Here is a 72,089-nt window from a genome sequence, read left to right as displayed (position 1 = left end):
CTTTCACTCACATCCTATTGCCTAGACTTCAGTCATATAACCACACCTATTTATAGGGCAGCTAGGAAATGTGCTCCAGCTGTAAGCCCACCTAAAAAAGGAGGCAGATATTGGTAAGCACTAGTAGCCTCTAACTCAGAACACTAGGGGACTCAAGATTCAAGCCCAGGGTCAGAGGACTTTAGAATCAAAGCAGTAGAGACTTTTCTCCTCAATTATCCTACAAACTTTCCATTTTCCCTTCCTTCCTCTAAACCACTCTGACGCTTTAGCAATTGCAGCTTCTCCTACTTCCCTATTCTGATGTTACCTGAAAAAAATATATATTTAAATCTCTAAAATACAGGTGTGTATTTTAGACATGTATGAGGACATGTCATTCCTATAACATAAAACTGCTTCCCTTCAGGAGGAATTCATTGCCAGATAACTCTTAACAGTAAATTCTCTGAACACACTTGAAATTTTAAATGACACTGTAAACCTTTTATTTACAAAAATTGTATTTGCAATAAATTAGGATCATAGATTTGATAAGGCAGAGTTAATCTATAGTGTACTGAATGCCAAATACAAGTTATAGTTCATTCACTCATTCATTCAATAAATATATACTAAACATCTAGTATATTTTGTTTCATCCTAAACCCAAGGGCCAAAGGCCTAGTCTCAATAGATACAATACAGTTATGTGTGACGGAAAGACGAGATGAGATTGCAGAAGACAACCTGGGGTCAAAAATTTGCACCTGTATTCCTTCCCAGAAAGTGTCCTCAGAACTCAGCAGATCTGGAAGAATATGTTCAAGGTGCGTTAAGTTCTGTCTGTCAGACATGGACAGAGGGCCATTTGATATAATCACAGAGCTTCAGAACGATGAAACTAACTCAAAGAAACTGACCCATTCTCTAACTTTCCTGTAGTCTACAATTGCCCCACCAGATTTGACAACTGGTTCTTACTTCTCTAAGATCCCCAAGACCCGCGATCAAAATTCAAGTGCATCAAGACTGCTGACAGTGTCCTCTCTCTTTCCATGAGTTATAGGTTTTGGAGCCTGCAGAGTCTGACTGCCTGTGTTCAAATTCCAGCTTCTACCACTTACTTCCTCTTGTCACAGCTTTGAGACAATTGAGGAATTTGAGTATGGATTAGGTATTGCTAGATAATGTTAAAGAATTACTTATCATTTTGTTAGACATAATAATAGCATGACACTTTTTTTTATGTCCTTACCCATTAGAGAAGAAATGTTGATATTTGGGATTTGCTTTAAAATATTCTAGTTTTTTTGAAATGGGGGAGGAAGGGAAAGCAGGTGAAACAAGACCGACAGCATGGTAGTAATTTTTCAAGCAGGTGACAGATACATTACACGTTACATGGTTGTTTCTACTAGTCTCTCTACCTTTGGGTAAGTTTGGAAATTCCCAAAATAAAAAATAATTTTAAAAAATTTTAGGGACTTCCCTGGTGGTCCAGTGGTTAAGACTCTGCATGCCCTCTGCAGGGGGCACGGGTCTGATCCCTGGCCATGGAACTAAGATCCAGCATACTGAGTGGCACAGCCGAAAAAATAAAAACAAAAAAAAATTCAAGATTATCCACAATGACTTCATTCTTAAATTCACTCTATAAATCCCACTCTTTTCCATGTAAACCTAAGCTACTGAGGAGTACATCATTCTAGTGACTTCCAAACATTGCTGATCATCAGAATCATCTGGAAGTTTATATAAATTCTATAAATTCCTAGCCCATATTCCAGATCTATTGAATCAGAATCTCTTAGACTGAGGTCTTGGAATCATGATCTTAAAGCTATCTCCCAGTTAATTCTCATGATTATGCCCAGGGTTTAAGAAGCCCTGCATCTTTTACACTTGCCCAATGTTGTTTGAGTCTGCACTGGGTCCTGATACCCAGGACCTCACATACTTGACAATCACCCAGCTCTTCTAGAATAGATTGCTAGCTACCGTTTTTCCTCTAAGGCTTAATTCCAACCTTTTCAAAACTATTTTTCCCTTTACAAAAGTTTTATCTTGTAGCTGTTCCCTTGTAATTCCAAACCAGAGGCAAGCAGCACTCTCATTATCGTAATCACTTCATCAGTCTACATTTTAATGGAAGCATATGTTCAAGCCCTTTTCAAAAACCGAATTACAAAGTGGATTTTAGCACAAACAAGTTAGCACTACTTTAAAACCCATTTCCAGACATTCTCACATCCTTAGCACAAATCCTTTACAACTTCAGAAGTCATTAAGGAGCAGCTGAAGGTTTTTTGATTGTCAGGAAGGGTTACTGAGATGGATTTGTTGAAGAGATGCTTTATACCATTTCACAATCCTGTCAAAGTTTTATGAGATTTCTAAACTGAAGATAAATACTTTATTTTTAACCATAACAATCTGAAGCTCTAAGAGGGAAAACGAGAAAGTCAAATTGTCCTAAACCTTTGTAAAGAAGACGGAAGTGCACACATTCAAGTAGAACTGGCTGTGATTCAAATGAAGGACCTCTGAAATAAAGAGTAACAGCCTCAACTAAAACATGATGATTACATATGTAGAAGGAGGTAACCTTCCCCACTTATTGCTTGATTTAATTTCCTTACTGAGTACAGCTCCATCACTTTCACTCTGTCAAAAAAAAAAAATCCTTCTCTTATTAACTCCTTTAATATGATCACAAACCTTGACAAGCAAGCTACTTGAGAAACAGTTTGTAAACTCTCCAAGCTGGAAAGAGCCATAGGGATTACCTAGTCCAAACTTCTCTTTGATACAAGAATCCTTTCTCTGGTGTCATTGACAAAGAGAAGCTCAACCAGATTCTGTCTCAAAGTTTTCAAGGAAATAATAAAGACTGACGTTTAGAGAGCACTTTGCAGATAACAAAGCACCTTCAACCATCTTGCTTCATCTAAGTTATATTGTAGATGATGACATGGAGATTTTGAGAGATTAAATTACTTGCTATGATGACAGAGCTAACAAATGGCTGAGCGAAGACTTGAATTAAGTCTTTGGACTACAAATCTGTATTTCTTTTCCCTGCTGTCTCCCTGGCAAGGATCAAGCGAGGTTCTGTTCTTTGCAAGGCATTCCACTACTTTGTTGGACAGCTGTGACCATTTAAAAATTCTTAAAGAGGAAAATCTATCTCTCTATAACTTTTTAAATTTTAACAGAACATTAAATAGTGCTTACTACATGAAAGGCACTATTTGAAGAACTTTCCAAATAGTAACTCATTTAATTCTCACAACAATCATGTGAAATGGATACTGTTATTATCACCATTTTACAGGTAAGAAAACTAGAGCTACAAGTAAATGGCAGAGATGGTATCTAAGTCAAACTAAATTTGTCTGTTTCCAGAGTCCAGACCCCATCCTGTCTCTCACTTCTATCATGAGGACATCATTCTAGTCTTTGAATCAACACAGAAGAAAACAGCTTTTTTAGTTAAATGATAGCCATGAAAACACTTGAAGATAAGTGTCGAACTCCCTCCCCCAAACCTGTATCAGTCAGGGTTCTATCAGAGAAACTGAATGATATATAGAACAAGGCATTTATTACAAGCGGTTGACTTTCCACAACTGTGGGAGCTAAATATTCTCTGTAATTCTCTTGTACTTAATGCCTGATGCTTGCAGACATATACTCAAGGGCTGAGATTTGATTAATATTTTAAAAGGGCATTCATAAGTAAAACTGGCTTTAAAAAAAAGAAAAACTGCAAGTCCATGGCAGTGAAAAATATAATCACCACTAGTAGAGTTTGATGCCATTCCTTTGATTTGTGCTAAGGAACCAGAAATTTACCCACTACTGCTTTTGAGCTATCAACATAGTACAAATATCAACACAGTGAAAAAGGAAAATAGCAGCTTAGTTTTATTATGAAAATAGTCTTGAACTTGCAGATTCCATGCAATGGATTCAGGCACCCAAGGGATTCATGGACAATACTTTACGAACCCATGCTATGTAGTATATCAAGGAAGTTCTGGCATCTCAACTTAATTTAGAGTAGGCTACCCTGGGAACCACTTGGTTCAAGTCAACCAACCAAGAACCACATACACATACATACACATACACACACACACGCATGCGCACGTGCATACGTGCAATTTTTCTTAAGACTAAAAAGATCCCCATTGCCCACATTTAATTCAATTGAACTAGCACACAGAATCCCAATTTCAAAACAAAAGGAACTTCAAGCATAGCTCTAAGTTACCTATATTTCCCCAGTGTAGACACAAAGATGTTTTTAGGTGAAAGGGTATCACATCATGTAAAGGAAAAGTTATTATAAGATTAATAACCTCTATTCCTGTTAGAAGACAAAACCCTTCCACAGGTCCTTTGAGAAGTTTTTCCCAGTATCCTCACTATATTCTTGTTGGTTTCAGCCTATCATCTCACCTATCAAAACTATTTTTGTCTCCCAAGGCAACAGAAATAAAACCAAAAATAAACAAATGGGACCTAATCAAACTTACAAGCTTTTGCCAAGCAAAGGGAACCATAAACAAAATGAAAAGACAACCTACAGAATGAGAGAAAATATTTGCAAATGATGCGACCGACAAGGACTTACTTTCCAAAATATACAAACAGTTCATACAACTCAACAACAAAAAGACAAACAACCTTATCCAAAAATGGGCAGAAAACCTAAATAGATATTTCTCCAAAGAAGACATACAGATGGCCAACAGGCACATGAAAAGATGCTCAACATCACTAATTATTAGAGAAACGCAAATCAAATCTACAATGAGGTATCACCTCACACCAGTCAGAATGGCCATAATCAAAAAGTCTACAAAGGGCTTCCCTGGTGGTGCAGTGGTTGAGAGTCCGCCTGCCAATGCAGGGGACACGGGTTCGTGCCCCGGTCCGGGAAGATCTCACATGCCGCGGAGTGGCTGGGCCTGTGAGCCATGGCCGCTGAGCCTGTGCGTCCAGAGCCTGTGCTCCGCAACGGGAGAGGCCACAACAGTGAGAGGCCCGCGTACCACACACACACAAAAAAGTCTACAAATAACAAATGCTGGAGAGGATGTGGAGAAAAGGGAACTCTCCTACACTACTGGCAGGAATGTAAATTGGTGCAGCCACTGAGGAAAACAGTATAGAGCTCCATCAGAAAACTAAAAATAGAATTACCATATGATCCAGCAATCCCACCCCTGGGCATACATCTGGACAAAACTATAATTCAAAAGGATACGTGCACCCCTATGCTCATAGCAGCACTATTCACAATAGCCAAAACATGGAAAAAACCTAACTGTCCATCGACAGATGAACAGATCAAGAAGATGTGATACATATATACAATGGGATACTACTCAGCCATAAAAAAAGAACAAAATAATGCCATTTTCAGCAACATGGATGCAACTAGAGATTATCATACTAAGTAAGTCAGAAAGAGAAAGACAAATACCATGTGATATCACTTATATGTGACACAAATGAACCTATCTGTGAAAAAGAAACAGAATCAGGTTTCTTTCATGTTCAACATAGAAAACAGACTGGTGGTTACAAAGGGGAAGGGGCTGGGGGAGAGATGGAGTGGGAGGTTGGGGTAAGCAGATGTAAGATTTTACATATAGAATGGATAAACAGCAAGGTCCTACTGTATAGCAGAGAGAACTATATTCAATATCCTAAGATAAACCATATGGAAAAGAATATTTAAAAAAAGAATGTATGTATATGTATAACTGAATCACTTTGCTGTACAGCAGTAATCAACACAACACTATAAATCAACTATCCTTCAATTTAAGAAAAATTAAAAATAAAGATGAGAAGATCAACCAAAAAAGAAAGACTATTTTTACTTTTGACTCTGCCATTCATGCTTTGCTACAGAAGATTCCTGGAAATCCTGACTTACAGACTGGGGGCACTTCTTAGGCATTCACGTGACAATCCTTTCTTTATCTGAGGAGAAAGGGTTTAATTAATTGTCACTTGTATTTTGAGATCATGGTATCCCAAAACCTTGACCATTTCACTCCAAAAACTAATTTAATCAAAGCACCAAGAAAAAAAATTAAAGCACAAAATGCCACCCAAAATATACCTCTCCTCTATCAGAGAAACTATGCATAGTTGCTACCATAATATTTCTATCAGTGATTATAGGAAACCCATCTCTCAATGTACCCAATAAAATCAGAAACTGGCTGTCATGAGTCAATCATTTATAAAAGAAGAGCTGCAATTATCTTTCTTCTTGGAAGCAGTGACCATGTTGTGACTATGGACATTGGCTACCGACAAACCTCTCTTCTCCTGCATCTTCTGAGGTAGAGGGAGAGAGAGCACAGCATTTACCACTGTCCAAAGTTTGAAAACAAAAGGAAAATACCTCACCAGCAGAGGACTAATAAACTGGTGTAATATCTCATTATTACTTAATAATATGCTAAGGAAAAAATGAACAGGTATTGATTGGAAAGATGTTTTAACTGACTTTGTCTTTTAAGAATCTGAAAAAAACCTCTTTGCTCAGTGACTTATAAAATCACCAGTTATGTTATAAGGAGTCTCTTTCCATTTTTTCATGATTGACTGATGACAGCTTATAAGCATCACCCCTCCCTCTTCTCCTTCTGACTTACATCTTGGTAAACTGTTAAGAAAGCCCAGGTGTGCCAAAGGGGAAACTGAAACCATACAAATCCCTCCTCGGGCACAAGAAATCTCATGTTAGCCCCTTCCTCTCACCGCAATAAAAAGTCTGAGCCAGCCTCCTTTCCTTACTCTTGCAAGCCATTCTGGACCTGTATGGGAGTCCTGCCCTACTCTCCCCACAGACCTCGATTATAATAGACCTAATTCCTGGAAACTATGGATGTGATGAGATATCACTCCTATGATTCTGTCACGTTATATGGCATAAAGAGAGAGAAGAGGAGAGGAGATTTTCTAGGTGGAGCTGATCTAATCACACGAGCTTTTAAAAGCAGAGAGATCTCTCTGGCCAGCGGCAGAAGAGAAGCCACAAGGGGAAGTCAGAGATTTGAAGCACAGGGGAGATTCGACACGCCCTTGATAGCTTCAGGATGAAGAAAGCCACATGAAAAGGAATGCGGGTGGCTTCTAGTAGCTGTGAGTGGCCCCCACCTGACAGCCAGCAAGGAAATGGGGACCTCAGACATACAACTGCAAGGAACTGGATTCTGCCAACAACCTGAATGAGTTTCCCTGAGCCCCCAGGGAAGAGTCCATTTTGGCCAACGTCTTGTGAGATCATGAGCTGAGAACACACTCAAGCTGATCCAGATTTCTGATCTATAGAACTGCGAGCTAATAAGTGGGTATTGTTTTAAACACCTAAATTTGTGGTAATTAGTTATGCAGCAATAAAAATATATATAATGTGCTAAGAATTTAGAGAGAGCTTACCAAAATTGCAAAATAGAGGTTACCCCACTCTTTCAAAGAGGTTAAAATCTAACAGGCTTTCTTACATACTAAGAAGAAGGGAGATGTAACAGGTGCTATAATGACAGGGCAAAAATCTGCTATAGGACAGTGACTCTCAACCAGGGGTGATTTTGCCCCCTGGGGAACATTGGCAATATTTGGAAACATTGTTGGTTGTCACAACTGGGGAGGTGTTGCTGACAACTAGTAGATGGAAGCCACAAACGCTGCTAAACACTCTGCAATGTAGAGGACAGACCCCTCTGTCCCCACCCCTCCACAACAACAAAGAATTATCTGGGGCAAAATGTCAGTAATGTCAAGGTTAAGAAACCCTGCTTTAATCCCACTACTGGGCATATACCCTGAGAAAACCATAATTCAAAAAGAGTCATGTACCAAAATGTTCACTGCAGCTCTATTTACAATAGCCAGGACATGGAAGCAACCTAAGTGTCCATCATTGGATGAATGAATAAAGAAGATGTGGCACATATATACAATGGAATATTACTCAGCCATAAAAAGAAACGAAATTGAGATATTTGTAGTGAGGTGGATAGACCTAGAGTCTGTCATACAGAGTGAAGTAAGTCAGAGAGAGAAAAACAAATACCGTATACTAACATATATATAGAATCTAAGAAAAAAAAAAAAAAGGTCATGAAGAACCTAGGGGTGAGACGGGAATAAAGATGCAAACCTACTAGAGAATGGACTTGAGGATATGGGGAGGGGGAAGGGTAAGCTGGGACAAAGTGAGAGAGTGGCATGGACATATATACACTACCAAACGTAAAATAGGTAGCTAGTGGGAAGCAGCCACATAGCACAGGGAGAACAGCTCGGTGCTTTGTGACCACCTAGAGGGGTGGGATAGGGAGGGTGGGAGCTAGGGAGACACAAGAGGGAAGAGATATGGGAATATATGTATATGTATAACTGATTCACTTTGTTATAAAGCAGAAACTAACACACCATTGTAAAGCAATTATACTCCAATAAAGATGTTAAAAAAAAAAAGAAAGAAAGAAAGAAACCCTGCTTTAGGAATATAGAGGAGAAACTTAACTTCAGCTGAGGGATCTGGGCCAGCTTCTTAGAGGTAATGATATTTGAGCTGGACCATGAAAGGTAAGTAGGATTTTGACAGATAGGGATTCAGAGGGTAAGAAACTGCTCCTGGCGTCCTGGCTTGGGCTTTACAGTAAAGTGCACATAGGCAGAGAAGGCCATTTTATAGAATTGGCAGGTAGTAAGTAGCCACATCCCCAGCCCCAGCCCCAGTCCCAAATCCTGACATGGTTTTCATTTCAGTTGATTCCAAGTGCTCCAACTTCCTAATGTGTCACTCAACAAAAACAAAATTAATTGGGGGAACTAACATGCATGACATGATGTTACAATTAATGAAGGAACATGTTCTTCACAATGAGACATGATTCATGACCTCATTGTGTTGAAAATCTAATAGGCGAGACATATCTCTTCACAAGTAAGTACAGAAAATTTAATTTTATTGAAATAAATTTGTAGTACTCTGTACTACTCCTTACACCAATTACCTCAAGGAAATTCTCCAAGGGTACTTCAGCATGCATGAGATGTGCAGGTAAATTCCTGCATGCATTTTAATATAATTCATTAATCTGATATATTTCCCTCTCTTTAGATGCTCCATAGTCTGTCTTACAAGGTGGTCACAGGAACTCAGCGCTCTCCAAATTGAGATCATTCATGTGCTTACTGTTCACTGTGATAGCTTTCACTACCCACCAGGTTTATTATTAATTTTGCACACCCCTGGTAGTCAAGAACATAGACCTATTGTTAAGTCCAGACAGGAGGAAAAATAAAAAAATATTAAAACCCAGTCTCATCTTTGGAACTGAATGTTTGTCAAAGCCATTGCTGGGGGAGAAATGAATCTGTTGCTAACAACATTTTCATTCTGGATAGCCCTAAACATGAGCAGCTGGGCTGAGATTGCCTTTTCAGAGTTCATGAGGGACTTTTACAGCTGTCACATCTAAGCAAGTCTTAAAAACCATTTCTCGAAGCCAGACTTATTTGAGGCAAGCATCTGGTGACAAATGGTGAAAGAATAACAAAACCCTCTGTACTCTGGGTTTCTTGACCTTCCTGTTTATTAATGTTCAGCTTCTCCCCACCACCCAACCTCAAAACCATACCACTGGGCTCTACTTAATGCACACTGCTGGAAACAAATAACATAGAAGACAGTCTATGCTTCTCTGCCTGACAAAAATCAACCCTTAGAAAGTTAACATGTCAACTGACAAAGGAATGCAAAGAGCAGATCTGCTCAACTCTCAGTTGGACGGTGGGTACTTTTTAATTGAACCAAAACTCAAGCACTCTTCATTAAATCCCTTTGTAATTAATTCTCTGGCAGCCAAGTAAATTATTTTCATAAATTTAAAAGAGTTCAGAACTTCCTTCACAGACAATCAAGATTCCTTTCTTAACCCCAATTTGCTCTCCAGAGCTGCCTAGAGAGAAAACCAAATGCTTCACAGAGCCTGAGAAAACTCTCCCTTTTGTGGCCTGGATAGAACTGGCCAGTCCATGATTCAATGTATCATTTCAGTGATTAACTTCCCTTTTATAGGAGTAGCAAAAAGGAACTGACCTAGTGCCGAGAGGAGGAGGCAAAAAGAACAAGAATGGGACATTCCTTTGAAATCTGCCTTATTTATACAGAATTCTAAGACCTCTATTCATTATATACGATCTATTCACTTCAGAAACAATTCTCAATGTTCTCCAGATTAACTTCAAGATGGTGGAGGAGTAAGACGTGGAGATCACGTCTCCCCACAAATACCTCAGAAATACATCTACATGTGGAACAGCTCCTACAGAACACCTACTGAACGCTGGCAGAAGACCTCAGATTTCCTAAAAGGCAAGAAACTCCCCACGTACCTCGGTAGGGCAAAAGAAAAAAGAAAAAAACGGAGACAAAAGAATAGGGATCGGACCTGCACCAGTGGAAGGGAGCTGTGCAGGAGGAAAGGTTTCCACACACTAGGAAGGCCCTTCGTGGGCGGAGACTGTGGGTGGTGGAGCGGGGAAGCTTTGGAGCCACGGAGGAGAGCGCAGCAACAGGGGTGCAGAGGGAAAAGCGGAGAGATTTCCACACAGAGGATCGCTGCCGACCAGCACTCACCAGCCTGAGAGGCTTGTCGGCTCACCGTCCGGGACAGGTAGCCGGGAGGGAGTCCAGGAAAAAGTTTGGAACTGCCTAAGAGGCAAGAGACCATTGTTTCAGGGTGTGCGAGCAGAGGGGATTCAGAGCACCGTCTAAACGAGCTCCAGAGAGGGGCGCGAGCCGCAGCTATCAGCGCGAACCCCAGAGATGGGCATGAAACGTTAAGGCTGCTGCTGAAGCCACCAAGAATCCTGTATGCAAGCACAGGTCACTATTCACACCTCCCCTCCCGGAAGCCTGTGCAGCCCGCCACCGCCAGGGTCCCATGATCCAGGGACAACTTCCCCGGGAGAACACATGGTGCACCTCAGGCTGTTGCAACATCACGCCAGCCTCTGCCGTCGCAGGCTCACCCCGCATTCCGTACCCCTCCCTCCCCCCGGCCTGAGTGAGCCAGAGCCCCTGAATCAGCCGCTACTTTAGCCCCCTCCTGTCTTAGTGGGAACAGACGCCCTCAGGCGACCTACATGCAGAGGCGGGGCCAAATCCAAAGCTGAACCCCAGGAGCTGTGCAAGCAAAGAAGAGAAACTGAAATTTTTCCCAGCAGCCACAGGAGCAGTGGAGTAAATCTCCACAAACAACCTGATGTACCCTGCATCTGTGGAATACCTGAATAGACAATGAATCATTCCAAAATGCAGGCCGTGGACTTTGGGAGCAACTGTAGACTTGGGGTCTGCTTTCTGCATCTAATTTGTTTCTGATTTTATCTTTATCTAGTTTAGAATTTAGAGCTTATTATCATTGGTAGGTTTGTTTATTGATTTGGTTGCTCTCTCCCTATAGATTTTTTTCTTCGTTTTTCTTTTTGTGAGTGTGTATGTATATGCTTCTTTCCGTGATTTTGTCTATATAGCTCTGCCTTTACCATTTGTCCTAGGGTTCTGTCTGTCCATTTTTTGTTTGTTTTGTTTTTTAGTATAGTTTTTAGCACTTGTTATTGGTGGATTTGTTTTTTGGTTTGGCTGCTCTCTTCCTTTCTTTTTATTACCTTTTAATTTTTTTATTTTAATAACTTTATTTTATTTTACTCTTTCTTTTTTTCTCCCTTTTCTTCTGAGCCATGTAGCTGACAGGGTCTTGTTGCTCTAGCCAGGTGTCAGGCCTGTGCCTCTGAGGTGGGAGAGCCGAGTTCAGGACATTGGTCCACCAGAGACCTCCCGGCTCCACATAATATCAAACAACGAAAGCTCTCCCAGAGATCTCCATCTCAACACTAAAACCAACCTCCACTCAACAACCAGCAAGCTACAGTGCTGGACACCCTATGCCAAACAACTAGCAAGACAGGAACACAACCCCACCCATTAGCAGAGAAGCTGCCCAAAATCACAAGGTCACAGACACCACAAAACATACCACTGGTCACAGTCCTGCCCACCAGAAAGACAATATCCAGTCTCATCCACCAGAACACAGGCACCAGTCCCCTCCACCGGGAAGCCTACACAACACACTGAACCAACCATAGCCACTGGGGGCAGACACCAAAAACAACAGGAACTACAAACCTGCAGCCTGCAAAAAGAAGACCCCAAACACAGTAAGTTAAGCAAAATGAAAAGACAGTGAAACACACAGCAGATGAATGATCTAGGTAAAAACCCACCAGACCAAACAAGTGAAGAGGAAATAGGCAATGTACCTGAAAAAGAATTCAGTGTAATGATAGGAAAGATGATCCCAAATCTTGGAAACAGAATGGAGAAAATACAAGAAACGTATAACAAGGACCTAGAAGAACTAAAGGGCAAACAAACAATGATAAACAACACAATAAATGAAATTAAAGATTCTCTAGAAGGAATCAACAGCAGAATAACTAAGGCAGAAGAACGGATAAGTGACGTGGAAGATAAAATAGTGGAAATAGCTACCACAGAGCAGAATAACGAAAAAAGAATGAAAAGAATTGAGGACAGTCTCAGAGACCTCTGGGACAACATTACATGCACCAACATTCGAATTCTAGAGGTCCCAGAAGAAGAAGAGAAAAAGAAAGGGACTGAGAAAATATTTGAAGAGATTATAGTTGAAAACTTCCCTAATATGGGAAAGAAAGTAGTCATGTCCAGGAAATGCAGAGAGTCCCATACAGGATAAATCCAAGAAGACACACGCCAAGACACATATTAATCAAACTACCAAAAATTAAATACAAGAAAAAATATTAAAAGCAGCAAGGGAGAAACAATAAATAACATAGAAGGGAATCCCCATAAGGTTAACAGCTGATCTTTCAGCAGAAACTCTGCAAGCCAGAAGGGAGAGGCAGGACATATTTAAAGTGATGAAAGGGAAAAACCAACAACCAAGATTACCCAGCAAAGATCTCATTCAGATTTGATGGAGAAACTAAAATCTTTACAGACAAGAAAAAGCTAAGAGAATTCAGCACCACCGAACGGGCTTTACAACAAATGCTAAAGGAACTTCTCTAGGCAGGAAACACAGGAGAAGGAAAAGACCTACAATAACAAACCCAAAACAGTTAAGAAAATGGTAATAGGAGCATACATATCGATAACTACCTTAAAGGTAAATGTATTAAATGCTCCAACTAAAAGGCATAGACTGGCTGAAAAGATATGAAAACAAGACCCGTATATATGCTGTCTACAAGAGACCCACTTCAGACCTAGGAACACATACAGACTGAAAGTGAGGAGATGAAAAAAGATATTCCATGCAAATGGAAACCAAAAGAAAGCTGGAGTAGCAAGTCTCATGTCAGACAAAATAGACTTTAAAATAAAGACTATTACAAGAGACAAAGAAGGACACTATATAATGATCAAGGGATAGATCCAAGAAGAACATATAACAATTGTAAATATTTATGTACCCAACATATGAGCACCTCAATACATAAGGCAAATGCTAACAGCCATAAAAGGGGAAATCAACAGTAACACATTCATAGTAGGGGACTTTAACACCCCACTTTCACCAATGGACAGATCATCCAAAATGAAAATAAATAAGGAAACACAAGCTTTAAATGATACATTAAACAAGATGGACTTAATTGATATTTATAAGACATTCCATCCCAAAACAACCAAATACACTTATTCTCAAGTGCTCATGGAACACTCTCCAGGATAGATCATACCTTGGGTCACAAATCAAGCCTTGGTAAATTTAAGAAAATTGAAATTGTATCAAGTATCTTTTCTGACCACAACGCTATCAGACTAGATATCAATTACAGGAAAAAAAACCTGTAAAAAATACAAACACATGGAGGCTAAACAATACACTACTAAATAACCAAGAGATCACTGAAGAAATCAAGGAGGAAATCAAAAAATAACTAGAAACAAATGACAGTGAAAACATGATGACCCAAAACCTATGGGATGCAGCAAAAGCAGTTCTAAGAGGGAAGTTTATAGGAATACAATCCTACCTCAAGAAACAAGAAACATCTCAAATAAACCACCTAACCTTACATTAGAGAAAGAAGAACAAAAAAACCCCAAAGTTAGCAGAAGGAAAGAAATCATAAAGATCAGATCAGAAATAAATGAAAAAGAAATGAAGGAAACAATAGCAAAGATCAATAAAACTAAATGCTGATTCTTTGAGAAGATAAACAAAATTGATAAACCACTAGCCAGACTCATCAAGAAAAAAAGCGAGAAGACTCAAATCAATAGAATTAGAAATGAAAAAGGAGAAGTAACAACTGACACTGCAGAAATACAAAGGATTAATGAGAGGTTACTACAAGCAACTCTATGCCAATAAAATGGACAACCTGGAAGAAATGGACACATTCTTAGAAATGCACAACCTTCCGAGACTGAAACAGGAAGAAACAGAAAATACTAACAGACCAATCACAAGCACTGCAATTGAGACTGTGATTAAAGCTCTTCCAAAAAACAAAAGCCCAGGACCAGATGGCTTCACAGGCGAATTCTATCAAACATTTAGAGAAGAGCTAATACCTATCCTCAAAATCTTCCAAAATATAGCAGAGGGAGGAACACTCCCAAACTCATTCTACGAGGCCACCATCACTCTGATACCAAAACCAGACAAAGATGTCACAAAGAAAGAAAACTACAGGCCAATATCACTGAAGAACATACATGCAAAAATCCTCAACAAAATACTAGCAAACAGGATCCAACAGCCCATTAAAAAGGATCATTCACCATGATCAAGTGGGGTTTATCCCAGGAATGCAAGGATTCTTCAATATATGCAAATCAAACAATGTGATACACCATATTAACAAACTGAGGAAGAAAAACCATATGATCACCTCAATAGATTAAGAAAAAGCTTTCAACAAAATTCAACACCGATTTATGATAAAATCTCTCCATAAAGTTAGCATAGAGGGAACTTACCCCAACATAATAAAAGTCATATATGACAAACCCACAGCCAACATCATTCTTTATGGTGAAAAACTGAAAGCATTTCCTCTAAGATCAGGAACAAGACAAGGGTGCCCACTCTCACCACTATTATTCAACATAGTTTTGGAAGTTTTAGTCATGGCAACAAGAGAAGAAAAAGAAATAAAAGGAATCCAAATTGGAAAAGAAGAAGTAAAACTGTCACTGTTTGCAGATAACATGATAATATACATAGAAGATCCTAAAGATGCCACCAGAAAAGTACTAGAGCTAATCAATGAATTTGGTGAAGTAGCAGGATAAAAAATTAATGCACAGAAATTTCTAGCATTCCTATAAAGTAACAACGAAAACTCAGAGGGAGAAATCAAGGAAATACTCCCATTTACCACTGCAACAAAAAGAATAAAATACCTAAGAATAGACCTACCTAAGGAGGCAAAAGACCTGTATGCAGAAAACTATCAGACACTGATGAAAGAAATCAAAGATGATACAAACAGATGGAAAGAGATACCATGTTCTTAGACTGGAAGAATTGACATTGGGAAAATGACTCTACTACCCAAAGCAATCTACAGATTCAATGCCATCCCTATCAAACTACCAAGGGCATTTTTCACCAAAATAGAACAAAATATTTCACAATTTGTATGGAAACACAAAAGACCCTGAATAGCCAAAGCAATCTTGAGAAAGAAAAACGGAGTTGGAGGAATCAGGCTCCCAGACTTCAGACTACAGTACAAAGCTACAGTCATCAAGCCAGTATGGTACTGGCACAAAAACAGAAATACAGATCAATGGAACAGGATAGAAAGCCCAGAGATAAACCCATGCACCTATGGTCACCTTATTTTTGATAAAGGAGGCAAGAAAATGAAGAAAAGACAGCCCCTCAATAAGTGGTGCTGGGAAAACTGGACAGCTACATGTAAAAGAATGAAATTAGAACACTCCCTAACACCATACACAAAAATAAACTCAAAATGCATTAAAGACCTAAATGTAAGGCCACACACTTTAAAACTCTTAGAGGAAAACATAGGAAGAACACTCTATGACATAAGTCACAGCAAGATCCTTTTTGACGCATCTCTTGGAAAAATGGAAATAAAAACAAAAATAGACAAATGGGATGTAATGAAACTTAAAAGCTTTTGCACAGCAAAGGAAACCATAAACAAGACTAAAAGACAACCCTCAGAACAGGAGAAAATATTTGCAAAGGAAGCAACTGACAAAGAATTAATCTCCAAAATTTACAAGCAGCTCATGCAGCTCAAATATCAACAAAATAAACAACCCAATCCAAAAATGGGCAGAAGACCTAAATAGACATTTCTCCAAAGAAGATATACAGATTGCCAACAAACACATGAAAGGATGCTCAACATCACTAATCATGTGAGAAATGCAAATCAAAACTACAATGACGTATCACCTCACACCCGTCAGAATGGCCATCATCAAAAAATCTACAAACAGTAAATGCTGGAGAGGGTGTGGAGAAAGGGAACCCTCTTGCACTGTTGGTGGGAGTGTAAATTGATACAGCCACTATGGAGAACAGTATGGAGGTTGCTTAAAAAACTAAAAATAGAACTACCATATGACCCAGCAATCCCACTACTGGGCATGTACCCTGAGAAAACCATAATTCAAAAAGAGTCATGTACTACAATGTTCATTGCAGCTCTTTTTACAACAGCCAGGACATGGAAGCAACCTAAGTGTCCATCAACATCAACAAATGAAGGGATAAAGAAGATGTGGCACATATATACAATGGAATGTTACTCAGCCATAAAAAGGAACAAAAATTGAGTTATTTGTAGTAAGATGGATGGACCTAGAGCCTGTCATACAGAGTGAAGTAAGTCAGAAAGAGAAAAACAAATACCATATGCTAACACATATATATGGAATCCAAAAAAAAAAAATGGTTCTGAAGAACCTAGGGGCAGGACAGGAATAAAGACACAGAGGTAGAGAATGGACTTGAGTACACAGGGAGGGGGAAGGGTAAGCTGGAACAAAGTGAGAGGCTGGCATGGACATATATACACTACCAAATGTAAAATAGATAGCTAGTGGGAAGCAGCCGCATAGCACAGGGAGATCAGCTCGGTGTTCAGTGACCACCTACAGGGGTGGGAAAGGGAAGGTAAGAGGGAGACGCAAGAGGCAGGAGATATGGGAACATATGTATATGTATAGCTGATTCACTTTGTTATAAAGCAGAAACTAACACACCATTGTAAAGCAATTATACCACAGTAAAGATGTTAAAAAAAAAATCAATAAGGGAAGGATTACAGTTTATCACTATCCTTCATAATACACCCAAAGAACAGAAACACTCAGGTCTTAAACTAAGCTTATTTATTAAGGATGTAGAGGAAAGGAAGGAAGTTGTGGCACTGTCTATCCATCCAATGGAGGACTCTTTGCCCCAAGACAATATCATCTTATGGACTGTGCTGAGGTAGCTATAACTAGCAACTGATGCAATATTAGAGAGCCCTCTTGACCCCTGACTGCGCTCCTCAGTAGCACCTACACAAAAGAAGCCAAAAAAGCAGAATGCATGTCCCTTTGATTCTTACATGTACCTCAGACTGTAGCCTTTTCTCTGACACTTTTGTCGTTAAAAGCAGAGTTCTGCCCTTCACTCATCCGTCTGCTATGTGAAACCACTACCCCCTCTTTCCTCCTCAACACACAAAGACACACACACACTCTCTCAGGTAACTACATAAGAAACAGGGAAATATTCCTTATTGTTTCAACTACTTTGTCTTATGTAGTATTTTTTAAAAGTAACTTTTTTAAGTAGGAGGGAAAAGGAAAGGGGAGGGGGAAGAGGAGGAAGAGAAGACAAAAGGAGGAGAAGAGGAAGAGGAGGAGAAAAAGGAGACAGCATCACTGATAAGATTTTCTCCAAACACAGTCTTTGAGACCTTGGCCTTGAGGGTGAGATCTATTGGAGGCTCTACCCCAGCCGCTCTGTACGATGGGCTGCCACTCAGTGGTGTTACCATTTTCCCTCTCTGCCCTTAGAGGTCTGAGCCTCTCTGGAGGCTGCATTCTCCCCACAGTGTCAGCATAAGCTATGGGAAAGATTGCCCCCCTTTGGCTGATGGGTCTCTCTTCCTGAAGTAGGAATTCAGGGTAGTGACACTTTCTTTGTAACAGCTCCAGGGCAACGACAGATCCGGAGAGAACAGTGTTTGCCCAGTGCCTATAGACTCCTGTATACGTTTTGAACAAAAGTCCAATTCACTAATTAAGTTCCTCTGTTGTAACAGAGAGTTTTGCCTGAGGCCTGTTAGGAACAAAAGCTTGTAACTTAGCATTTTTATTGGAAAGTTTTATTGTTTCTTCTTCCACATCCCATCACTAAAACCCAGAAAACAGAGAGAAGGAGGGGAAAGAGAAAACAGATGAAGAGAGCTGGAGAAAGGAAACATTTCCTGTGTCAGCAGAGTGTGTGGGTCCGGCACTGGACCAGGTCAGCAGAAGAGAGGACAGTATGGGGCTCAGGCCATCCCTAACCTCCACCGTGAGGGTTCCTGCTGACCTATCTGTGCCATGGGACCCCAAGCCATTTTTCCTGCATTCTAGGCCCCCTACCTGTACAGATGATTCTCACCTAGAACTGCAGAGTTAATTTAACTTGTACAAAGTGCTTAGAACAATGGTCAGCACACACCAATACCAAATGTAGACCTCTTGTTGTTTTGCAAAGAGTTTCGTTGATTTATATTATTTGTCCCTTTTAAAATTGAGGATTTCACATAAAAATGAGGGTTGCTCACTTTAAAAAATAATTTCTACATCTTAGCTATTGTGAATAATGCTGCAGTGAACATAGGAGTGCAAGTATCTGAGATCCTGATTCCAATTCCTTTGAATAAATACCCCAAAATAGGATTGCTGGATCATATAGCAGTTCCATTTTTAATTTTTTGAGTACCTTCCATACTTTTTTCCATACCATTTCCATAAAATGGTAGCTGCACCATTTTACAATTCCTCCAACAGTATTGGTTCCCTTTCCTCCACATCTTCAACAACTCTTTTGTTTTTTTTTTTTTACATAATAATTATTGTAACAGGTGTGCAGTGATACCTCCTTGTGGTTTGTTTTAGCTTTTTTTTTTTTTTTTGCGGTATGCGGGCCTCTCACTGTCATGGCCTCTCCCGTTGCGGAGCACAGGCTCCGGATGCACAGGCTCAGCGGCCATGGCTCACAGGCCCAGCCGCTCCGCGGCATGTGGGATCTTCCCGGACCGGGGCACGAACCCCTGTGCCCTGCATCGGCAGGCGGACTCTCAACCACTGCGCCACCAGGGAAGCCCTAGTGTCATTCTTTAATTCAGGTCCTTTCCAGCATATGAACAAGGAAATAGCATCAGGGCTACTTGCCACTGAAGTCTCTGCTGCAGCAACTGGGACTGGGGTTGCCATGGGGGAAGGGGGCACTCTACAAATCTCCTCAGAGAGTTTGAGCATTCCCAAGAGTAACCTTTCATAAAATTTGGTGTAAAGAAAGAAAAGGAGAGAGTGGGGATTACACAGTATCTTGAATTTCTTCAAAGCTGTTAATTCATGCAGATAATTATTACATATTCATCATATGTCATTTTATTAATTGTTCACATGCTATTTTTCCAGCTAAATTTTAAGCCCTGGTAGTAAGAGAGCATTTTATTTTTATTCCCTGGATCCTTGCAAAATTGCAGGCACACATAATAAGCTCACTCAAGCCTGTCAGAATATGTAAATTAACTAACCTAATAGTTAACCACAAAGCCATATTATTAGTCAGTGCTAAACGGAAGAAGGTGGCTTTGAGCCATGTTGACAACTAGTTTACCAAGAGCATCACTGTTTGACATAAAGTTTCTATAGGGTGTCCAGGGAGGAGGGTGGTGGCTTTGGAACTTTTTTGAGAGGTAGAATAATTAAAAGGAAAAAATATACGTTTAAGTGGTGAAAAGAGGGATAATTAGAAAGAGATATTACTAATGTTCACATATCTAAAGGACCTCGTCTTTACAAGCCCTATTCCAAACCACTCAAGCTGCCCAAGAATGGGACAGCCTCACACAGCCACAGCTGTAGTCACTGGGCTGGTGAGAGCAGAGTCTGGAGAACCCTCTGCCAGAGGTGTCATGAGTCAGGATGGGCACCCTCTAAGGATATGTCCAAATGCAAGCACCTGTGATTCATAGTGGACAAGGTTCAGCATGCTCTCTACACTATGCCCTCCTTAGAATAAAGACACCAGGAAACCAAGCCACAGAGAAGGCATACATGATGGTGAAAGTATGAATGACCCAACTAAATAGTATTAATACAACTACACTCATCAGTGAGAGAACCAGCCTCTTTTCTCAGGCAAAATTCTTTACCCCAACTAAGGCACAGAAACACTCTGGTCACATCCAGAGCATGAGGTTTTATGCCTGGCTCGCACACACCCAGCTCATGCCTGAGGAGAAAGACTCCTCCTCTTTCCTCACCTCAGGGAACATGCCTCTCAGGCTCTCCCGGGACTCTTTCCAAGTCTCCCTGTGCTTCGATTTCCAAGAGGTCTGGTCTGGTTCAAGCAATGCCGTCTATGCTAGCCTCTCATCTTACTTCTAGTAACATTTCCTGAATTGAAAACCTTTCTAGCATCTACCAAAGGCACTAGGTATGTGAGTATATTCATTTTCAAATGCTGCATGAAAATGCAGATCAAAACTACAATGAGGTATCACCTCACACCAGTCAGAATGGCCATGATAAAAAAGTCTACACACAATAAATGCTGAAGAGGGTGTGGAGAAAAGAGAACCCTGCTACGCTGTTGCTGGAAATATAAATTGGTACAGCCACTATGGAGAACAATATGCAGGTTCCTTAAAAAACTAAAAATAGAGCTACCATATGACCCAGCAATCCCACTCCTGGGCATATATCCAGAGAAAACCATAATTTGAAAAGATACATGCACCCTAATGTTTATTGCAGCACTATTTACAATAGCCAGGACATGGAAGCAACCTAAATGTCCATCGACAGAGGAATGGATAAAGAAGATGTGGTACATATATTCAATGGCATACTGCATATTCCACAGCCATAAAGAAGAATGAAATAATGCCACTTGCAGCAGCACGGATGGACCTAGAGATTGTCATATTGAGTGAAGTAAGTTAGACAGAGGAAGACAAATATCATATGATGTCACATACATGTGGAATCTAAAAAGATGATACAAATGAACTTATTTACAAAACAGAAACAGACTCACAGACTTTAAAAACAAACTTATGGTTACCAAAGGGAAAACACTGTGGGGAGGGATAAATTAGGAGGTTGGGATTAACATATACATACTACTATATGTAAAATAATCAACAAGGACCTATTGCATAGCACAGGGAACTCTACTCAGTATTCTGAAATAACCTATATTGGAAAATAATCTGAAAAAGGAATGGATATATGTATATGTATAACTGAATCACTTTGCCACACACCTGAAACACAACACTGTAAATCAACTATACCCCAATATAAAATAAAAATTAAGTTAAAAAAATTTTTTTAATTAAAAAAATTTTTTTAATTACCACCACAAACCTAGTGGCTTAAATATTTATTATTTATTCATTTTTATTATGAGTTACTTTTATATTTATTATCGCATAGTTTCCATAGGTCAGAAGCCCAGGCACAGTGGAGCTGAGCTCTCTGCTCAGGGTCTCACAAGGCTGAAATCATGGTCTAATCTGGGGCTCTGGATCCTCTCAGGTTCATTCAAATTGTTGGCTGAATTGTATTCCTTGCAGTTGTAGGACTAAGGTCACATCTTCTGGCTGAATGTCATCTGGGGGCTGCCCTCAGTTCCTAGCTACACAGCCCCTCTAAAGGTGGTCCACAACAAGGCCATTTGCTTTCGTCCAGGCCAGCAGGAGAGTCTGCTGCAGCTTCTCCTCACTTTTACGGACTCGCCGGATTAGGTCGGGCCACACTGGATAATGTCTCTTTTGCCATAAAGGGGAGCATAATCACTGACAGTGATAAGCACATCGTATTCACAGGCCCTTCTCAAGGGGAGGGGACGACGCAGGACGTCTACACCAAGGGGTGGGAATCTTGGAGCTATCTTAGAATTCTACCTACAGCAGTGAGAATACCTAAAATGCACTCTGCTTTACCTTCTTTAAATGTTTCCTCATATATTTGCTCATTTTAACAAGTTAGGTAAAAATATAACAAGAAAACTATAAACCTCACCTAAAGGAGAAGGAAAAAGGGCAGAGGTTCAGAAGTTCCCATTTGTACTTTCCTCCCTCCTTTCCATCAAGACCAAGTGCAGCTTATTTGCTGCAGAGAAATGTACATACCCACTGATCTCACTGAACAAAATGTCATCCAGCATTTCTATTTATTGTTCAATTGATACTGCAGCGTTAAACTGGTAACTTCACCTACAAAATGCTATACTAAATCTGCAGCGGGCTGGCAGCCCAGGGAGAGAACAGCTCAGCTCTTGGAGGTCACCCCAGCCAAGGGTGACCCTGGACCCTGAGCTGGCAATTCCCTGCTCTGCTCACTGCTGAGGCCCAGGTGCACCTCCAGGTTCAGACAGTCTTCCCACACTCCTTCCCACCTTTTCAGAGATTATTTCCACTTCTGGTTAACTCGGATTGTTCCAGCATTTCGCATATGTGGAAACATACAGGATGCACTCCTGTGTGCAAGGCTTCTTTCACTCAGCATTAAATTTCTGTGATTGCTCCCTGTGTCCTGTTATCAGGATCCATTCCTTTTGATAGCTGAGTAGGCTGAATACAGCAAAGTTTGTTTTCCTTTCTCTTAATGGATGAAATATTTCTACTTTGAATAAAGCTGCTATGAATATTTTGGTACAACAAATCTTTTTACGTACGTAAGTTTTCATTTCTCTTGAGTAAATATTTAGGGATAAAATGGTTGACTCAGGGTAGTTTCTCATGCAATTTTATGAGAAACTGCATGAACTTTTCTCAAAGTGGTCGTACCATTTTATACTCTTAACTCAGGTTTAGGAGAGTTCCAGCTACTCCATCTCTCCGCTGACATTTAAAGTTATCAGGCTTTTTAAACCCTATCCATTCTGGTGGGTGTATAATGGCATCTTACTGTGGTTTTAATTGTCCTTTTCCTGATGACTAATGTTGAGCATTTTTTTATGTGATTATTGGACACTGGTGAATCGTCCTTATAAAAGGATTGTCCAAATGTTTTATCCATATTTTATTGAGTGGCTTGACATTCTATTACTGAGTTATAGGACTTCATATAACGCTCACACTAGTCTTGTGTTAGATACATGCTTTGCAAGTATTTTCCCAGTCTGTGTCTTGCCAATTCATTTCCTGAATGAATGAGAAGTTCTCTCTTTTGATGAGAAGAAGTTGGAAGTCTGTCCTCTTTCTTTTAATTTTATCATTTTTAAATACAAGGTTTTTCATTTCAGTGAAGTCACTTTCCTCAGTATTTTATGATTTTTCCCAAGATTATAAATATTATATCCTCTACTTTTTAAAAAAATATCCTAATTTTGTTTTTAATACCTGGTGTCTTAAATCTATCTAAAATCTACTTTGAGATGGGTTGAAGTTAAGATCTCAGCATTTCCCCCAAATATAGAGCCAAGATCTTAACCACACGTGTTGAGGAATCTGTTATCCTCCCACTTTCCCTTTCTTAGTTTCTCCTTCTATGAATTCTCCTTCAGTCATCTGTTTCCATGGGTCCAGTAACCAAGTATTCATTGATGAGGCCAAAATCGTTGTCTAGGCTAGGATAGCAACTCCATGACCTTCTCTCCCTCACCTACACAAACGCCTGTCATCCAGCCTAACGGCAAATATTTCTAAATATGTACAAAATCTGACCACCACTGCTATCACTGTGTCCAAGCCATCGTTACACCTGATTTGGACTATGGCCTTAGATTCCCTATTGGTCTTCCTGCTCTACTATCATACCGGCAACCAAAACAATCCTATTAAAACTTGTCAGATCATGTCATTCTTTGCTCTAAACCCTCTAAACATTCTCAACACCAAATAAAAGGCAACTTTCTTATGATAGCCTACAAAGTCCTACATAGCCTGGGAGCCCCCTTTCCTCTCCATCCTCCTCTCTTCCCACTCTCCCATTTCTTGATCCCATTCCTGACCCATTAGATTACTTTCTGCTCCTGAGAACACCAGGCATCCTTCCTCTGGGCTTTGTGGTGCCTAGTCCCAATATCTGGAATGCTTCTCCTTTTTATCTGTGTGGCTCACTCAATTGCCCAAATCCTACCTTTGCACTAAGACTTGTTTTGTCCACCCTTTTAAAAATGAAACTTGGGACTTCCCTGGTGGCACAGTGGTTAAGAATCCACCTGCCAATGCAGGGGACATGGGTTCGAGCCCTGGTCCAGGAAGATCCCATATGCCACGGAGCAACTAAGCCCGTGCACCACAACTACTGAGCCCGCGTGCCACAACTACTGAAGCCTGTATGCTCTACCGCCCGCGTGCCGCAACTACTGAGCCCATGTGCCTAGAGCCCATGCTCTGCAACAAGAGAAGCCACCACAATGAGAAGCCTGTGCACTGCAACTAAGACCCAATGCACCCGAAAATTAAAAATATTTTTTTAAAAATGAAACTTATGCTTCTCTCTACTACAATCTCAATCCTTATATATTGCTATAAACTACTTAGCATTTGTTATTGGCTAACTTACCAGATAATTTACTTATATTTATTGTTTATTATTTCTTCCCCTCCCACTAGGATGTAGGCTCTACAAAGGCAGGGATTTTGCCTTTTTTTAATTGATGCTACTACCTAGAGTGGTCCTTAGCACATCCCGGATGCTTAATAAATGTGTTAAATTGATAATGAGTGAATGAATTGCCTTTTGAATATCTGGATCTTCCATAGAAACCTTGCACTATTAAAAATGAATGTATACTATTTTTGTCAAAACTGCTTGTGTCCATTTCACCCACAAAAGATGACTAGAATACAGCTAGTCTTGCTGCAGTTACCTACTTCACCTCCCTCTCCTGTTACCTCCTCACCTTTCCCACTGCCAGGTGACGGCTTCATTGTCTTGTCTTTGCCTGGGTCACTGCAAAGCTTCCTATAAGCTTCTTTGCCTCTGCTCTGGCTCCCATTTAACTCTTCCTTCTCACACAACCACATGGATGTTTCTAAAGTCTACATATTATCTTTTTTTTTCTTGTTGATCACGCTGTGCAGCATGCAGAATCTCAGTTCCCCAACCAAGGGTCGAACCTGTGCCCCCTGCATTGGGAGCTTGACATCCTAACCACTGGACTGCCAGGCAAGTCCCTACATACAATCTTGCCCTTATTTGCTCACAATCCTTTCATGACTGTGCTTACTTTCAGGATAATAGACAAATGCCTCATCATGGTATGTTTATCCATGATCTGTCCCTCCTGAATCCTACAGCAGCACCTTCCACCCCCAGATTCAGTCGAACCAGCCACACCTGACTCCTGCCTGGTGCCCCACTGGCTCATGATCTCACTTTCTTCCTGGACTTTTCACATACCATTTACTTGATCTGAAAACTGCCCTTGTCCACCTGGCTGCTTTCTCTTTTTTCTTTAAGGAGCAACTCAAATTTCTTCTACTACAGACCTGGTTTTATGTCCTTCGTTCCTGCTCCCATTATTCTAACACTTACCCTTCCAATTGTAATTTTTGGTGTATTCATCTGTCTTCCAATTAAATTGTAAACTCCTCTGGGGCAAGATACTTCTTTTAACTCTCTATCACTAGGGCCTAGGGCAGAGTCTAGTATAAAGTCATAACTGAATAAATGTCTAATAAAATAATATGGATGTTTCTGGGGGCAATGCTTGTACTTTTCTCCTTCCCCCATCATGTTAGGTTCTCCTGTTGTGAAATGCCTTAGAAAAGATTGAACTGTTAGCAATTAAGTCTAGTGGAGACAGCAGGACTCTAAAGTCAGCCAGATTTGGGTGAAAATGTAATTCTTGCAGTTTGATATTTTCATGGTATAGACAAGAACCAAACTGGTTGGGCTTCCCTGGTGGTGCAGTGGTTAAGAAGCCACCTGCCAATGCTGGGGACACGGGTTCGAGCCCTTGTCCAGGAAGATCTCACATGCCGTGGAGCAACTAAGCCCGTGCACCACAACTACTGAGCCTGCGCTCTAGAGCCTGCAAGCCACAACTACTGAGCCCACGTGCCACAATTACTGAAACCCGTGCACCTAGAGCCCGTGCTCTGCAACAAGAGAAGCTACTGCAATGAGAAGCCTGCGCACCGCAACAAAGAGTAGCCCCCCGTCACCGCAACTAGAGAAAGCCCGCACGCAGCAACGAAGACCCAACACAGCCAAAAATAAATAAATAAATGAATGAATAAATGAATGACTGAACCAAACTGGTTATTTTCCCAAATAGGCCCTATCTACTTACTCCCCTGAAAAGGGATATGTTCTGATTTTTTAAGCAGTATAACAACTATAATATGCAATATGTTTACATTTTCAATCACTGCAGAGTAGGTGTGAGCTCTTCTTGCCTTTATTCACACAGGTCCATGAGACTAGATGCCAGGCCCACCCTCTCTGGGTAAAGTGTGATAACTGACCCAAGCCTAGATTAAAGAAAAAGACACCAAAAGAGACACTGAAACATTTTTACATGACTAAAATTGTAAAGTGTGGTTTCTGAACACACATCAGCAATAGTCTCACCTAACAGTGAGGTCAGATGGTAGGATAGAAGCTCAGAGAGAAGAGGCAAGGGAAAGACACCGTCTGCCTCTCTGTCCTCTGGATCTCATGTTCTCCTGGTTGCCATCCTTTACACTAGAAGCACAGAGACCAGAAAGTTCAACATCTGAAGTCATCAAATGTGGGCACATCTACTCCCTGTTCACTGGGCCACAGAAAACTTTGCACAGTTAAGTTTGGCCAAACACATCAGCATTCATACACACCAACTCTTCCTCCAAAGTTGAGTCAAACAGCAAAGACACATGAGCAGAGAATGAATTAGCAAGAACAAAGCTTTATATACATAATCTGGGACAAAAAGATAAGGGCCCATTGAGGCAATGAGTAAGGAGAAGGGGCAGCTGTAAGCAGAAGAGGGGTGTCCTACCAGTTCCAAGATGAGATGAAAACTGATCCAGAGCTTGGATCATTCAGGCTAAAAGTCAAAGCCAGGAAGTGTTCAGTTGATACATACAGAGCTCTCTTCAACTCTCAACAGTGGGACTGACCTGAATGTTGACTTCTGACCAGCTTTATCTGTCCCATACTGTCTGACACACACAAACACCCTGAGGTGTAGGACCTCCAGCTTGCATTAGGAAGACGGAGAGAGGTTAATTTATTTGACATAACTACAAGGAACTGAGCCTCTTCCCAGCAGAGCAAGTCCATTCATGGAAGCTTTTGCTTCTTAATTGCTGAGATCTGCATCTTGCACTAGGAGAAAATGAAGGTCGGTGGTCCTACACTTTTGTCTCCCGCAAGTGACAAAAATGCCCCAAAGGAAAAGCTGATGCTTGCTGTGACCACATCAGAGCTGTAATTGCTCTGACCAAAGGTAGGAACGGAAGTGCCTCCAAGCACAGGTACTTCCTCAGGAGTGCTGCCCCCCCAAACTCAAAGAGGATACCATGGCTGGATTACCAGGTATTCTCACTGCAGGCAAAAGTAGAAATGTCTCCCTACAAATGTATAACATTGTTCCTCTGACTGTAACAGAAGTGCTTTGACCATGAGCACCCCAGAAACTCAGAATTATAGTGGGAAGGTCCCCAAGCACAAGTTTTGTGCTGTCTTCTTCCACTGTACCACATGGATCCCAGGGGCTGTGACTGTAGGTGGGAACATAAGGGCCTACAAGCATAGGTATGGCACTGGCTGCTGCAACTTCTAAGGATGAACTCTGGCCAGGTGTGCCTCAGGTGCTCTGATTATAGGCATGAAGAGAAGTATCTCCAGGCACAAGAATGGTGCTGATCCTGTCCATGTGCTGTGGCCAGGGGGACTCTAGGAGCTCTGACAGAAAGCGCTGAGCAAAGCACTGCCCAACAGAAGCACGGTACTGGTCCCTCCCACTACAACGGATGTGCTCTGGCATGAAGCATCCCAGCCGATGTGGCCACTAGGAGAAACAGAAGTGTAACCTGGCACTTATCTCTTCTCAGTGGTGCTGCCTGGCCCCCAGTAGTCACAGACATGCCTTTGCCAGGCCAGCCGCAAGTGCTCTGATGACAGGCAGGAAGGAAAGTGTCTCTCAGGACAGATCTGCTCTCTGTAGAAGTGGACTCTCCATTTGCAAGTGGAGTGCTATAAGCCAGCAGAACCCTGTGGCTCAGGTCTAAGTGTCCCCAGCTTAGAGGACTAGCTTCTGCTTGGTCCTGCCCCAAAGCTGAGTGCTCCAGAATGGAGGTGGGGCCTGGGCAGCCACACTCATCCCAAAGCTGCCACTACCCATAAGGGCTGCAGATCCCACAAGAGCAAATGGGTCTGCAATGGTGTTAGCTAACAGTGAGCTACTGTTCCCAGTGCTGGGCATACTGGTAGCGGCTCTAAGCCAGAAGCAGTGGCTGTGCCAGTGGGAAGAATGCCAGGGGTGTCTCCAAAGGCCGGCTGGATGCTGACAGGGATGCCAAAGGTGGAAACTGGGGATGTCAAACCCACAAACCTGGTTGAGCTGTGCTGCCACTGGATGGCTGGGCTGTGGCAGAGGTTAAATTAGGAGCTTGTACTGGGGCTGCCTGGTTTCCAAGAGCTGCCATTGGTGGCTCCAGGCTGCAGTCCATCAGGATCTCCAAATGTGGGCTGAGAGGCACTTCCTGGAACAAATGGAGTTTGCAAGTTGCATTTGGGTTGCTGACCAACCCTGCAGGCAAGCTGGTGGAAACTGGGCCTGAGGCAATGCTGCCATTAGGTGACGGTTTCAGAACCAAGGAGCTCCATGGAAAATGGGAAGATGTTTTCACTGGAGACAGGAGACTAGAGATGACAGCATGGGGAGGGGGCATAGTAACCATATCAATTTCATAAGAGTCAAAGGCAGGTCTCGATGCAGACTGTGCAGAGGTGCTGACCCAGGAGTGGAGGCAACTCTAGAGACAGTGATGGGCTGGCAGGTAAAGACTGAGGACCAGTTAAGGTGACTGGATGAGGGGTCTGTATGAAAAAGGGAGGAGAATCCACACATAGGTGTAGGTGACTCATTCTGTAGGAAGCAGATTGAAAGAGAGGACTGAGGAGCTAGGAGGCGTGAGAGGTCAAAACAGAAGATGCAGGGCTTCCCTGGTGGTGCAGTGGTTGAGAGTCCACCTGCCGATGCAGGGGACACGGTTTCTTGCCCCGGTCTGGGAAGATCCCACAAGCCGCGGAGCGGCTGGTCCCATGAGCCATGGCTGCTGAGCCTGCGTGTCCGGAGCCTGTGCTCTGCAACGGGAGAGGCCACAACAGTGAGAGGCCCGCGTACCACAAAAAAAAAAAAAAAAAAAAGAAGATGCTGCAGCTATGACTAAGGGGTGGGAATGCAAGGGCCTTCTTTCTCATTACTAAGTGGAACCCCAAAAGTGAGCCTGACCCTAAAAGAAGAAAGAGGGTTGGCATGAACAGCAAAAGAAGAACTAGGAATTGTACATCTCATTTCACAATCAATCTGTGGTGTAAGAAAAGGCAGAGGGGCACACAGGACTGGGGACCTGGCAGGTCGGACAATTCAGGAACTGGTAATGTTTTAGTAACCTGGATCTGCAAGGTGAAAGTGGCTGAGGACAGGCTGGCTGGCCTCAGTTCTATCCTCCAAAGCCTTATTAAATCACTGGCGCTCAGCTGTCTTCTCCAAACCCAGGTCTTCAGCAATGACTGTACAAGGAAGCTGGGGAGGTGAGGGCAGCTCACCTCCACCCTACAACAGTGGCAGGAGCACAGCAGCGGCACTGGACTTTTCCATTTGCAGGGTCTACAACTGGTAAATGTGGTGAAGAAGTCCTCCTTGACAGGTCTGAAAGCTTCTCTCCCTGTTGTCTTCTTGGACAACAGTGAGCTGGAGAACTGAACCTACGGCCTTCATCAAGCACTGCCTTTGACAACTTCTTGGTTAGCAGAAGCGGGATGAGGCTGGACCAGAGAGCCCTGATGCATCTGTATCACCCCTCCCAGGAGGCGGGACACCTCCAGCAGGGTGCTGTGAGCTGGTCATGGTATGGCCTTTGGTGAAGCAACTCACAGAGGACATGAAGCTTTTCTTAATCTATTTTCTGGGGCTTGGATTGGAGGTTTCCCTTCAGAAACCCAGGACAGCACCTGAAGGAACTGACACTCCATTGGCTTTCAGAGGCCTAAATGCTGATGGTACACTCACACTGCGTGGGGCCTCTTCTATGAACATCCTGCCTTTGGTCATTAGTTGTCAGTTCTCCTTCCCTGTGCTCTCCTAGGGCCCTCAGCTCAGTCTCCTTTGAGCAAGGATCTGGGGGATAACCGGATGGCACCAGTCTCATAAAGGTAACTAACGGCTCTTGTGGCCAGTGGTGGAGGGTCCATTTGCTCCCGGAAGGAGGGCTATTTACCATTCCTGGGTGACCGCTAAGTGGAGAACATCTTGGAGATGCGAGCAGACAGTATCAACTTCTTCTGAGTGGTCACAGTTGTGAGGACACAGAGAGAAGGAGCCCGGAGACCGAATACTGAGCCTGCAGGATGGGATACTATCACTTCCGGGAGCTGTAACTGTACAACAGTGCGCGGGGGAGGTGAAAGCACAAGATTCGCGTGGAACTGCCCACGAGGACGAGGATGGGAGGCGCCAGAGAGCAAAGAGATCCCGGAGGGATGGATGGAGCGCCCAGAGGCAGGATTAACTCACGGGCAATGGGCGAGCAGGGGCAAAGTTTTCGGAGGAAGTTGCCCGAGAAGAGCAGTTTGTGTGCCTTCCGCCCCTGCGACTGGAGCCAAAGTCCAGAGAGGTCGCCTGGCTACCGACTCCTAGGGGCGAGGCAGGCGGCCACGCGCGTGATGCTCATGACGCTGCGTTGGAACCCGAGTCAGAGAAAAGGCACGCCGGCGAAGGGCGCCAAAGGGCAAAGGGCGAGCCCAACCGCCCACCAGCTCTCTTCGTTGTGGCTGTTTGGGCCCAGGGGACCCGCGCTCCGGGAGACTCTCCAAGACTACGGAGGCCCAAACCCCACCCAGCTGGCCCTGTCCGGCCGCCTGCAGGCCCCTCGGCGCCTGGCCCGGGCAGCAGCTTTGGAAATCAATGCCTGTGCATCCTCCAGCCCTTTCTTCCGAGTCACTGGGAGTCAGAGCCTGCCCAGAGCCGGAGAGCGGGCTCAACCCACCTCCCGCGCAGGTAGGGGCCGGCTTGCGGGATGGCCAGGTCCGCGGGAATGCCCAGTCTCCTGTGATGACCAGAGTGTCCAGGCGGCCAGGGATAGCTGCAGCCCAGCAAGTGCTAAGGTGGGGACGGACTCCTGAGCAGCACAGATGCAAGTGCCCTCAGGGTCTTCCTTACGAACCACCACTGCAGACAACCCCGTTTCACCCCCTGCATCGCCAGCCCTGCTCTCCAGTCAGGGCTCTAGACACTGCCTTCTCCAGGGAGCTCTGGAGCGCCTCTATGCGGCGCGGAGCCCCACGCGCTTCTGCTTGGCAGCCCTGCAAAGGCGAGATCCCAAGCTTCACCAGCTGGGCTGCAAAAGTCACATATAAGAAAATACTATGGCTTTTTATCTAACTTGTATATTGCGTCCTTGCTAAATTCACCTGTTATTTCTGGTAGTTTCTTTGTAAAAGCCTTAGATTTTTTTACATACACAATCATGTTTTCTGTAAATAATGACAGTTTGACTTCCTTTTCAACTTGTATGCCTTTTATTTCTTCTTACCTTCTACGTTTCCTGAAAGTGCCAGCAAAATGCTGAATACATGTGGAGACAGTGGATATCCTTTTACTGTTCCCTACCTTAGGGGAAAAGCATTCAGTTATGCTGTTAGCTTAAGGGTTTTTGTAGAAGCTCTTCATCACATGAAGGAGATTCCCACCAATTCCTACTTTGCAGAGAGATATTTTTTGAAAAGATGGTGTGAGAGTGGACTAGGTGAGAATGTAAAAGAAGAGGTTAAGGGAGCTTCTGTATCTTTAAGCTGTACGGTGGATTCACGGGTGTTCATTTTTCTATTATTTTTTAAACTGTACATATATGTGATACATTGTTCTGTATGTATATTTTACAATAAAGGCACTTTTTAAGTAGTAAGATGTAGTTGATGTGTGAGAATATTATATACTTATTTTGAAGTAACAAATATGCAATATTTCACTTATACCCTAATAATTAAATATTAGGCTTTTATAGAAACCCAGCCACACATCGTTTTCATGAGAAAATATTTTGAACTTTAAAAAAAACCTACTGTAAGTTGATACACACATATATGCTCTTTTAATTCCTGAGAACTCTAAAGGTAAGATCAAAGCAAATAGGAAAACATTTCTGATCAGTTAAAGAAGTCCCCTGAAATGTAAATGAATTCTATCCTACAATCACTTGGAAGAAAAAATAACTAGAAAATGGGAAAAGAAAGCAAGAAAATTACACACAGAGGCTAGGGAACAAAAGACATGCTTCCCTCCAGAAAACATACCAGGTTTTAAAGGTCAATTAAAAAAAAAAAAAAGCTGTGTAAAATAATTTTTAATCTCTTTGTTTGAAGGAGTCAACCGCTACCAGGGTAGCCAAGACTTGAGGGTCTAAACCCTAGTGAGAAAGGGCAAGTGCTAAGAAGCAAGTCTGATGTTAGGCACTACTTTTCCCCTTGACACATTTGCTGATCCATAAGCAGTATATGAGAAGCTAAGCAGAAAGCCATGGTGAATGGGCAGAGGAGTGGGGCAGAGCTTTCAGCATCATCAATGAAGAGAAAACTCTGAAAACTTTCAGGACCTACCAAAGAGGAGGGTCCTTGGTAAACACTCAAGCTTTCATTTGGGATTTCATTTGGGATTTCTTACCAGGAGTAAGAGGGCTTAGTTCAGACTACTGTAACAAATTACCATATACTGTGTGTTTTAAACAATGAGCATCTATTTGTCTTGGTTCTGGAGGCTGGAAGTCCAAGATCAGGGTGCCAACAAGGACAGGTTCTTGCTGAAGGCCCTTTTCCTGGCTTACAGACAGCTGTCTTCTTCCTGTGTCCTCACATGGCAGAACGAGATCTAGCTAGCTCTCTGGCCTCTTCTTATAATGGCACCAATTTCATTTGTTAGGGCTCCACCCACGTGACCAAATTACCTCCCAAAGGCCCCACTGCCAAATACTATCATACTGGGGTTAGGGTTTCAACATAGGAATCTTGCAGGGACACAAACATACAGTCCATTACATAAAGGTAACAGGAAACACCTAATCCTTAAAAGGAATGAAGCACAGCTCCAGTCTAGATGAATCTGAGACTAGAATAGGATAAGCTTCCCTATCCTAACTGCCTGCTAGTAACAGAAGTAAATCGTTTCTGGAGGATTTACAGTATCACCAATGAATATCAAATACCTAGGAATAAATCTACTAAAGGTGTGCAAAACTGTAGGAGAGTTGTAGTGAAAGGTTAGACAATAAAGCTTCTAGTAGATACCATTGAAAATCTTTATGATACTGGAAGTATTCCAAAACACATGTATAAAAATGTTCATAGCACTATTATTTTTAATATCAAAAAACTGGGAGTGACTCAAATGTCCATAAACAATAGAATGGATAAAGTATGGCATATCCATTCAATAGCATACTGTACTGCAATATATACAGTATACTGTATATATATACTATATATATTGTATATATATACTGCTACATACAACAGCCTGGATGATTTCACAGAGTGTTGAAGGAAAGAATTCAGGCACAAAAGAATACACACTGTATGATTCCATTTGTCTGAAGTTTAAAAATAGACAAAACTTATCTTAAGATGTTAAAAGTTTAGAAGGAGAATGATTAGGAGTGTGAAGCAGCTTTCCAGGGTGCTAGCAATGTTTTATTTCTTAATCTGGGTGATGGTTACACAGGTTTGCTCCTGTGAAAACTGGGAATTCTACTTACTGCTTTTATACTTCTCTGTATGACTGTTATATTTAAACTGAATTAAAGGATAACTGAGAGAGAGGTGAAACATACCTCCTTGAATCAGGTACGGCTCTATGCTACAAGCGACAGAAAAATCTAACTCAAACTGACTTAAAAACTAAAGAAAGTCCAGAGAAGGTATACAGTGGCCAACAAGCACATGAAAAGTGCTCAACATCATTAGTCATTAGGGAAATGCAAATCAAACCACAGCGAGATACCACTCACTAGGATGATGATTCTTAAAAGTCAGACAATAACAAGGGTTGGTGAGAATATATATGGAAAAACTAGAACATTCTCATACATTGATAATGAGAATTTAAAATCATGCAGCCCACTTTGGAAAAGACCTTGGCAGTTTCTCAAAATGTTAAACCTAAGGTTACTATATGATCCAGCAATTCCACTCCTAGGTATGTACCCTAGAGAAATGAAAGCATATATACAAACAAAAAACTTACACACTAATGTTCAAGCATCATTATTCATTAATAGTCAAAAGACGAATATCATGTGATCTCACTTATATGTGGAATCTAAAAAAAGGGTACAGATGAACTTATCTACAAAACAGAAATAGAATTACAGATGCAGAAAACAAACACAGTTACCATGGGGTAGGGGAGGGGAGGGATAAATTGGGAGATTGGGATTGACATATACACACTGCTAAATATATAAAATAGGGGACCTCCCTGGCAGTCCAGTGGTTAAGACTCCCTGCTTCCAATACAGGGGGCACAGGTTCAATCCCTGGTCAGGGAATTAAGATCCCACATGCTGCATGGCAGAGCCAAAAAATAAATTAATTAAAAATAAGATCCTCGTCCACAAGAGGGCAGAGAGCAGAAGCAAGAAAAACTACAATCCCGCAGCCTGTGGAACAAAAACCACATTCACAGAAAGAGAGACAAGATGAAAAGATAGAGGGCTATGTACCAGATGAAGGAACAAGATAAAATCCCAGAAAAACAACTAAATGAAGTGGAGATAGGCAACCTTCCAGAAAAAGAATTCAGAATAATGATAGTAAAGATGATCCAGGACCTCGGAAAAACAATGGAGGCAAAGATCGACAAGATGCAAGAAATGTATAACAAAGACCGAGAAGAATTAAAGAACAAACAGAGATGAACAATACAATAACTGAAATGAAAAGTACACTAGAAGGAAACAATAGCAGAATAACTGAGGTAGAAGAATGGATAAGTGACCTGGAAGACAGAATGGTGGAATTCACTGCTGCGGAACAGAATAAAGAAAAAAGAATGAAAAGAAATGAAGACAGCCTAAGAGACCTCTGGGACAACATTAAACGCAACAACATTCACATTATAGGGGTCCCAGAGGAGAAAAGAGAGAGAAAGGACACAAGAAAATATTTGAAGAGATTATAGTCGAAAACTTCCCTAACATGGGAAAGGAAATAGCAACCCAAGTCCAGGAAGCACAGCGAGTCCCACACAGGATAACCCCAAGGAGAAACACACCGAGATACATAGCATTCAAATTGGCAAAAATTAAAGGCAAAGAAAAATTATTGAAAGCAGCAAGGGAAAAACGACAAATAACGTACAAGGGAACTCCCATAACAGCTGATTTCTCAGCAGAAACTCTACAAGCCAGAAGGGAGTGGCATGATATACTTAAAGTGATGAAAGGGAAGAACCTACAGCCAAGATAACTCTACCCGGCAAGGATCTCACTCAGATTCAATGGAGAAATCAAAAACTTTACAGAAAAGCAAAAGCTAAGAGAATTCAGCACCACCAAACCAGCTCTACAACAAATGCTAAAGGAACTTCTCTAAGTGGGAAACACAAGAGAAGAAAAGGACCTACAAAAACAAACCCAAAACAATTAAGAAAATGGTAATAGGAACATACATATTGATAATTACCTTAAATGTGAATGGATTAAATACTCCAACCAAAAGACACAGGCTTACTGAATGGATACAAAAACAAGACCCATATATATGCTGTCTACAAGAGACCCACTTCAGACCTAGGGACACATACAGACTGAAAGTGAGGGGATGGAAAAAGATATTCCATGCAAATGGAAATCAAAATAAACCCGGAGTAGCAATACTCATATCAGATAAAACAGACTTTAAAATAAAGAATGTTACAAGAGACAAGGAAGGACACTACATAATGATCAAGAGATCAATCCAAGAAGGAGATATATCAATTATAAATATATATGCACCCAATATAGGAGCACCTCAATACATAAGGCAACTGCTAACAGCTGTAAAAGAGGAAATCGACAGTAACACAATAATAGTGGGGGACTTTAACACCTCACTTACACCAATGCACAGATCATCCAAGATGAAAAAAAATAAGAAAACAGAAGCTTTAAATGACACAATAAACCAGACAGCTTTAATTGATATTTATAGGACATTCCATCCAAAAACAGCAGTTTACACTTTCTTCTCAAGTGCACACGGAACATTCTCCAGGATAGATCACATCTTGGGTCACAAATCAAGCCTCAGTAAATTTAAGAAAACTGAAATCATATCAAGCATCTTTTCTGAGCACAGCACTATATGATTAGAAATGAATTACAGGGGAAAAAATGTAAAAAACACAAACACATGGAGGCTAAATACTACGTTACTAAATAACCAAGAGATCACTGAAGAAATCAAAGGAAATCAAAAAATACCTAGAGGCAAATGACAAAGAAAACACGACGATCCAAAACCTATGGGATACAGCAAAAGCAGTTCTAAGACCGAAGTTTATAGCTATACAAACCTACCCCAAGAAACAAGAAAAATCTCAATTAAACAATTTAACCTTACACCTAAAGGAACTAGAGAAAGAAGAACAAACAAAACCCAAAGTTATCAGAAGGAAAGAAATTATAAAGATCAGAGCAGAAATAACTGAAATAGAAACAAAGAAAACGACAGCAAAGATCAATAAAACTAAAAGCTGGTTCTTTGAGAAGATAAACAAAATTGATAAACCATTAGCCAGACTCATCAAGAAAAAGAGGGAGAGGACTCAAATCGATAAAATTAGAAATGAAAAAGGAGAAGTTACAACAGACACTGCAGAAATACAAAGCATCCTAGGAGACTACTGCAAGCAACTCTATGCCAATAAAATGGACAACCTGGAAGAAATGGACAAATTCTTAGAAAGGTATAACCTTCCAAGACTGAACCAGGAAGAAATAGAAAATATGAACAGACCAATCACAAGGAATGAAATTGAAACTGTGATTAAAAATCTTCCAACAAACAAAAGTCCAGGACCAGATGGCATCAGAGGTGAATTCTATCAAACATTTAGAGAAGAGCTAACACCCGTCCTTCTCAAACTCTTCCAAAAAATTGCAGAGGAAGGGACACTCCCAAACTCATTCTATGAGGCCACTATCACCCTGATACCAAAACCAGACAAAGATACTACAAAAAAAGAAAATTACAGACCAATATCACTGATGAATATAGATGCAAAAATCCTCAACAAAATACTAGCAAACAGAATCCAACAACACATTAAAAGGATCATACACCATGATCAAGTGGGATTTATCCCAGGGATGGAAGGATTCTTCAATATATGCAAATCAATCAATGTGACACACCATATTAACAAATTGAAGAACAAAAACCATATGATAAAAAATAAATAAATAAAATAAAATAGATAACTAATAAGGACCTACCTTATAACCCAGGAAACTCTACTCAATACTCTGTAATGGCCTATATGGGAAAAGAATCTAAAAAAGTAGATATATGTATCACTTTGCTGTAAACCTGAAACTAACACACATTGTAAATCAACTATACTCCAATAAAAATAAAAAAAAACAGAAACAAGCCAAATGTCCATCAACATGTGGATAAGTGAAATGTGGTATATCTGTACAATGGAATATTACTGAACAATAAAAAGGAGTAAAGTCACGATACATACTACAACGTGGATGAACCTTGAAATTATTACACTCCATAAAAGAAGCGAGCTGCAAAAGACAACATATTCATATTTATATGGAAGATCTAGAACAGGTAAATCTACAGAGACAAAGTATATTAGTGGTCATGGTGGTCTAGCGCTGGGAGGCAGCAGGGTGGGGGATTCAGAAGGGAAATTGAGGGAGAATGGAGAGTAACTGCTAATCAAAATGGAGTTTGTTTTTGAAGTAATGAAAATGTCCTAAAATTGATTGTGGTGAAAGTTGCACAATTCTGTGAACATGCTACAAACCATTGCATTGTACAATGTTTTAGAACTATTTAACTACTTAAACTATTTTTTAAACATTTAAGGGTGAATTTTATGATATGTAAATTTAATCAATAAACCTGCTTAAAAAATTAATGAGAATTTAGTGCCTTATGTAATTGAAATATCTAAAGATAAGTTGCTTCAGTGAGAGCTGACCCAGCAGCCAAAATATTATCACCAATACCTGATTTCGTTCTCTCTTATATGCCTTCTGTGGTAGTGGTTTCACCCTCAGACTCCACCTTGTCAGTACCCTAGCAACTCCAGACATGCCCATCTTGTTAGCAAAAAAGCAAGAACCATTCAAGACCTCATACCCTCTTCTCATACCATCCAGAGTCAAAGATTTCTCTTTCTGAGAAGCCCCAGAAAATGTCTGTCTATGTTTTATCAATGTCTCATTGATTCTGTTTGAATTATGTTCCCACTCTATGGTGGGGAAAGGGGGCAAATGGTAGCCTTAAGTCAGTCTGATGCAGGAGGCCCAGAGGTCAATCCTATCCAAACTACATGGCTGAAGGTTGTACAAGAGCAGCTTCCTAAGGGAAATATCAGAAATTATGGGAACTAAAGTTGAGACGTTTACATCAACCCCAATAACACAAACCCAAAAAAAGGAGTCAGAGTTGTTGTGGACTAAAGAATACAAGAAAGGTTTACTTACAACTTGATTTCTCTCAAATATCTGAGTCAAGACTGAGATACTCATGTTAGTAAATATAGCACCTAACACACAGCTGGGTCCATAATAGGTTCTCAATCCATTTTGAGTGAATTAATGAGTAAAAGAGCCAACAACAACAAATTAATAAACTAATGAATGAATAATAGGCTATTTTGGAAAAGAGCCCAGACTCTTTGGATTCTATTTTATCTCCTGCTGCCCTTTCCTTGGTCAGTCTCCATTTGTCAGGTAAAGCATTCAGAAAATAGAAGGAACTGGGGAAAGTAGGGGAGAGTTTCAAATCCCTGTATGTTGGTCCTGAAAAGAGACCTGATGATAAACATCAGAGTTGAAGAATTTTGAATCATTGGCTACAGAAAGGTTGGGAGATATTTAGCTGGTTTCAAACTCCAGGTTAACATAGGAAAGATGCTGGCACTCTGTCGAGGCAAAAATTGACTCTCTTTATAATCCCACTTCCAACACCAATGTAGGCATCAGTTCCAGGGGTTCATGATTTACAAATCTTCCCACCCTGCTTCCAAAGCCAGTCCTGAATTAGTTTCTGACCTATTTGGTACTTTGTAAGTATAGCTGAACATCACCCTAAGTCTAAGTCACCAGGTGTATATTAAACAACATGAAAAGACAAAGATCAGAACCATGTCTATCAGTAGTGTCTAATCAAGAGTCTGTACACTTACAATTTCCATTTTGAGCTTCACTTCAAAACTGGAAGATAAATTGGACAGGTATTATTAACCCTGTTTTACAGATTAGGAAACCTAGGCCCAGGAAATTTTTGCCCTACTTTTTAATTTGTGAAAAAGCAGGGCCCAGAGTGACTGCCTCCTGACCCCTTTAAATACGAGGTGTTACCACTAAACCACCATCCAGTGTGATGAACATTGAGATGTTTGCCCTAAACTCACAGATGTAATTACAATGGCCCATCCATACTTTTGCTTCATTAATAACTAAGAAACATAAAATTACATTGTAAAGATCGCATCAAACATTTCTGTGTGAGAATGCTAGGCATTCAGTAACTACTGATGGATTCATTCATATCAGAAGTGATTGCAAAGTCATGAAACAGACAAAGCCAATTAGTTCCTACCTACCATTCAAATCCACGTCCGTGGACCCTGTAATACCTTCATTTAGCCATTTGAGCTAATCCATGGTCTTTGCAGTAAAAAGACACCGAAACATTTATAAATCTACAGGTACACTTTGAGTGAACGTCAAACACTGTATATGATAGATTGTTTTCTTTTTCCTCAAGTACTGAGCAAACTCTGTATTTTTTTAAAAAATTCACTATGTTACTGATAATGGAAAATGGATTTACTTAGCTGGGTAGTTTTAATTAGTTTGCTAGTATTCCAAAGACTTTTGGGCGAATGGGATTGTTTTCTAATACCTGTAATGCATACAAGTGTAAAATCAAAATTGACTCCAGCAAAATCTAATTCTAAAAGCCCTAGAGTAAAATCAAGATAAAATGATTTACACCAAAACCACTACATCAAAATAGAAAGAAGTCTGTGAATAGTCCAATAGTGATCACCACTATGATTATCCAAAGAAAGAAAACCAGAGTTTGAGATTTTCTAACAAATCCCACATTCATTACCCTTCTGTTGCTTTTTGCTTGTCCAAAAGGGCTATCATTTCTAAAGCACATCAACTTAACAAGTGTATAATATAATAAAGACTAGTGAGAAACATACAAAAATTAAGAGATGCAAATCCTTGATGAAGGAATTACAGATTTTTTTTCCTTTTTACATTTTTATTTAATGCTGCTATAAGATTGTTATTTAAGAAATAAAAAGCAAGAACAACTACCAGGCTTAGTTGGGGCGGTGTCTCAGCTTTGCAGTAGTACTGGATAGAGAGTTAGGACCATTGCCTTGCAGTGTCAGCTCTGCACTCACCTGTTCTTTGACCTGGGAGGGTTCTTTCCATTTCACAGGGCCTGAACATCTCTAGCAATAAAATGATGATAAAGAAAATGACCTATCCTACTTCATATATCAGAATAACATAAAAAGAATTAAAACAAACATGTAGTTATCAAATTCAGTGAAAGAAGGTTTGGCAAGTTGGGCTTTGCTTTTGAAAACACAAGTAAGCAAAGATGAGAGGTGTTGAACAAATTCCATCAACCTAGCTGGACATGCTCTTGTGATACCAATAGCAGGCAATATCTAGAGGCACAAATATTGATGCTCCCTCATCCCCTCCCCTGCAAAAATGCAAGTACTGAAACTTGTCAAATGCCAAATGGTGTTTCTACTAGATAAATGAAAATTATACACAAGTCAAAATTAAGATTTTTAGAGACTGGAGTCAAAAGACCCTGGTTCTACCTCCACTGCCAATTCCAGCTCTCAACTCTGCAGAATTGACAAGTCTCTCAGTTTCCCAATCTGAAAATTAAAGGTAATTGTTAGTGTTACTAGCATCCACTCCCTCAATGGTCTCCATGTTCCTTAGGGTCCATGGTGGCCTGGAGAAGGCAGAGATTGTACTGATTCATAGGATGCCAAGGAAGTGTGCTAAATTCTCCTCTAAACATCACATAGAAAGGAAAATTGTCACCAGATTTCATGCGTCCTAATTTTATATTATCTTCTCAAGTCTTCACCCTTACCTCTATAATCCTATAATCATAATCAAGCCACATTCCACAGTGAAGAGAACAAAAGAATTGAAGGTGCTGAGCCTTCCTGGGCCTCATCTCCTTGACAATCCATAGACCCAAACAATAGTTATGAGGTCATTGTATCTAACCATTCCCTATGTCCCAGAGCCTCAAAATATTTTAAATTCTTGTGTATTCTCCCAGGGTCTAGCATCAAGCATTCTAAATTGTGGATCTAGGAATACTGGGTCCCTTTCAAAAGGGCCATCAAAATACAGAATGTAGAAGATATTCTAGAGCACTTAAGAGCCTCCATCAAAGACCTTTCAAGGCTGAGGATCATGTTGAGTCTTGGTTGGAAACAAGGAAAGCGGGAGATAGAAAAGATTTTAAAGCCTTCTATCCTCCAGTTTGAATATAAAAATCTCCTTATGAGACCGTCTTATTAACAATAACATTAACCCTATGTGTTTCATAAGACGGTGAGGATCAAATTAGATAATGGAGGTAAAAAGTCCCCTTAACACTATTAAATTTTTTAATTATTAATTTACATTAATTAGAGAACATAAAAAACATAGATTATAAGTCACTGAGCAACTTTTCCAGCTGACAAAGGATAAAGTAATATTCTATAATTTTTATCCAGGTACAAATATACACAAACTTACTTTCTGGCTCTAGTAGAAAGTAAAGTTCTTCCAGAGAAGATAGGCTGCAAAGGTGTATAGTAAGCTCATCATCCACAAACGAGACTATATGACTTATATTCAAACAGAATGATGTCTGATCAGGTTGTCAGTGTAAATATGACTGCAGATAAAATATTTAATCCATCTAAGAGAAAAAATGGTATTCAAGCCTTTTCAGAAGCTCATATAAAGTACAAAAATTATTTTTACAAAAATATTTTATCAATTCCTTAGTGTAAGTCATTAAAGTATCCAAAGGAAATCCACTGACATAAAAAGACTCCTATGTGAGCAAACTGGATTTATTCCAGAAATGCAATGTCACTCACCATATTAACAGAATAAAGAAGAAAAGTCAATGATTCTCATTAGAATTGTAGAAAACACATTTGATAAAAGTCAACATCCTTCATGGTAAAAAAGAAAAAAGATTTTCAGCAAATTAGAAATAAACTTTCTTAATGTGATACACGGTATCTACAGAAAAAAAATGAAGGAAGGATGGGAGGGAGAGAGGGAGGGAGGGAGGGGAATAAAAGGAAAATGAAATAACAGATACTTTTCAAATGAGGATATCTGAATTGCCAACAACATTAATAAAAGTGTTCAACTTCATTAGTCATCAGGGAAATGCAAATTAATAACTGGTATGACATCACCACACACCCACCAAAATGGCTAAAGTAAAAAGACACAGTAACACCAAGGGCTAAAAGGAATGTGGAGCAACTGGAATGTTTATATGCTGGTGGTGTGAATATATAAAACTCAAAATAGGTAAAGCTTACCTATAAGCTAGAAACCCTGTTAGAAATCATGATATGGTTGCCTTTGGGGAGAAGACAGTGGGATAAAGCCTGGGAAAGAACCCAGGTTGGGAAGTGTGGGAGCTTTTTGGATGTAGTTCTATCCGTTGGGTATTATCATATTTCTTGGTGATCTACATGGTGATTATGTAACCGTTTGCTTTGTGATACTTCATCAAGCTGTACACTTAAGAACTGTGCATATCCCTGTAGATATACTTCAATTATTAAACATTTTTATTTAAAAATTGACTCAGGTGTTAAGAACTAGAGAACTGTAGTCATCAAAATCAGTCAGACTATAATGCAGGCTGACCTGAATTTTCTGAAAATCTTGCAATCTTAAGGCATCTTTCAACCATTAGGACAATATCCCTTGGTTCACCAGTTCCTTTAAAAGCTTATTCTTATCTTTCATAGCCAAGGCTCCCCAGAATTTTTTTGCCTTTAACAAAGCTAAGAAATCTGGCACCTGTGAAAGTCTGAAGGTCCTTTTCCTCAAATTTTCCTCCAGACCTTGAGCAGTAGAGACAACCAGTGGAGGAGAGAAGGCACTGAAGGACCATTAGATCTCAGCATGGGAAGAGACCCCAGAAGTCATTAGTCTAACCTTACTCCACACACAGAGGCATCCTGCAGCATCACAGCAGGTAGTCACTTAGCCTCTGCTTAAAACATCTTCAAGGTCAGGAAGCTAAGGCGGTCTGTTTCCAGGATGAAGAGCTTTCCATGGCTGCAAATCTCTCTGTGAAAAGCTCCCAGCCTCCCTCTCTTTAACTCATACACTTTGTATACAAAAGAACAAACCCTCTCCATACAACAGTTTCTCAAATGTAAGAAGCACATTATCATGTCCTGCGCATAGTTTCTCTGCTCTACACTAAACATCTCCAGTTCCTCCAGTCCTTCTCACACTAAATTAGGCACTGTCATATTGAGGGAAGAAGGTTTCTTCTTGTTCCTCGAAGCACTTTGTAATCAATTTGACTCAGTTTGTCAGAGATGCAGGTAAAGATAAAATCCAGCTATGGAAGATGATCGCAGCCAAGAGCAATTTTGTGCATAGGCAGAGCAGACTGTTGCCTGTTCTACGTGATTTGAAAGGCAGAGAAATTTTCTGTGAATAAAATATTTTCCCCACTTGCCTGCCTTGAAACCTGAAGTTTTCATGTAAGTCACAGTTTTGCACTGAGGCATCAAAGATTACTATGAAAAAAAATGTTATGGCATGACCAAACACGAACATCAGAAAAGAAACTAGCTCTTGAGATTAGATAGAAGGCTGAGGAAACACACCATGAGGCAGGTGCGTTAGAGGAGAGTGAGAAGGGCAAGAAAGTACCTGGAGAACGAGACAAGCTAAGAGGACAGAGGCAGCTAGGGTGCCAGAGTGCTGGGGTACCTTGGAACTTGGATTAATGAAGGTATACACACCTAAAAAGAAAATGAAACTGAAAATGGGGAAAGAAATGGATAATTTGCCAAGAACAGCTCTTCTCACAGGCATAGACAAGAGATATTCCTTCCATCAGAAACTCCGTGAACTAGTGGGTGACTCAGATGCAGAAGGGAGCTCCTCTCTCTCTCTTCCCCCTATGCTCCCCTTCCTTTCCTTTTCATCCCTATGCAGTTGGCCCACCAAGAACTGTCCCTGCCAGTGAGAGGAGCCAGTGACTGGATGAGTAAATCACACCAGCCCTAATCTGCATCAGCTGCCCTGAATTAAGTGAGAGTTGGGTGGGGGATTAGGAAGCCCCATTTGAGCTTCTGGTCTAAATGATGTCTTTCAACACGGTTATGTCAAATACATCAGGACCATTGGGAGGATGGGGGCAATTAATAAAGCTGCGTTTTGATCCCATATGACTCAGATTGTTCTTAACTGGCTATTACTCAAATACATAGCAAAGATGGGTAACTGGCACCCTTAATTTCCAACCATAGTACATTGATACGTAAAATTAGTCCTTTTACAAGTTCTTCTCACCATAAACATCGAAGCAAAAGCCTTCTGGGGACAAGCGCTGAATCCAAAGAAGAGGCTTTATAAGGCAGAGATTTTAGCCTCTGTGGAAATGATTTCATAGGTAATATATACAGATAGAGAATGCCTAAAATATCCGTGATGAGGTAGGGATAGGAGTCTTGCAATGTGCTCCTGCCTTACAGACCTCTGGGACTAGGCGTCCTAGCCCCATCCCTGGTGGAGATAATGTGTGCTTCAGGGCACTGAATAGTTGTGTTATAGGAAACTATCCATTCTAATCCATTGACATGTAAATACATAGAAATGGAAAATCTGATTCTGTTCATCCCACAGCTTTCTTTAGTCAACTCTGTTCTTAAACAGATAATTACACTTCACAATGGGAGACATTAACCGTATCCCTCACCCTCAGTAATGGATCTTGAACTTTGCAAGATTTACAGTTGCTTCCTCCTACTTAAAGACATTCAGCTCAGAAGACTGCAAAGTTAAGTAGAAATGACAATTATCCATCTTTTATTTCACTGAAAGATTTTCAAACCTGAAAAGTAATCAGAAAGGTTTTTCTTTTTTTTTTTTAAGAAAGCAAGAAAACTGGTGCATAAAAATCATATAAATTCAAAACTTTCTATATAGGACATTCAAAATCATTTTGTCACAGTCCAGAGGACAAAGACCAGAATACATTACAATCAGTACTTATCATGCATTTTATATGTATTTTAATATTTACAACAACCTTATAAGTACATTTTCTAAAAAAAACTAGGGCTCAGAGAGGTTACATAACTCCCCTTAGGACACACAGATGCTAAGTGAAAAAGGTTGAGATTCAAACTCAGATCTTATTCCAGAGCTTGCATTCCTAACTCCCATGCATCTTATTCTTTTCCGCCCTAACCTAAAAGACCTGTTACTCTCTATCATATCATCCTTCCTCTTCCTTCCTGGAACTTCTAATCATTTACAATTATCTTGCTTATTATCTTGTTTGTATTCTGTACTCTCCCACTAGAATAAAAGCTCTATGAGGGAAGGGACTTTTTTTTTTAATCAGGTTCACTGCTTCTCCCCAGTCCTAACACTTACTAGTCACTCAATCAAATGTTTGTTGATTTAATAGACGTTCTTGCTCAAAAAATTAGGGTAGGAAAGAGAACCAGAACCTACTGTCTCCAAGATCAGTGCTTATGAATGGGCAATGTTCCCCGTTCACCTGAGACTGGCAAGTCTTGCCATACACTTTTTAAAGCCAGTGGCACCAACATCCCATCTCTTTACATGCCTTCATAACAACGCTCCAACTCTGGCTAAACATCCTCTGTGTACACAAAACTGTCCCAGGAAGAGCAAGTATACAAAGAAGTATAAACTCTGGTCCCCAATCCTGAGGAGTTCACAGTCAAGCTAGAGAGACAGGAAATATGACTTTAAAAAGCAACTCCCACTGCAAAACAGTCTATTCTAAGTATCCAGTGAGCAGCTGTTCGTGACAAAGTTTATCTTTCTGCAGCAATTTCAGTTCCAGGGAAACCTAAAGTATGGCTAAAGTGAGGAGAAAGGAAGACTCCAATTTGCCAGCTCTGATATCTTTAGCACCTGCTGTTAATCACACACCTGCACTCAGGCGTCATTTAGTGGCTCCTGTGATTGACCATTTCAATCGCTGTGTCTGTAGATCACGGTCCCAGCTGAATATCCAGAGACCACATTCATCAAAAGCATAATTTGGGTGGAACGTGACTGTTTTTCCAAAGTTGGAGGGACGGCATCAGCAAGAAAAATTGGCAGTATTTTTAAAGGAAAGTTGGTTGACTCTGAGCATACTGCACAATGATGTTTATTTTTACTATTAAAAAGAAATTATCAGTTCCTCAGGTGTGGTTACAAAAGTACTGGGATAGCACTGCTATACATAAAATAGATAAAGAACAAGGGCCTACTGTATAGCACAGGGAACTAGATTCAATATCTGGTGGTAAACTATAATGAAAAAGAATCTGAAAAAGAATATATATATCCTTATATATATATTCATATATATATGAATCACTTTGCTACATATCTGAAACTAACACAACATGACAAAATCAACTATACTTCATTTTTTTAAAGAAGTACTGGGTATGAAATTCCCAGTGGAATTGGGTATGGCAGTCCAGAAGTTAGGACTCTGTGCTTTCACTGCTGAGGGCCCAGGTTCAATCCCTGGTTGGGGAACTAAGATCTCACAAGCCATGTGGGATAGCCAAAAAAAAATTTTTTAATAAAGAATTTTTTTTTAATTTAAAGTACTGGGTATTTAATTTTGACCACAAAAAAAAAAAAAATAGGCAAGGCACTAACCAAGAATTCAGCAACTATCACCTCCGTAGGATAAGAGCATTCCCAAACCTGAAAAGTAGATCAGTGAGTCAGTTAAGTGATGTCAACCCTACCCCGCAGCCTCAAGGACTGGTCCAAGCCAAGCTCATCAGAGCCCTTCTCCAGTATTTTCTCCTGGAGCAGGAAGGGAAGAATCTTCCTTCCTGCTTTGATTATGAGATGTAGGATGTACCCCAGAGCTTCCTGCAACCATGAGGAAGAGTCTGAGCAAATGAAGCGAACAGAGAGAATCTAGAATATGAGACAGTCAATTCCCCAGTTCCAGCCACAGAAGTTTCCAGAGCTGCCTCTCTCTGTAGCTCTTATGTGAGTGACCCAAGATCCTTCTAATAATTTCCTCCTCCTCCTTTTTTTTTCCCTTAGGCTACTTACACTTGAGTTTCTCTCACTAGCAATACAAAGATTACTAATTACTACAGAAATTAGTATTAAATGTAGACTGGGTTTAGTTGATACGAGGTAGAGGAAGTGAGAATCACACTGCTCCCAGCTGGAAAGATGGCAATTCTTACATGAAAACAAAGTAGATATTAACTATTACCTGCTGTATCTTGGCAGACAGACAATAATATTTTGGTGGCTTGGTAGAAAAATAATAAACAAGACTCAGCCATAAAAAAGACTGAAATCTTGCCATTTGCAACAGCATGGAGAGACCTGAAAGGTATTATGCTTTAATGAAAGAAGTCAGACAGAGAAAGACAAATACTGTATGATATCACTTATATGTGGAATCTGAAAAATAAACAAACGAATGAAAATGACAAAACAGAAACAGACACAGATATAGAGAACTAGTGGTTACCAGTAAGGAAGGGGGCAAGATAGGGGTAGGGGATTAAGAAGTACAAACTACTATGTATAAAATAAATAAGCAGCAAGGATATATGGTACAGCACAGGGAATATAGTCAATATTTTATAATAAATTTAAATGCATAAAATCTATAAAATTTTAAATTTTTTTAAATTACAAATTTTTTAAATCTATAAAAATATTGAATACTATTGTATATACCTTAAACTAATACGATATTATAAATCAACTATACTTTAATTTAAAAAACTTTAAAACTAGAACGTATCAATAGAACACTGACAGGAGGTCAAGAGATGTTATGGGGACTTCGTTTATATCTGTACCAGAAAAATGACTGACAAAACAATTGCTTTAATAAATGATTAAACTTTGAGAGAAAAAAAAAAGAAACAAGAGCACACTTGATACTTCTTATGGCCTTTGGTAAGGTCCCTTAAAAGGAAAATAAACCTCAATCTAAGCTGGCATTTCTTAAAATGGATAGGAAATAAGAAGATAGATATATAGTGCTTTTAAAACAGAGGCCTTATCTATATGTAGCTACTGATCCAAAGCTGCTAAGGATCAGAAAACCATGCTGCCTGCTAAACTGTTAGAGATGAATTCTGTGTCCTACAGTGAAGTTATTTCACCATCAAGGAGAGGGGATACCCAGGAGTAACCTAGAAATGGGAAAAGCCTGACCACTCAGACTTTTCCGAAACAGCTCCTGCTGTGCACCTGCCCCAAAGAAAAGGCAGTAATTTTTCCCATCATAAAGTGCAAATAATTGGGAAGCAACGAGGGGCCAGAGGGCAGAAGAGCTCTGTTTTCCCGACTCAGCCTATTGCTTCAGTTGCCCTGAGGCAGGGGCCAAGGGAGAAGTTATTAAATACAGGCCACAGGAGGACTGTCAAAGTCCTTATGGGTATGTTTCTAGAAGACATAAATTTCAAAGGCAGCAATGTAGAGCCAAATATTATGAATCAACAAAACTGCTGGTTTGTTATAAGTCAACAGAGCCCATCAAAATGAACTCAACACTGACAGCCAACTAGCTCTTTAAAAGACGTGCTTCGCTAAAGAAATTCTTCAATGAGAAGCCTGCAATTGCTCCACCTCTAAGGCAATTCCTGGGTCTCTGTACAACAATGATAGCAACTGGGCTTCTGGAAGAATATATAGCCTTCCACGAGCTGTCCTCTTGTTTACTGTGGCCATGAAGGAAAATGATCAAGGCAAAGCTTCCTGGGGACAGAATGCCACAGACCTAACAGCAGCCAAGGCAGTGAGTGAAGAATGGATATGCCTTACTAGTCCTATTCAGTGGAGTATGGCATATCCTCTGGAGTCGTCCCACTCATGTTGCGTAGCCTTCTCCCTCTTTTCCAAACTTGAATTCTTATTGTGGCTACTTTCTTATTCCTGTACTACTGTATCTTAGATGGGTTGGAAATGGTTAAATTAGTCCCAATGCCCACAGCGTTCAGAACCTTGAGGAGCCATGTCTCCCAAACACCCTGAACTTGTTAGTAAATGCAGTAGTTGGTGATACTTTGAAATACCTCTCTCGACAGAGTTGGGGGTGGGGAGTATACTTGTGATTACATGTGGATTCACTGCCTTATGTAGGCAGCAGCGGAATTTTATACATAGAAAGAAGAGTGTTTCCACAGGGAAAATTGTAATGTCTAAAGGGGTCAATCATGAACCACTCCCAACCATAGATACTGATCCAAGATGGAGCCCAAGCCAAATCCACCAAAGTTATTGTCTAGGTTCTTTCTGTTATGGGGAAGGTTTTTCTTTTTTCTTTGGTTATAATCAGGAAAAGCATGATCTCAGAAAGACAAGGTCCCCACTACCCACTAAGGCACCTTTGTGCAAATAGATAAATGTACCGCTTCCTCAAATCATTTTACTGACTTTTGTTAGAAAAGACACTTGAGTGCCATCTGCTGGAAATTTGCCATAATAAACATACAAATCTTTGATTTCTAAGATATGATTAGTAACCCTTAGATGGAGCAGAACTGTATACTGCATGCAATACATGGCAGCTCTACTGACACCCATGTCCCCTACTACATGGGGAAGTTTGACCCAATGATGTCGGTACCCCAAAAGAAACAGATATGAGACAGACTAAAAAATTCCTGCAGGCTTCAGATCTCTGTTTCTAATTCCGAAAGTCTTCAGAGTTGACCTGATTCTATAACTCTTTCTTCTAGTCTGTAAACAAGTCCAAACTCATTGCAGTACATTCCTTTCTATTAAGCTAGTAGCTGGTTCACATTGACTTTTTTTGTTCCTTACAACCAGAAGAGTCCTAGGAAATATACCCAGTTTCACTCATTATCTAGCCATATGAACTTAGCTAAGTCATTTGGCCTCTGTGAGCCTAAGATTCCTCAGCTATAAATTGGGTAACTATTGAAAGAGAAGCATATGAGATAAACACATGTGAAAGCACTTTTAAAGTACAATATGCCAAGATGGCATTGAAAAGAAGGCAATGATGATAATTCAGACAGACCAAAAGAAGATGCAAAATCTACTCCCATTACTTTTCTACTTTCCTGTCTTTCTTCACAGCATAGGGGAGAATTTTTTTTAATGGAAAAAGAAAGAAAAAGAAGACATAGAGTAGAACTTCACTAATTTAAGTTGGAATCAATAGGCAGAGGAGAAAGATTGATTTGTGACCCTCTGAACCACAGGCTCAGGATTCTGTCCTGCCTTCTTCCAAAAGAAAGAATTGAAGACAGATGATTGTGGAGATAGCAAGCATGGTCTGTAGCCATGAACATTAGTCCCCATCTAAAATCGGTAAATTAAAAGATAAAACCTGAGACATCTTGTTTCCATCATCACAATGAGTTTAATCAGCTACCTATTACAGGTGGTCCTTGGCATCTCAAAAAATTGATGAAAAACAGCAATTACTCTCAGAAACAAAAGAGTAAATACAAGTAGCAGCTGTTACTAACGCAGGCCAAAGACCTTCACCTATGCTAACCAAAGACTTTTAATGGAGACAAAAACTGTCAGCTAAACAAGCAATCAGGTTGAAAATAGAGGTCTCAATATAGGGCATTATCTACTAATGTGTTGACCACTGGACAACTTTAAAGGAAACTAAAAGGAAAGGTGGGAGGAATGGATAAATTAAGATTAGGGTTACCATACATATACAAATATATATTAAACATAAATATCAAAAAGACTGACCATACAGCAGGGAAGGTCTAGTGAACACTCTGTAATAATTTACATGGGAAGAGAATCTATATATGAATGGACATATATAATGTACAAATGAACCAGACTGTGTACACCTAGGACAAACAATATTCTAATCATTACCCCGATTACAAAAATTAAAACAACGAACAAGAAGTAATGAAACATAAACTTATGGGGGTTCTTCCTGGCACATTCCATTCTCATTGACAATCTAGGAACAGGACTTCCAGGAAGGCTCTTCTGCCCTAGAAACCAGATTTAGGAATGGAGAAATGCTGTCGCCTTGTGGCCGTTTCACACAACAGCAACTTTAAACCCACTGCTAATGGTCACTTAATATTCACATAATTGCGTGACTGTAAATGAAACCTGCCCTCAAAAAAATTCGTGGTGTTGAAAATAGACCAAGAAATTCCAAGGAAGGTTACCTTTCAAGAAGACAATTTCAAGAGGCATATTTTACTCACCTTTTTCCTTTTCTTTCTTTTTTTTTTAAACAAAAAAAGGTCATGGAAAAATACTCAACATCAGGAATTAACAAAGACATGCAAATCCAATCTACAAAAACTTTCAAATCACAACAGTCAGAATGATCATCAGCAAAAAAGTCTAGAAACGATAAATGCTGAAGGGGTCTAGAGAACTGTGTACCCTCTAGCTGCTGGTGAGATGTAAAGTGGTAAGAGCCAATAACGAGAACAGAAAGGAGCTGCGTTTAGAAGTAAAAGTTGAGTTACCATTCGATGCAGCAGGCCCACCGCTGGGCCTATCACCTGAGAAGACCAGAATTGAGAAGACACAGACTGGCAAAGCTCCACTGCAGCCTTATTCACGAGATGCAAGAGATGGAAACAACCGAAATGTCCATCAACAGATGAATGAACGAAGAAGTGGTCAGGGTACACAATGGAATATTAGCTATGGAAAACAATGAAACACTCCTCTTTGCAACACCGGAGATAAGCCTAGAGATATATATCAAAAAGACCGACCTTATAGCAAGGGAGGTTGACGGAACACTCTGTAATAATTGACATGGGAAGAGGATCTGTACATGAATAGATATATATGTAATGTGCAAATGAGCCAGAGTGTGTACACCTTGGACAAAAAACATTCTCATCATTACCCCGATTAAAAAAATTAAAACAATCAACAAGAAGTAATGTGACATAAACTTATGGAGGTTTCTCCTGGCACTTTCCATTCTAACTTACAACCTAGGAACACTACTTCCAGAAAGGCTCTGCTGCCCTAGTACCCAGATGGGGGAATGGAGAAATGCTGCCACCTAGTGGCCGTTTCACACAACAGCAGCTTTAAACCCACTGCTAATGGTCACTAAATATTCACCAAACTTGCAGTTCTGTAATGACACCTGCCCTCATAAAAAAATCCTGGGGACAAAAATCCACCAGAAAATTCAAAAGAGGGCAACCTTTCAACAAGAGAATTTCAAGAAGTATATTGTACTCACACATTTTTCTTAACAGAAAAAAAATGGCCTGGAAAAATGATAAATTTTAGGAATTTTTAAAGGCATGCAAACCCAAATCACAAAAACCTATCAGCTCACACCAGTCAGAATGGCCATCAGCAAAAATGCTGCAAACAATAAATGCTAAAGGGATTGTGGAGAAATGCGAACCCTCAGTTTTAAGGGGGACGTGGTCAGAGCCACTAATGAAAACACAATGGAGGTGCTTTGAAAAGGTAAACATTAAGCTACCAGTCAATCAAGCATACCCACTGCTGGGCCTATCACCTGAGAAAATGAGAATCAAAAAGTCACAGGCCTGTGCTTCCCTGGTGGCGCAGTGGTTAGAGTCCGCCTGCCGATGCAGGGGACACGAGTTCGTGCCCTGGTCCGGGAGGATCCCACGTGCCGCGGAGCGGCTGGGCCCGTGAGCCATGGCCGCTGAGCCTGCGCGTCCAGAGCCTGTGCCCCGCAACGGGAGAGGCCACAACAGTGAGAGGCCCGCGTACCGCAAAAAAAAAAAAAAAAAAAAAAAAAAAAAATTACGTTTAACCAAATGAAAAGGTGTAAGGAATGGATGAATTAGGATATGGGGGTTAACAGACATGTGCTAATACATATGAAATATATAATCACAAAATACCTATGGAATACCAAGAAAGGTCTATTCAATACTTTGTAATAACCGACACAGGAAAGGATCCAAATATGAATAGACAGATACATTGATATAATGAACCAGATTCTGTACACTTAGGAGAAACAAAATATTTTTGGTCAAATTTGCTCTGATAATAAAAATTAAATTAAAAAAACAAACAAGAAGTAAGGAGATATAAGCTCTTGGGGGCTTGCCCTGGCACATTCCACTCTAATTTGCAGGCTACTAACATGATTTCCAGGAGAGCTCTGTTGCCCAAGAACCCAGAGTTGGAAATGTAGAAATGCTGCCGGCTTGTGGCCGTTTCCTGCAAGAGCAGCTTTAAGCCCACAGCTAATGGTCACTTAACATTCACAAGGACTCAGGGCTGTAAAGGACACCTGCCCTAAAAAATTGTGCTGAGGTAGGGAATGGACAAAAAAATTCGAAACAGGCAAATGTTTCAAGAAGATAGTATGAAGAGGTAAGTTTGACTCACTCTCTTTTTTAAAAAAAGGAAAATGGATAAAAGCTCAACCTCAGGAAGTATTAGACTCATGCAAATCTAATCTACGAAATGTTTTCAACTCATACCTGTTGACTAACGATCAGCAAAAAGTCTACAAACAATGAATACTGAAGGGGTTTTAGAGAACTGTGTACCCTCTAGCTGCTGGTGAGATGTAAAGTGGTAAAAACCAATAATGAGAACAGAAAGGAGCTGCCTTTAAAAGTAAAAATTGAGTTACCATTCAATCCAGCAGTCACACCACTGGGCCTCTCACTTGAGAAGACCAGCAGCAAGAAGACCCAGGTTGCAATATCTGCACTGCATCCTATTCATAATAGCCAAGACAGTGAAGCTACCAAAATGTCCATCTACAGATGAACGGATAAAGAAGTGGTCCATGTACACAATGGAATATTAGCCATAGAAAACAATGAAACACTGCTCTTTGAGGCATCATAGATGAGCTTGGAGATAATCACAGAACATAAGGTAAGTCAGAAAGCAAAAGACCTATGATATCACTTATAGGCGTTATCTAATAACTAACACAAATGAACATATTTCCACAAAGAAAGACAGACTTAGAAATTAAGTATGCTTATCTAAAAGGAAAGGTGGGCGGAATGGATAAATTAAGATTAGCGTTACGATACGTATACAAATACATATTATATACATATATCAAAAAGACTGACCATATAGCAAGGGAGGTGTATGGAACACTGTAATATTATACATGGGAAGAGGATCTGTACATGAACAGACATATATAACGTACAAATGAACCAGATTGTGTACACCTAGGCCAAACAATATTCTAATCATTACCCCGATTACAAAAATTTAAAAAAACCAAGAAGAAGTAATGAGACATAAACTTATGGGGGTTTCTCCTGGCACATTGCATTCTAATTTACAGCCTACGATCACGACTTCCAGAAAGGCTCTGCTGCCCTAGTAACCAGATTTGGGAATGGAGAAATGCTGCCTCCTTGTGGCCGTTTCCCAAAACAGCAGCTTTAAACCCAGTGCTAATGGTCACTAAATATTAACCAAACTCGCAGGCTTGTAAATTACACCTGCCCTCCAAAAAAATCCTGGAGGCAAAAATCGACCAAAAATTCAAAAGAGGGAAACCTTCCAAGAAGACAATTTCAAGAGGTATACTGTACTCCCACTTCTTTCTTTTTTTTTAACAGAAAAGAAAAAGGTGTGGAAAAATGATGAATTTTAGGAATTTTTAAAGACATGCAAACCCAAATTGCGAAAACCTATCAGCTCACAGCAGTCAGAATGGCCATTAGCAAAAATGCACCAAACAATAAATGCTGAAGGGATTGTGGAGAAATGCGTACCCTCGGTTCTAAGGGGGACATGGTAAGAGCCAGTAATGAAAACACAGTGGAGGTGCTTTGAAAAGGGAAACATTGAGCTATTAGTCAATCAGTCACACCCACTGCTGGGCCTATCACCTGAGAAAATGAGCATGAAAAATTCACAGGCTGGCAATTCTGCACTCCAGCAATATTTACCATAGCCAACATTTGGAAGCAATGAAAATGTCCATCAGCAGAGGAATGCACCAAGAAGAAGTGGCCCATGTACACAATGGAATATTACTTCATTAAAAAATATAAATTAAATTTCAAAAACAAACAAAATAAGGAGACATCAGCTTTGGTGGGATTATCCGGGCATATTCCACTCTAATTTATAACTGAGGAACACCACTGGCAGGAAGGTCTGTTTTCCTAGTACCAGCGTGGGGAACGTAGACAGGTTGCCGCCCTCTGGCCGTTACCTGCAAAAGCATCTTTAAAGCCTGTGCTAATGGTCACTTCATGTGAACAAGTACTGCAGGGCTGTAAATGAATCCTGCCCTCAAAATGTCTTGAGGGAGGTAATGGCCAAAAAATTTCAAAATGTGACTCATACTTTAAGAAAGCACTTTGAAGAACTAAGCTGTAATCACAGTTTGAAAAATAAAAAGGACATGCCTTAAAGTTCAATTTCAACGGATTATGAGACACATGCAAATTCACCCACAAAGAGGTATCAGCTCACACCAGTCATAATATCCATCCGCAAGAAAACTACAAACAATAAATGCTGAAGGTGTTGGGAGAAATGCATACCCTCAACTTTAAGTGGGATGTAACCCGGAAAGAGCCACTAATGAGAACAGAATGGAGATGCCTTTAAAAGGTAAACATTGAGCTACTATATGATACAGGAGGACCACTCTTGGGCCTATAACATAAGAAGACAGAATTGGAAAGACACAGGTAGACAAATGTGCATTGCAGCAGTATTATAATAGCCAAGACATGGAGGCAACCAAAAAGTTCATCAAGAGGTGAGTGTACAAATAAGAACTGGTACATGTACAGATGGAATACTAGCTAGGGAAAACAATGAAACAATGCCATTTGCATCACCATAGATGAGTCTAGAGGTAATCAGGCAAATTGTTCTAATGCAGACAGTAAAAGACACATATCCTATTATATCACTTATATGTGTTAGCTAAAAATTGATACTAATGAAGATATTTCCACAGAGAAAGGCAATCACAGATTCATTAAACAAACTTACGGTTCACCAAATGGAAAGGTGTGAGGATTGGATACATTAGGATATTGGGGTTAACATAGATATAGAAACACATGTGAAATATATAATTGCCAAAGACATACAGAATACCAAGAGAAGACTACTCAGCATCGTGTCATAACATACATGGGAAAAGGATCTGAAGAAGAATAGATATATGTATATGTGTGAAAGAACCACATCTTGCACACTTAGAACAAACAAAACACTGTAATCACATTTGCTGTGATAAAAAAATAAAAATTAAATTAAAAAAAGAACAAGAAGCAATGAGACATAAACTTAAGGGGCTTTTTGCTGGCACATTGCATTCTAATTTACAACCAGAACACGACTTCCATTAAAGCTCTGTCATCACTAATACAGCAGCTTTATAAGCAATGTTGAAGGTAGCTTAAAACAAGTCTCGCTAATTATTGACAGTAACAAGAAAACAAACAAAAGTAAAAATCTCACTGCAAAAAGTATACATAGAATAAGGGTAATAGATCAAACACTTATTAAACTTCTGTAAAGAATAAAAGACAACAGCAGTATGTATTTTTTTTAAAAGAGAGGGCCCAAATAAATCAGAAATGAAAGAGATGATGTTACAACAGCCACCACAGAAATACAAAGTATCCTAAGATACACACAGGGTAACTCAGGGCTCAGACCGGACAGAGCTCACTCTCCATTCCCCTGTACATGACTTACAGGCGCCTCAGGAACTGAGGATGGGGTCCCTGACAGGAGGCACAAGACAGAAGATGTTAGGCATTAACATGACTGCATTCATCTTAAATGTGCCTGAACTACATTCACACAAGATTATTTTGTCCTCTATGTACATCGCACCTCTAGTCAGAACTGCAGATCTTTGGCTTCACCACCTCTACTGACAGCATTAGCTTCACCTGCTGTGGACCGTCTCCTGTAGGATATCTACAACAACAAAGCATCGAAGCTTCACAGGACCCGGAGTCTGTGTGACTCCATTCAGAGTCTCAGAGTCTCAGCTGCACTCAGAGACTCACAGTCTCAACAGAGACTCCACTCTTGGAGGGCACACACAAAATAGTGTGCACATCAAGACCCAGGGGAAGGAGCAGTGACCCCGTAGACGAATGACCGGACCTACCTGCTAGTTTTGCAGCGTCTCCTTCAGAGGCGGGGAGTGGCTGTGGCTCACCGTGGGGACAACGACACTGGCAGCAGAAGTTTTGGGAAATACTCCTTGGCGTGAGCGCTCCCAGAGTCTGCCATTAGCCCCACCAAGAGCAAGGTAGGCTCCAGTGCTGGGTGGCCTCACACCAAACAACCAACAGGGAGGGAACCCAGCCCCATGCATCAGCAGACAAGCAGATTAAACATTTTATTAAAGTTTTATTTAACCTGCAGACAAGCAGATTAAAGCTCTGCCCACCAGAGCAACACCCAGCTCAACCCACCACCAGTCCCTCCCATCAGGAAGCTTGCACAAGCCTCTAAGATAGACTCATCCACCAGAGAGCAGACAGCAGAAGCAAGAAGAACTACAATTCTGCAGCCTGTGGAAGGAAAACCACACTCACAGAAAGACAGACAAAGTGAAAAGGCAGAGGACTTTATGCCAGATCAAGGAACAAGATAAAACCCCAGAAAAACAACAAAATGAGGTGGGGATAGTCAACCTTCCAGAAAAAGAATTCACAAAAATGACAGTGAAGATGACCCAAGACCTTGGAAAAAGAATGGAGGCAAAGATCGAGAAGATGCAAGAAATGCTTAACAAAGACCTAGAAGAATTAAGGAACAAACACCTAGAAGAATTAAAGAACAAACAAACAGAGATGAACAATACAATAACTGAAATGAAAAGTACACTAGAAGGAATCAGTAGCAGAATAACTGTGGCAGAAGAACGGATAAGTGACCTGGAAAACAGAAAGGTGGAAATCACTGCTGTGGAACAGAATAAAGAAAAAGAATGAAAATAAATGAAGACACCCTAAGAGACCTCTGGGACAACATTAAACACAACCACATTTGCATTATAGGGGTCCCAGACGGAGAAGAGGGAGAGAAAGGACTCGAGAAAATATTTGAAGAGATTATAGTAAAAAAACTTCCCTAGTATGGGAAAAGAAATAGCCACCCAAGTCCAGGAAGCGCAGAGAGTCCCAGGCAGGATAACCAAAGGAGAAAAATGCCGAGACACATAGCAATCAAACTGACAAAACATTAAAAGACAAAGAAAAATTATTGAAAGCAACAAGGGAAAAATGACAAAGCACACACAAGGGAACCCCCGGGAGGTCATATATGTATGAAAGAACCAAACTCGCAGGCTTGTAAATTACACCTGCCCTGCCAGATGAGGATCAAAAAGTCACCACACCTGCGCCGTGCAGCCACACCAGCCACAGCACGCCAGCAGACTTGGTGCCTGCAGGCCAGCCAGGATGGTCCTGGTCCCGGGCGCTCTTCTGGAAGCTTTCCATTTCCCTGCCTGAGGTACCCCTCCTGTCCCGGCCCCCACTGCTTTTTTCCTTCCTCACCTCTGCCCGGGGAGAACTTCCAGTGGCAGGTATGGGTGACACATCCTCTTCTTTAGCAGGTGGCAGCCCGGCAACTCCTGCAGAAAGTCCAGCAGAGCCCCACTCACACCGGGCCACCCACAAAGCCATGGCCTCTCACTCCCTCCCACCAGCCCAGCCCCGACACTGCTGACGGGGCAGAGAATATGGCGTCAGGCACAGCTGCAGGGGCTCTTGCTGCCTGGAGCGGTGCTTATACTGACCTCAACCCAGGCACACCTGGGGAGGGCAGGCAGGCAGGGTCAAGCTGCCCAGGTCAGCCAATCCTCGCCCCTCAGAGGCTCACAGTTGCAGAAAATGGACCTTGCTGAATCAGCCAGGTCCAAGAAACAGGTGTGGGCTCCTGAGAGTCAGGATAGACAAGGGGCTGCAGCTCCGGCTTGTGTTCTAATCATTTTATCTGGCCCATGAGTGGGAGACAACTTCAAGAAGACCCTCTCCTAATGAGAGGAACCCAGGAGTCAGGGAGAGGAGGGGTGGTGGGTGGAAGCTGCAGTGGAAGTCTCTGGAAAACCCGGCAGAGGGAGGCCGCACAGAGTGATGCCCAGGGTCACAGACCTGTCGGAGCTGCTGTTTGTTAGTTCAAGTCCTGCTCTGAGGTGCTCTGTGTCAGCTCTGAGCAACAGGTGAGCTGGGGGTGCTCTGCAGTGAGGGCTATGTGCACGGTTCCTGTGTGCCCAGCCCTGCCGGGGTACCTGCCCACGGGAGCTCCGTATCCTGGGAGGGGCCTGACCACGAGAGCCCCATGGGCTGCTGGGTAGCTGCACAGGTGAGCTCCATATCCTGGGAGGGGCCTGACAACGAGAGCCCCATTGGCTCCTGGGGACCTGCCCAGGTGAGCCCCATATCCTGGGATTGGCCTGACCACGAGAGCCCCGTGGACTGCTAGGGACCTGGTAAAGGATGTCAGGACACTCAGTGAAGCCACCGAGGATATACATCCAGAAGTTCCTAATTCCTACACACTGCTGGTCATTCTACCATCCACCAGGACATGGTATTCTGTATTAGACTTCAATGATGCCTTCTTCTGTATTCCATTAGTCCCAGAGTCACAAGAAATTCTGGCTTGTGAGTGGCAGGACTCAAAATACAACAAAAACAATACTGCTGGGCCGTCCTGCCCCAAGGGTTCAAAAATTACCACACCATCTTTGGGGAAACATTAGCTAAACACCTAAAAGTTCTACCTCTGGAAAAGGGAACCCTCCTTCAATATGCAGACGACATTCTGATCGCCAGCCCTACTAAGGAGACCTCTGACCTACCTAGCCGAAAAAGGATAGAAGGTGTCCAAGAAAAAGGCTCAAATATCACAGAATAAGGTGACTTGCCTGGGCTTCATTCTCACAGAAGGTCGGAGAAGCCCATCCCAGGAAAGGGAAGAAGCCATTTGCAGCCTTACCCCTTCTAAAACTAGAAGACAGCTCAGGGGTTCCTGGGGAGGCCGGGGTTTGCTGCATCTGGATCCCTAACTACAGTCTAATAGCTGGGCCTCTATATGAAACACTGAAAGGAAAAGATGATGATACTTTCGAATAGAATCCAGAAGCAGCCTTTCAAGAATGGAAAGAGCAGTCAATTCAGACCCTTGCCCTGGAACTCCCTAATTTAGCTAAACCCTTTGACCTTTACATTCCCGGTCAAAGGTGAATTGCCCTTGGAGTATTAGTGCAAAAACTGGGACCACCTGAAATGGAACAACGCAGGAATGCCCTCCAGGTAGGATAAGCTACGGTCACCAAGGGCTTGGCCCACCGCCCCATCCGGCCAGAATACTGGGGGCATCTAAAAATCTGGAATTCAGCATCCCGCAAGGCCAGCTCCCTCCTAAGGGAAAAGGACCCCACGTGGTGATCCTAACCACCCACCATACCCTGAAGTTGCAGGGGTCGCTCCGTGGGCACACTGACCTCGAGTGAGGGGGCCCTCCAGCTCCAACCTCCAGAGAAACAACCGGGGGCAACGGGCCCCCAAGACGACTCGTGTGACCATCACTTGACCTGGAGCTTCTCTCAGAAAACAAAAAGAGTGTGCCCCAAAAGAGCAGACTACTGCTTGCAGGACTTACTGCATGCAGAGGGGAGATAATAAGCTTGGCGGGGGAACCGTATATCACGCTGTCAACATAGAAAAGCCTACAGACACCGCAGTGACGGCAGCCAATGAGACCGGCTGGACTCCTGGCTACTTCAAAAGGCCGTTGACTCAGTAGCCGTCATGGTCCTGCATCACCACCGACCCTGGACTGTCTGGGAGTTGAGCAGGCAGGGCTCCGACACCTGGTGCTGTTTGTACGTTAATTCAGGGGCCTAATTGAAGAAAGCGCAGACTACAAGTCAGAGCATCTAGGCTGGCAGAAACCGTCAGCCTAAGGTGGCCGAACAAATGTGGGGCGGGGTAAAACCGGCCCCCCCCACCCAGCGTCTCTGCGCATCTCTTTCCTGGACCCTTCAAGGTCATTAGAATCTGTAACACTCCCAATGCTGGCGCTCAGGCGACGAGCAGTGAGGCAGGAGGCCTGGGGACAATCAACCTCACCTGGAGGCTGATGGGGAAAAGTTCTGCCCCTCCCCCCGGGTATGAGGACTCCCAACTCAGCACGAAGCAGTTACAGAGGAGGGTTCTGCACCCTTAGGACCCCAAGAATGAGGAACGGGACAAATGGTAGAGGAGGGGTTTATCACCGGCAAGGCCCATTAAAAATTCCTGGGAGATAAAAATAGAATCTGGGCAATAAAATAAAGTCTAACCTTTTTTTCCTTTGTGCTCTAATTTAACGTGCTCCTAGGGTTCCGCATGCAGAGGTCCCACACCCGGCACTTCAGACCCGATTTCCTAGCGCAGAATGGCTGGGTCGACACCTCAGCTCGTGGGGGCCCCATGCAGACTCCGCGACCTAGAGCCTGAGCTGCAGCCAACCCGGCCCTCGAGAGCTCCACCCCCTCCCTCCCGATGATGACGCTGCCGGGATCCGTACACAGCAGCCCCGCCCACAGCCCGCGGGGAAGCGCACGCTCTCACCTTTCCATTCTCTGATCAAAATATAAAGTTTCCTTTGCTTCTGAACCAAACTCAGTCTCGATCTGTTGGCTCCAATGACACTGGGCAGGGGGACCCTTGTTGGGGCCCACTCTGGAGGATCAGTAACAGAAATTGAGAACATTGTAACTTCAATGAACAGATGTCTGAGCCAAACTGTAATTAACATAGAGCCGTGTATAAGGCTCGGGTAAAATAAGATGTTTCTAACACTTCAATTTGATATTTCCATCACTTTATTATAAGCAAGTTCAGTGAAGAGGTTTGTCTTATTTGTCAGGTCAACATTAGAGAAATGAAGTGATTTCTTTCCAAGGATGCACATCTAATAATCTTGGCTGAAGCTGCAATCTTGTTTTGAATGCTTTTCCATTGAAAATGATACCTCTCTTTCAGCTCCCCCATTTCTGAGAAGTATAAAATCTTAGAATTTATTATTACCAATGGGGAAAGGTGGGAGGAGGGATAAATTAACAGTTTCGGATTAACACATACACACTGCTATGTATAAAATAGATCATCAACAAGGAACTACTGTATAGCACAGGGAACTACACTCAATATTTTGAAATAACCTATAAGGGGAAATAATCTGAAAAAGAACAGATATTTTTATCGACATCATCTATCAACGACAGATAAAATGTAACCTAAGGGAAGCCGATGGTGAGCGCTTCTCACCATGAAGACTTCAATCATCTAAAGTTCGGACTCTGCCTACTTCCCAAGGCCCTTAATGAACATACGTGTAGCCGTAGCTTAAAAATTCCCCAGTTTAGGGTTCGGGGAGACACTGATTTGGAAAAATCCCTGGTGTTCTCCTTACATGCACGAGACCCTTCCTACTGGTAAAACATGCATGTCACACCCAGAGGATGGTACACCATTTGATCGGGAAGAGTTTGGAAAACGAATCTCATCTCCTCATCTACTGGTGCTCAGGTTCACCCCTCCAGTATCATTCCTAACAATCTGCCCACATGGGGATGTCAGCACCGTCAACATCCTGTTGTGCACAGTTTGGAATTTGTCCAGAGGATGAAGCGGAAGGATGAGAAACAATGAGAGACAAGTCCTAGGTGTTCGGACAGGCACATGTCACTCTCATTTCCCGGAAGACGAATTGGCCAAAGGCTAGGATTGCCCACGGAAACAGAACAGGGCTTGAGGAAATCCCGCTGTTTTGTGGCCAGTTCCCCAAAACACAAGTTGAAACATGGAACTCAGGGGGACTAAAATTCACGAAACTGCAGAGTTGAAAATGTCTATCGTCGAAAAATGTCTTGAGGTAAGTCAATGAAAAGGACTTGTAAGCAAGGGAGAATGGCAGGAAAGGGATTTGAAGAGGTAGAAAGGACTCGCCATTAAAGCACAAGAAAAGGGGCTGAACATTGCCAACGATGCAGTTGGCCAAAAAGGGCGTATACGTTTTTTCTGAATATATTCAAGAAAAGGGCATACACCCTTTTTAGCCAACCAAACAGGTGGGCACTGGAAATCAATACTACAAAAGGTATCACTTCGCATCAGTCAGAAGAGCCATCCTCATAAAGTGTAAACACCAGAAATGCAGGACAGGGGGAGGAGAAAAGAGAGCCCTGTGGGCTGATAGTGGAAATGTAAATTGCCAACGGCCACTCTGGAGAAGTGTATTGTGTTTACTAAAACATCTAAAAAATGAGCTACAGAGCAGAGGGCACTTGCACTCATGGGTGTGTATCTTGGGAAAAACAAAAATCGACAGGACACAGTCACCCCAACATTTACCACCTCTCTGTTTAAAAGAGCCTCGACTTGGATATAACCTAAATGTCCCTGGAAGGAAAAAATGGATAAAAGAGTTGTGGTACTTATGTAGAGTGGAATATTACTCAGCCCGGAAATCAGTGAAATAAGGCCAGTTGCAGCAATTCCGGAGGAGTTAGGTACTATCATTCTAAGTGACATAAGTCAAAAAGACAAGGACACATATCGTAAGATATCACTTAAAGGTGGAATCAAAAATGGCTACACATCAAATAAATTACAAAACAGAAACTAGTCAAATATGTAGTAAACACACATAAGGCTGCTAAAGGGGAAAGGTGGGGAGGGGTGAGGCATTATCCAGGAGGTTGAAATTAGCAAAGATACCGTTCCCAATACCAAACTGATAATCGGCAAGGCCTACTCGGTAGCTCAAAGAACTGCACTCAGCACACTCATCTCACTGGAAAAGAATATATACGACTGGTAAGAATCTGAAAAAGAATTTATTGATGTCTCTCTGTACGTGAATCAAGTGGATGTACAGCAGCAAGAAAGAGAGCATTGAAAATCAGCTGTAACCAATATAATAATAAACTGAAAAAAAAAGACAGTGAGACAGAGAAAAACACTTACAACTTTTGCTCAGGGGCTGTGATGCAACATGGATTAAACAAATCTAGACACACAGCAGGATGAGACATAAGGCTGGAAACTGTTTGTGCTAAGAGAATTAGTGAGGTTGGGTGAGGAAATGCAGACCCTTTAGAGTAATACTGCCTGGTAGTCATTCCATGGGTCCCAAATAAGCAGGTTCAAGGGAATCTTCCTACAGCTAAAACATGCATGGGAAACCCAGAGGACTGTACACTGTGTGATCGGGAAAGGTGTCTAAAATGCACCTCATTTTTCATCTCCTGGTGCTCGGGTTCGCCTTCCAGCCATGTTACTAAAAATCTCCCCCTTGGAGAATCAGCGCTTTTAACCTTCTGTTTCCCACAGTTTGCAAATTGTGCGGAGGATGATCGGAAAGAGGGGGAACCAATGAGACTAGCTGCAGGTGTTAAGAAAGGCACATGTCACTGTAATTTCCCATCGGGAAGAAGAATTAACCAACGGCTCAGCCTGCCTCCCTGGAACCAGAATAGGGCCTGAAGCAATACTGCGGTTTTGTGGCCAGTTCACAAAAAAGCGAGTTGAAAAATGGAGAACAGGGGCACTGCAATTCACAAACCTGCAGAGTTATAAATGACAACTATCGTCAAAAAATACATTGAGTTAAGGCAACGAAGAGGATTTGAAGGCAAGGCAGAATTGCAGGAAACAGATTTCAAGGGGTAAATTGGATTCGCCTTTAGAGCACATGAAAACTGGCAGAACTTCGACTATGATGCAGTTGGCCAAAAAGAGCGTATGCGGTTTTTTCCTGAATATCTTCAGGAAAAAACGCATACGCTCTTTTTGGCCAACCAAGCAAGCGGGCAATTCAAATTCGCACTCCAAAGAAGTCTCACTTCCCACCGGTCAAAAGGGCCATCCGAAAAAAGTGTAAAAACCAGAAATGCAGGACAGGCCATGGAGAACACGGAGCCTTGTTATGCTGATGGGCGGGATGTCAATTGCCAACCGCCACTCTGGAGAACAGTATGCTGTTTCCTACAACATCTAAAAAAGAGATCTACAGAGCAGAGGGCACTTCCACTCACGGGCGTATATCTTAGGAAGACGAAAAATCAATAAGACACAGGCACGCCAAAGTTTAGGGCTGCTCCGTCAACAAACACCTCAACTTCGGTACACCTTAAATATCCTGGGAAAGAGAAAAATGGATAAGGAAGTTGTGGTACTTATGCACAATGGAATATCACTCAGCCATGAAATCAATGTCATAAGCCTAATAGCAGCATAATGAGTGGATTCAGGTACGATGATTCTAAGTGAAATAAGTCACACAGAAAAGAAACTAATCATAAGATATCACTTATAGAGGGAAGGTAAGCATCACTACACATGAACTGAATTACGAAACAGAACAGAGTCACACATTTAGAAACCACACTTATGCCTGCTTAAGGGGAAAGGTGAGGTGGGATGACGCATAACACAAGAGTTTGAAATTAGCACAGATACCATTCCATAAACCAAATATACAATAGACAAGACCTACTCCTTGCTCCATGAACTGGACTCAACACCCCCTATTCACTTCAGAAGAATATATCTGACTAGTAAGTATCTTAATTTCTAGGTATTGATATCTCTCTGTAAGTGAATCAAGTGTGTGTAAAGCAGCATAAACACAGCAGTGAAACTCAGCTAAACCCCATTATAAAAATAAATTTAAAACACAAAGAAAGAGAGAGAAATTCTTACAAAATTCGTTCAGGGGCTGTGATGCAACCTGGACCGACCACAGCTGGATGAGACATAAGGCCGGACACTCTTGGGGCTGAGCGGATTGGTGAGGTTGGGTGAGCAAAGCCAGAACCTTTAAAGTAATACTGCGTGCTACCCAATCCATGAGTCCCAACTCTCCAGGTTCAAGGCAATCTTCCTACAGCTAAAAGATGCACGGGAAAACCAGAGCATGGAACACAGTGTGATCGGGAAAGGTCTCTAAAACGCACCTCATTCTTCATCTCCTGGTTCTCGTGTTCACCATGCCAGCCACTTTACTAACAATCTCCGCACTTGGAGAATCAGCACCTTTAACCTCCTGTTTCGCACAGTTTGCAATTTGTCTGGAGGATGAATGGGAAGAGTGAAAAACAATGAGAGACTAGCTGTAGGTGTTTGGACAGGCACAAGTCACTCTAATATCCCATCAGGAAGAAGAATTAACCAAAGGCTCAGCCTGCTGCCCTGGACCAGAATAGGGCCTGAAGAAATCCTGCGGTTTTTTGGTCAGTTCACCAAAAAGCGAGTTGAAAAATGGAGCACAGGGGCACTGCAATTCACAAACCTGCAGAATTACAAATGACAACTATCGTCCAAAACTATATTGAGCTAAGGCAACGAAGAGGATTTGAAAGCAAGGCAAAATTGCAGGAAACAGATTTCAAGTGGTTAATTGGACTCGCCTTTAAAGCACATGAAAAGTGGCAGAACTTCGACAATGATGCAGTTGGCTCAAAACGGCATATGCGTTTTTCCCTGAATATATTCAGGGAAAAACGCATACACCCTTTTTGGCCAACCAAGAAAGCGGGTAAGGCATATCCGCACTACAAAGAAGTCTCATTACCCACCGGTCAAAAGGGCCATCCGAAAAAAGTGTAAAAACCAGAAATGCAGGACAGGCCATGGAGAACAGGGGGCTTTGTTACGCTGATGCGCCATTTGTAAATTGCCGAGAGCCACTCTTGAGAACTGTATGGTGTTTCCTAAAACATGTAAAAAAACACAGCTGCAGAGCAGAGGGCACTTAACTAATAGGTGTATATCTTGGGAAGACTAAAAATCAACAAGACACAGGCACCCCAAAATTTACGGCTGCTCCGTTTACAAAAACCTCGAATTCGGTACACCTTCAATATCCCAGGAAAGAGAAAAATGTATAAAGAAGTTGTGGTACTTATGTATAGTGGAATATCACTCAGCCATGAAATCAATGTCATAAGCCTAGTAGCAGCATGTGAGTGGAATTAGGTACGATGATTGTACGTGAAATAAGTCACACAGAAAAAGAAATATCAGAAGATATCACTTATAGAGGGAAGGTAAACATGGCTACACATGAACTGAATTACAAAACAGAGCAGAGTCACACATTTAGAAAACACACTTATGCCTGCTTAAGGGGAAAGGTGATGTGGGGTGATGCATAACACAAGAGTTTGAAATTAGCACAGATAGGGTTCCATAAACCAAACATGTAATAGACAAGACCTACTCCTTGCTCAATGAACTGGACTCAACACCCCCTATTCACTGCAGAAGTATATATCTGACTAGTAAGAATCTTAAAACCTATATATTGATATCTCTCTGTAAGTGAATCAAGTGTGTGTAAACCGGCATAAACACAGCAGTGAAACTCAGCTAAACCCCATTATAAAAATAAATTTAAAACACAAAGAAAGAGAGAGAAATTCTTACAAAATTCTTTCAGGGGCTGTGAGGCAACCTGGATTGACCACTTCTACACCCACAGATGGATGAGACATGAGACCGGACACTCTTGGGGCTGAGAGGGTTGGTGAGGTTGGGTGAGCAAAGGCAGACCCTTTAAAGTAATACTGCATGCTACACAATCCATGCGTTCCAACTCTCAAGGTTCAAGGCAATCTTCCTACAGCTAAAAGATGCACGGGAAACCCAGAGCATAGAACACCGTGTGATCAGGAAAGATTTCTAAAACGCACCTCATTTTTCATCTCCTCGTGCTCGGGTTCGCCATTCCAGCCGCTTTACTTACAATCGCCCCACTTGGAGAATCTGCACCTTTAACCTCCTGTTTCGCCCAGTTTGCAATTTGTCCAGAGGATGAACGGGAAGAGTGGGAACCAATGAGAGACTAGCTGTAAGTTTTTGGACAGGCACATGTCACTCTAATTGCCCATCAGGAAGAAGAATTAACCAAAGGCTCAGCCTGCTGCCCTGGACCAGAATAGGGCCTGAAGAAATCCTGCGGTTTTTTGGTCAGTTCACCAAAAAGCGAGTTGAAAAATGGAGAACAGGGGCACTGCAATTCACAAACCTGCAGAGTTATAAATGACAACTATCGTCAAAAAATACATTGAGTTAAGGCAACGAAGAGGATTTGAAAGCAAGGCAGAATTGCAGGAAACAGATTTCAAATGGTAAATTGGACTCGCCTTTAAAGCACATGAAAAACCGCAGAACTTCAACAATGAGGCAGTTAGCCAAAAAAAACGTATCTGTTTTTTCCTGAATATATCCAGGAAAAAACGCATATGCTCTTTTTGGCCAACCAAGCAAGGGGGCAAGTCAAAACCGCACTACAAAGAAGTCTCACTTCCCACCATTCAAAAGGGCCATCCGAAAAATGTGTAAAAACCAGAAATGCAGGAGAGGCCACGGAGAACAGGGAGCCTTGTTACACTGATGGGCGGTTTGTAAATTGCCGAGAGCCACTCTGGAGAACTGTATGGTGTTTCCTAAAACATGGAAAAAACAGAGCTACAGAGCAGAGAGCACTTAACTCATGGGCGTGTATCTTGGGAACACTAAAAATCAACAAGACACAGGCACCCCAATATTTAGGGCTGCTCCGTTTACAAAAACCTCGACTTCGATACACCTTAAATATCCCAGGAAAGAGAAAAATGTGTAAAGAAGTTGTGGTACTTTTGTGCATTGGAATATCACTCAGCCATGAAATCAATATCATAAGGCCAGTAGCAGCATAATGAGTGGATTTAGGTACGATGATTCTAAGTGAAATAAGTCACACAGAAAAGAAACTAATCATAAGATATCACTTACAGAGGGAAGGTAAGCATCGCTACACATGAACTGAATTACAAAAGAGAACAGAGTCACACATTTAGAAAACACACTTATGCCTGCTTAAGGGGAAAGGTGAGGTGGGGTGATGCATAACACAAGAGTTTGAAATTAGCACAGATACCGTTCCATAAGCCAAACATGTAATAGACAGGATGTACTCCTGTCTACACCCCCTATTCACCACAGAGGAATATATCTGATTATTAAGTATCTTAAAGCCTATGTATTGATATCTCTCTGAAAGGGAATTAAGTGTGCGTAAAGCAGCATAAACACAGCAGTGAAACTCAGCCAAACCCCATTATAAAAATAAATTTCAAACACAACACACAAAGACAGTGAAAGAGAGAGAAATTATTACAAAATTCCTTCAGGGGCAGTGATGCAACCTGGACTGACCACATCTACACCCACAGCTGAATGAGACATAAGGCTGGACACTCCTGGGGCTGAGAGGATTTGGTGAGGTTGGGCGAGCAAAGGCAGACACTTTAAGGCAATGCTGCGTACTACCTATTCCATGGTTCCCAGCTCTCCAGGTTTAAGGCCATCTTCCTATAGCTATAAGATGCACGGGAAACCCAGAGGGTGGTACACCGTGTGATCGGGAAAGGTTCCTATAACGCACCTCATTTTTACTCTTTGGGTGCTCGGGTTCACCATTCCAGCCGTTTTTCTAACAATCTCCCCCCTTGGAGTGTCAACGCCTTTAACCTCCTATTTCACACAGCTTGCAATTTGTGCGGAGGATGAACGGGAAGACAGGGAACCAATGAGAGACTACCTGTAGGTGTTTGGACAGGCACCTGTCACTCTAATTTCTCATCAGGAAAAAGAATTAACCAAAGGCTCAGTCTGCCGCATGGGAACCAGAATACGGCCTGAATCAATCCTGCGGTTTTGCGGCCAGCTCACAAAAAAGGGAGTTGAAAAATTGAGCACAGGGGCACTGCAATTCACAAACTTGCATGGTGATAAATGACAACCATCGTCCAAAAAATGTATTCAGGTAAGGCAAACAAGAGGATTTGAAAGCAATCCAGAATTGCAGGAAACAGACTTCAAGTGGTAAATTGGACTCGCCTTTAAAGCACAGGAAAAGCAGCAGAACTTCCACAATGATGCAGTTGGCCAAAAAGGGCGTATGCGTATTTTTCCTGAATATATTCAGGAAAAATACGCATACGCCCTTTTTGGCCAACCAAGCAAGCGGGCAATGCAAATCTGCACTACACTTCGCACTTGTCAAATGGGCCATGCGAAAAAAGTATAAAAACCAGAAATGCACGATACACCATGGAGAACAGTGAGCCTTGTTACGCTGATGGGTGGAATGTAAATAGCCAACAGCTACTCTGGAGAAATGTATGGTGTTTCCTAAAACATCTAAAAAACAGAGCTGCAGAGCATAGGTCACTTCCACTCATGGGCGTATAACTTGGGAAAATTAAAAATCAACAAGACACAGACACACCAAAGGTTAGCACTGCTCTGTTTACAAGAACCTCGACTTTGGTACACCTGAAATATCCCAGGAAGAGAAAAATGGATAAAGAAGTTGTGGTACTTATGTACAATGGAATATCACTCAGCCATGAAATCAATGTCATAAGCCTAATAGCAGCATAATGAGTGGATTTAGGTACGATGATTCTAAGGGAAATAAGTCACACAGAAAATGAAACTTATCATAAGATATCACTTATAGAGGGAACGTAAACATGGCTACACATGAACTGAATTACAAAACAGAACAAAGTCTCACATTTAGAAAACACACTTATGCCTGCTTAAGGGGAAAGTTGAGGTGGGGTGATGCATAAAACCAGAGTTTGGAATCAGCACAGATACAGTTCCATAAACCAAATATGTAATAGACAAGACCTACTCCTTTTTCAATGAACTAGAATCAACACACCCTATTCACTGCAGAGGAATATATCTGACTAGTAATAACCTTAAAACCTATGCATTGATATGTCTCCGTAAGGGAATCAAGTGTGTGTAGAGCGGCATAAAGACAGCAATGAAACTCAGCTAAACCACTTTATAAAAATAAATTTCAAACACAAAAGACAGAGAAAGAGAGAGAAATTCTTACAAAATTTGTTCAGGGGCTGTGAACCAACCTGGACTGACCATATCTACACCCACAGCTGGATGAGACATAAGCCTGGACACTTGGGGCTGAGAGAATTGGTGAGGTTGGTTGAGCAAATGCAGACACTTTAAAGC

The sequence above is a fragment of the Orcinus orca genome, chromosome 14 (genome assembly GCF_937001465.1).
Source record: "Orcinus orca chromosome 14, mOrcOrc1.1, whole genome shotgun sequence".
In the NCBI taxonomy this organism is placed as follows: Eukaryota; Metazoa; Chordata; class Mammalia; order Artiodactyla; family Delphinidae; genus Orcinus; species Orcinus orca.
Note: the sequence above shows the minus strand (reverse complement) of the source record.